The sequence below is a fragment of the Malus sylvestris genome, chromosome 2, assembly GCF_916048215.2.
Source record: "Malus sylvestris chromosome 2, drMalSylv7.2, whole genome shotgun sequence".
NCBI classification, from domain to species: Eukaryota; Viridiplantae; Streptophyta; class Magnoliopsida; order Rosales; family Rosaceae; genus Malus; species Malus sylvestris.
This window is the reverse complement of record NC_062261.1, coordinates 29215684-29287772: the sequence shown is the minus strand read 5'-3', so window position 1 is coordinate 29287772 and position 72089 is coordinate 29215684. Positions and strand designations below refer to the sequence as shown.

General features: G+C 37.6%; 2 protein-coding genes, 1 long non-coding RNA gene and 1 pseudogene across 4 annotated transcripts in view; 3 read left to right on the top strand and 1 right to left on the bottom strand.

Annotated features, from left to right (window-relative positions):
• LOC126602887 (uncharacterized) overlaps positions 1-495 on the top strand; it is a 2650-nt gene extending 2155 nt beyond the window's left edge. Inside the window, exon 4 of the mRNA XM_050269719.1 lies at positions 1-495. This exon is cut by the window's left edge and continues 198 nt beyond it. Coding sequence (XP_050125676.1) covers positions 1-495 — 495 coding nt within the window.
• A 3458-nt stretch (positions 496-3953) lies between these two features.
• On the top strand, positions 3954-5893 carry LOC126602879 (uncharacterized; annotated as a pseudogene).
• Positions 5894-19934: 14041 nt separating this feature from the next.
• LOC126587216 (uncharacterized) lies at positions 19935-23379 on the bottom strand. Of its 2 annotated transcripts, XM_050252264.1 has the most exons (8): positions 23121-23379; positions 22803-23007; positions 22225-22315; positions 21785-21930; positions 21310-21553; positions 21124-21213; positions 20759-20960; positions 19935-20465 (listed from the first exon to the last, which is right to left on the bottom strand). In XM_050252264.1, exons 1-8 carry the CDS (start codon positions 23260-23262, stop codon positions 19996-19998), a joined length of 1590 nt encoding a protein of 529 aa, XP_050108221.1. In that variant the 5' UTR covers positions 23263-23379; the 3' UTR covers positions 19935-19995. The 2 variants fall into 2 exon arrangements, with proteins under 2 accessions (XP_050108221.1, XP_050108213.1); XM_050252256.1 differs by having other exon boundaries at positions 21124-21553.
• Positions 23380-39914: 16535 nt separating this feature from the next.
• On the top strand, positions 39915-48582 carry LOC126587272 (uncharacterized). The gene is made up of 2 exons (XR_007611018.1): positions 39915-40198; positions 48402-48582. It is a non-coding gene; the product is annotated as an uncharacterized LOC126587272 (long non-coding RNA).
• The last annotated feature ends 23507 nt before the right edge of the window (positions 48583-72089 follow it).

Here is a 72089-nt window from a genome sequence, read left to right as displayed (position 1 = left end):
GGGCAAGTGAATTGTTATGGCAGAGTTGTTGATATGTTCGAGGTTAAATATTGTGGTCCTACTGAGGCGGGAGATAGGGGTCGAGCTGTGATGTTATTTAAGTGCGAATGGGTTAATAGTGAAAGTCCACGAGGAATGAAGACCGATCAATATGGATTTACTATGGTGAATTTCAATCAATTGGGATTTAAAGAGGATCCTTTCATACTAGCATCACAAGCATTACAAGCATTTTACGTGGAGGACACAATTGAAAAAGATTGGCACGTAGTTGTTCGAACTCAGCCGAGGGATTTGTTTGACGTACTAGAGGATAGTGATGCTATTGATGATTATGCCATACCGAATTTGGATGATCGAATTCTTGATAATGAAAATTTTCATACAAGGGTTGGCGTGGAAGAGACTCCTTTTCTTGAATCATTAGCGTTGCCTACCAAGTTCGTTAATCATGCCAATGTCGACGATGAGCTAACAGATGATGACGGAGAATAAATATGTTAATTATTTTATGTATTAATTATACTAACTTTCATTTCGTATGTTATGATATCTTATTATCAAAATTATATTTCTGTTTTTTTTTATTAAGTATTATATATATAAGTTAAACCTTTTTTTTTAATATTGGGTTATAAATTTTTTTTTTTTTAGCTTGTTTCCTGTCGCTTTTAACCGACGTCGGTTTAATTAAAATATTTTGGGCGGCACTATTCCCGGTTTTTTTCATTCAGTTAGTGTCGGTTTTAACCGACGCAATGAAGCTTATTTCGACGCAGACTGTCAGTTGGCGTCGGTTTTAACCAACGCAATGAAGCTTATTTCGACGCAACCAAAGATTATTTCGACGCAGACTGTCATGTTACGTCGGTTGAATCCGATGCAATGTTAGTCTATTTCGACGCAATGTCAGTCTATTTCGACGCAAGATAAAAACCTGTTGTGAATTATTTGTATTAATGCGAAGAAAGGATGTTTATTTTTTCTTATTTACAGTTCACGAAATTTTTTGAGCTCTTAATTACACCATTTTTCTTTTTATTTAACAATTTTATACTTCTAAAAACTATAATAATTATATATATATATATATATATATATTAAATTCTTTTATTTAACAATTTTATACCCCTAAAAAACGATCGATCTTCAATTTGAAATATTTACACTAGTGGATATCACAAAATCTTGTGTTATACTTAATGAAAGTATGAATAAACTCTTTAAGTGTTAGTGGATGTATCGTTTTGATGGAATACGAATTCTACGAAACTAATTTCAACGATCGAACCGTCAAACATGTTTGTATATAATTCGAGATCGCATACGCCAAAAATTCCAAAAAAACAACTTTCTGAGACAAAGTAACGGGAAAAACTTATTCGACGGTTATTAACGAAAAATCACGATTTAACGGTTATTTTAACTCTGATTTTGATGATTTTTTATATGTACACTCCTTCACCCTATATGAATACGGTGAATGAATGCGATCTTCAATTTGATATATTTACACTAGTGGATATCACAAAATCTTGTGTTATACTTAATGAAAGTATGAATAAACTCTTTAAGTGTTAGTGGATGTATCGTTTTGATGGAATACGAATTCTACGAAACTAATTTCAACGATCGAACCGTCAAACATGTTTGTATATAATTCGAGATCGCATACGCCAAAAATTGCAAAAAAACAACTTTCTGAGACAAAGTAACGGGAAAAACTTATTCGACGGTTATTAACGAAAAATCACGATTTAACGGTTATTTTAACTCCGATTTTGATGATTTTTTATAGGGAACTTTAACGAAAAGCACTCGGTACTGTTCACTTTAACGAAAAACCACATTTTTACACAAAAAAGTCTATCCTGGTACTATTCACTTTACCCTTTATTTTGTCCTTATCATTAAAACTCAAAGTTTTCAAGCCCTTTTCATTAGTTTTCCTTTTTTTATATGTACACTCCTTCACCCTATATGAATACGGTGAATGAATGCGATCTTCAATTTGAAATATTTACACTAGTGGATATCACAAAATCTTGTGTTATACTTAATGAAAGTATGAATAAACTCTTTAAGTGTTAGTGGATGTATCGTTTTGATGGAATACGAATTCTACGAAACTAATTTCAATGATCGAACCGTCAAACATGTTTGTATATAATTCGAGATCGCATATGCCAAAAATTCCAAAAAAACAACTTTCTGAGACAAAGTAACGGGAAAAACTTATTCGACGGTTATTAACGAAAAATCACGATTTAACGGTTATTTTAACTCCAATTTTGATGATTTTTTATATGTACACTCCTTCACCCTATATAAATACGGTGAATGAATGCGATCTTCAATTTGATATATTTACACTAGTGGATATCACAAAATCTTGTGTTATACTTAATGACAGTATGAATAAACTCTTTAAGTGTTAGTGGATGTATCGCTTTGATGGAATACGAATTCTACGAAACTAATTTCAACGATCGAACCGTCAAACATGTTTGTATATAATTCGAGATCGCATACGCCAAAAATTCCAAAAAAACAACTTTCTGAGACAAAGTAACGGAAAAACTTATCCGACGGTTATTAACGAAAAATCACGATTTAACGGTTATTTTAACTCCGATTTTGATGATTTTTTATATGTACACTCCTTCACCCTATATGAATACGGTGAATGAATGCGATCTTCAATTTGAAATATTTACACTAGTGGATATCACAAAATCTTGTGTTATACTTAATGAAAGTATGAATAAACTCTTTAAGTGTTAGTGGATGTATCGTTTTGATGGAATACGAATTCTACGAAACTAATTTCAACGATCGAACCGTCAAACATGTTTGTATATAATTCGAGATCGCATACGCCAAAAATTCCAAAAAAACAACTTTCTGAGACAAAGTAACGGGAAAAACTTATTCGACGGTTATTAACGAAAAATCACGATTTAACGGTTATTTTAACTCCGATTTTGATGATTTTTTATATGTACACTCCTTCACCCTATATGAATACGGTGAATGAATGCGATCTTCAATTTGAAATATTTACACTATGTGTTATACCCAGATTAATACAAATTGGTACGTTATATTTAATATTTGTGCATGTTATATTTCATAATTGTATGTTAATGTGATGTTTATATGTTTTTATAATTTAATACAACAAATTATTTGCATAAGAAAAATTCATTTTAAACGAATAATGATAAGATAAGATTGGATGTTTATGGTGATTTTAGAATATTTATCATACTATTTTATGAACTAGGTGATCAATTATTTACAATAAAAATCAAAATTTTAATTATAAATTAACCGAACAATGTTTGATCAAAAGTTTCAAAATTATATATGTTTGATTAAAAAAATTCAAATATAAGGCATCTATATCAAAATGATCCTAAAATTATATTTATGTTTTTATTAAGTATTATGTATAAGTTAAATTTTATATATTAAAATATTATATGAAATAACATAACTGCTTATTTTTTAATTTTGGGTTTAACTATTTTTTTTTTGTCTCCTGCCTTTCCATTTTTTTTTAGTTAAACTCTTTTTTATTTTTTTGTTGGGCGGGAATTTTCCCGGTTTTTTTTTGCACGGGGAAATGGATTGGAAGATTGGACGTGCGAAGCATCAAAATAATAAATCGTTGCGTCGAAATAATAAGTAGTGGCGTCGGTTTGAACCGACGCAACTACTTATTATTTCGACGCAACCACTTATTATTTCGGTTTTAAGCGACGCAATATGCCCCTATTTCGACGCCTCGGTCACATTCACACGTCCAATTCCGAGGCCACTGGAATTACTGTCTGTCAGCAGAATGTCGGTTTAAACCGACGTAATTGTCCTCTATTTCGACGCCATATTACCCTATTTCGACGCTAGTCAAAAGTGTGTCAGAGATTGTGTCGCTTTGAAGCGACGTAATGGTTGCATATTTCGACGCTAAGTTTTTTGGCATATTTAAGCTTCTACGACCTATTTCCGTCTCTCTCATTTCACTCTCTCATTTCACTCCCTTCACTCCCTCATTTCACTCCCTCTCCTTCTCCATCTTCTGTATTCCTCATTTCTTCCGTGATTCCTTTGGTTTTGCTATGGATAGTTGTAGTGATTCTCAACGTGATGAGGAACTTCATGTGGAAGAGGAGGAGGTCGAAGCTGGTTATTTTTCTATATTATTATTAGATTCGTTTTTTTTTTGGTGTTTAATCTTCTATTATTCTTATAAACTGAAAATTTACATCTGTTTCCAACTTTTTTGGTGTGTTTTAGTCATGGTTTTTGTATGAACAAGGAACATCTCAACGGAGGCGAGGACCCTCAGTTCCCAAATGGACGAAACAACTTTGTTCTTTTGATATGTCCGGAAAATGCGTTAGTGATAACTCTAGTGCATTTTCAAAATATGTGGCATCGGAGGTTAGAGACCACAGAATTCTCCCATTGGCGAAGCATTGGCATAAGATTAAGGATGTAGATAAGGAAGCTTTCTGGAATAGAATTAAGGTATAGGTATTTTTTTTTTTTAGGCATTGTTATAATATTTGACTTGGTTGATTTTTTTAAGCATTGTTATAATATTTGACTTGGCGTAAGATTAAGCATTGTTATAATATTTGACTTGGTTGATTTTTTTTTTTTTTTTTTTTTTTATGGATGTAGGGAAATATTGTTTTTGAAGATGCTGATATACCAAGATTGCCTTTGATCCGCTTTATGACGCTTAAGGTTGCTGAGCATGCACATAAGGAGTTTAGAAATAAGTTAAAAAAAAAGTATTATACGAACAGAGCTGCAGAGGAGCGTCGCCAGCCTCCTCCTGATGTGAATCCTACCTAGTGGGGTAATTTGTTGGCATACTGGAGTGGAGATAAAACAAAGGTAAACGATGTAGTTTATTTCGTTATAACTATAAATTTGTGTAATAATTTTTTTATTTTTATTTTCAGGAGGTTGCTGAAAAAAACAAGATTAATCGGCAAAAGAAAACAATGAACCATACTACTGGTACAAAATCTTTTGCAAGAAAGCGGCAAGAATATGTATGGATTGTACAATTTGAAGAAATGTTATTTTAAATATTCTATAGTTATAAATTTTAATTTTAACGAGGTTTGCCTAAAATTGTTTGTGTGAAATTTTATTTTTGGTAAAGCGGAAGAAGCATGGGAAAGAAGCTGATCCTGTAACCTTTTTTCGTGAATGTCATACACGAAAAAATGAAACTTGGATTGATGAAGAATCGGAGCGTACAGGGGTAATTTATTTTACTGTGTTGGTATTTCATTGTTATTCATTTTTATTATCTATAGCTTATTTTTCTGTTTTACGATTGAATTTTTATTTTTAAAAATTGTAATGCTAGGCAACAATGGAGAGCAGTCAGCAAACTTTGATTCAGTCGGGGCAAGAGGATAATGAAGATCTTAGGACCCAAGTGTATGTTGATACAATGGGTCCTGAGAGGTATAATAGAGTCAGAGGATACGGGCATGGGGTGACTCCTGATATGGTGTCCTATGCATGTTCTTCGTCTTCTACATCAATTTCCTCCAAGAGGTCATCTAACAATGCAATGGCATTGCTGATGACTCAAAATAATGAGTTGAAATTGAGGGATGAAAATAACAATAAACGGATTTCGGACCTAGAGAACAAGCAAAGTCAGATGTTTGCGTGGCTTTTCCAAAGATTTCAGCCACAACCACAACCACAACCACCGTTTAGCCAGGGAACCCAACAGTCAGGCCAGAGTCAGCCTCCTCCTCCTCAACAGTCGGGTCAAAGTCAGCCGCCCCTTGCATATCAGTATGCTGGCTATAATCAGCAACCTCCGTATCCTATGTATCCGATGCCTATGTAGCCCACGCCATACATGCAGCAGCCGCCTATGCCATACATGCAGCAACCTCCCATGCCTTACATGCAGGAGCCGCCTTATCAAGTGCCCGTATATCGACCTGAGATGGCTGCTCTTTGTCCTGAATTTCCAGCTGGGGGGTTTGCTGAAATGCTTGCGGGTGTTAGATCTGATGTGGACTTGTCGAGGATGTTGGCATCAAATATAGGACCTCAAGGACGAGAAGGATCTGTGCCACGTTCAGGCGCAGATTCGGTTCCGTAGTTTATTTGGTTCGCTTTCTTGTCGGATAAATATGACACTTTAATCGTTCTATCTTTTTTGTTTTTTTATGTTATGTTTGTAATGTCTGATTTAGTAGTTGTTATGACGGATGGGTTTTTATATATTAAGTCGAACGTTAGATGTACAATATTTGTGTATTTTGGCACTATTTTTATTGTTAATTATTTTCATTAATGTATGCACAATATTTGTGTATTTTGGCACTATTTTTTTTTAATTATTTTCATTAATGTTTATTTTGGCCTTGAAATTTATTAATATAATTATATAATTTTTTTCTGTTACAATGAATTGAAGAAGAATGCGGTTTGTCTGGTTTTTTTATTATTATTAACAAAGGTGGTGTCGGTTAAGACCGTTATTCGTTTGCATATTTTATTTATTTAATTGTTATTTGACGTCGGTTTATGGGATATGAAATTGATTTAATATTATTTCAGTGTCGTTTAAAAGCGACAGTAGGATTTATATTTTACAATAAATTGCTTATGAACGTTGCCTTAAAGCGACGTAACGTGTAAGTATGCGTCGCTTTAAACCGACGTTAATTTTAGTGTCGCTTTAGAGCGACACTGCTTAGTGTCGGTTTAAGCCACGAAACCGACGCTAAAGCCCTTTCGTGACGCTAGCAATAGTGTCGCTTTGAAAATGCGACATTACATTGTTTTATGTCGCATTTTTGCCAAAATTGCGACAGAAATCGGATTTCTCGTCGGTTTTTGCTCCGACGGTGATAGCATATATTGTAGTGGTGCGTGTTCCTCTGCTACTTTCGCCATATTCAACATCTTAGCTAGCAAACCTTCAACTTAGATGTAGGTTGGTAAAGGCAGTTCAGACCCGAAATATAGCTGTACTAAGCTAGTTCGATGTTCTATATATGCAAGGTGCTCGTACTTCAGTGAGCTTCGGTGTTGAGAATGGTGGTATCGACTATATATAGTACTCAAACTTTGTGAAATTTTACTCTTACTACTGGGAAAACCAACGGCTCAAAAAGTCAAAAGGCGGCATGTCTCTTGTCTCCGAATGCATGTCCCCATCCGTGTCTTCTATCTATTTGTTCCAGGAGTAATGCTAGTAAGACCAAATTACAAACCAAATTATGTGTCATCAATATGAAACAAGCACGTTAATCGATATTTAATTAATAATTCAATTATCTACAACCACGTCATTTAATTTGCACATTTGATTTAAAAAATTTATTCTCTTTAGCATTACTCTTGTTCCACACATGATCTTGCATTTAACAAAGCACTGACACTGTTAAGCCTTATTAAAATATAATAAAAATTAAAAAAAAATCTCATATGTAGCCACTTAGTACTACGGTCTAATAGTATTTCTCTTCACTTGTAAGCGAGAAATTTTAGGTTCGATTCTTGTTAGCTCATTGTGAGGCTAAACTCATCCCCTCCCCCTTAGTGTAGATAATATTATTCATTCAAAAAAAAAAAAATCTCATCTATAACCTAGTTCACCAGAGCATCTCTTCACTTGTAAGCGAGAAGTTTTAGGTTCGATTCTTGCTAGCTCATTGTGAGGCTAAACTCATTCCCTCCCCCTTAGTGTAGATAATATTATTCATTCAAAAAAAAAAAATCTCATCTATAACTATAACCTAGTTCACCAAAGCAAAAAATAGGACAAAAAATCTTGAAGATGACATGTGGATTTTTTTTTTTTCTGAAGAAGACAAGAATGCCTCAATAAATGGGCAGGGCACATAAATATTCTCACGTCCAACATCTCTGTAGGCTTGAGCAGAAGACTATGATACCACCAAGCTCCCTACCAGCGGCAAAGAAGAAATGTCAAAGACATTAAAGATAAGAATAATTGTCAAATCCTATCTTTAATACTCTTCAATAGAGATGTCAAAAGATAAATGTCAAATGTTAATTTGATAGTTGACGTAGCAATGTTAGATTTTCTCTTCCTCCAACCCATATGTTTTTTTTTTGTTATAAATGATATTTGTAGAACCTATTTTTATAATTAAATAAATAAAAATAAATTTTCAAGATCTATAATTGGTGTACTAATGAGACGCACACAATAAAATGATTACAAAATTATTTTACAGCACATGTTCTCATATGTTAATCCACATATGATTGACATATAAGTTGGAGTTTATTCCTACCTTCAAATTTGATTTCATAACATTCCACTTAGGATTTGACATCTTCTTTGGAAATGGTATAAGGAATCTTCATCACAATCAATCAAGGATGCTACCAACATCATTTCGAGATTTTATCTCATAATGTTTTTTGGATAAATTTTTCCTCATCCATCCTATGGATGACTCACTTTGGCCAATGAGAAGCCGCCATGTGTAGGGCGATCTGCACCTAGGTCAGCCACCTCCTTATAAATACTTTATCTCCACTAATTTTTGGTAAGTTTTCGCTACGCAATTAAGAAGGAAAATTTGGAAAAATAGCCAAAATTTTGATCTTATATAGAATGATAGCCACCGTTTAAAATTTATAATAATTATAACCAAAAGTTGATATAAAAGTAGGGGTGCAACTCGGGTGGGTTGGGCGGGTTAGAAGGTCAATCCAACCCTAACCCAACTTTTACAATTTGGGTTTGGGTTCGGGTTGGGTTTTAATCGGGTTTATTCGGGTTTATTCGGGTTCGGGTTTAATCGGGTTCGAGTTTACTTGGGTTGGTTTCGGGTTGTCCAACTTTTTTAAGTTTTAATCGGGTTCATGTGAAGTTTGGATTAAAATACAAGAAATACCAAAGCTAGTACCAAAAGAAAAAAAAAGGAACACTTCATTGTCCAAAGCTAGTACCCAACTCAAGTCTTGCCTTTCGAAGCTCCGGCAGAAAAACAAAGCTAGTACCCAACTCAAGTCTTGTCCTTCGAAGCTCCTGCAAAAAAATCAAAGTGTGGCTACCAGAAAAACAATTGCTTTCTGCAACTCCATGCACTTTTCTATCATAATCCATCAAAAGTCACTATTGAATCCTCCACGAAGGTGCAAGGGTCATTGAGAAACATGTTGCACAGCTCAACCCAATCGGGTTGGGTTGCACAAATGATCAACCCAACCCAATCCAATCAATGAACGGGTTGAAATCGGGTTGGGTTTGGACAGGTTATAACTTAAAAAACCCGCTTGTTCGGGTTTAAAGTTGGGTTGAACATGAGCGGGTTCGGGTTGACCCAATCCAAGTTGCACCCCTATATAAAAGTACTAATTAATATACCTTTAATGATTAAAAATTTCCTGTTGATTCTTTCTTCAATCCCACTTGTTTTCATTGTTTCTCAATGAATCAAAATCTGTTTGTTTTTTTTTTGTTTTTTTTATTTTTTTGTTTTTTTGTTTCTTATGTTTTTTGGGTTTTTTTGTTGTTGGAGCATCAATAAATCAGGAACTGAACCAGCAACCATCTCCTTAATTTCTTAGTGTGGTTCATATGCGATCACTAGTATTGCGTTCGGAATGTAGTTTTTCCGTGTAATCCACGATTTTTGTTGGTTTTCATTGAAATTAATGTCTGCTTTTACTTACGGGCAGAACAAAAAATAGATAAGGTATATGCTCAGATCACTTTGCATCTAGATGCAGATGTGAGAGAAACATGTTTTATTTTTTCCCTTATTTATTATTTTGCTTCATCTTCCTTTGTTTAGTTGCTTAGTGTAAACTAAGAAGAAGAGAATCACAGATAGTAGTCTTAGAGAGAAGTCAGAGAAAGAGATTTATAGAGAGAGAAAGATATTTCTATTTCTTTTCTTTTTCACCAAGCTATTACACTATAAGAGTATATATACTACACCCTACTTACATTTGCATATTCTTAACAACTATAACTAACTCTCTTAATCTGTTTACAAGTGTCACAATCCTATGTGTACATTATCTCTAACATCCCCCCTCAAACTCATGCATGGGAGAAGAACCAAGCATGAGATTGGTACAATGAGTCCGAAAGAGAGGAGCACTAAGACCTTTGGTAAGGATATCGGCAAACTGCTCTCCGGAAGATACAAACTGCACAAGTAACTTCTTTTGAGCAATCCGTTCACGAACAAAATGAACATCAATTTCAATATGCTTGGTCCGTTGATGTTGAACGGGATTGAACGAAAGAGCAATGGCGGACAGGTTATCACAGAAAAGCACAGGAGCACAAGACAGAGGAATGTGGAGAAATGTAAGAAGTTGCTGAATCCAATCAAGTTCAGCAGCAGTGGAGGACATGGCTCGATATTCGGCTTCAGTTGACGAACGAGAAACTGTTTGTTGTTTCTTAGAAGACCACGAGATGGGATTGGAGCCCAAGAAAACAACGAACCCAGTTGTAGAGCGCCTGTCATTCGGATCACCAGCCCAGTCGGCATCACTAAAAGCTTTGAGACCAACTTCACCAGCAGTATAAGTAATGCCAGAAGACAAGGTGCCTTTCAAATAACGCAGAATGCGTTTGACAGCAGTGAAGTGAGACACCATAGGGTTTTGCAGAAATTGAGATACTTGATGGACTGAGAATGCAATGTCAGGACGAGTGAAAGTGAGGTACTGCAGGGCACCAACGATACTCCTGTATGTACCAGGTTCTGAAAATGGAACTCCATCATCCTTCAGTAAACGATTATAAGGTAAGCATGGAGTGTCACAAGGTTTGCAATCACGCATTTCAGTCTTGTGTAACAAGTCTTGAATGTACTTGGTTTGTGATAAAAACATCCCAGTTGCTGTGCAGGATATTTGAATGCCCAAAAAATAATGAAGTGTGCCCAAATCCTTGATGTCAAACTCAGTAGTAAGGGACTGGATGACATGTTGTATAGCAGCTGTAGCATTCCCTGTTAAGATAATGTCATCCACGTAAAGCAGTAAAATCACTATCTCAGAACCAACATGCTTCACAAATAGAGACGAATCAGAATAGGTGGAGATGAACCCGAGAGAAGGAAGAAAAGCTGTGAATCTCTCATTCCATGCCCGGGGGGCTTGCTTCAATCCATACAGAGATTTATGTAACTTGCAAACAAAATGAGGATGCACAGGGTCTGCAAAACCAGGAGGTTGTGCCATGTAAACCTCCTCCTGCAGTATGCCATGCAAAAATGCATTCTTGACATCAAGTTGCCGTAGAGACCAATGAAACTGAGCAGCTAAGGCCAGGACAAGCCTTACTGTGGTAGGCTTAACCACTGGACTGAATGTCTCCCCATAGTCTAATCCTTCCTCTTGACTGAAGCCCTTTGCAACTAAGCGAGCTTTATGTCTTGCAATAGAACCATCTGAGTTCTTCTTTATTTTAAAGATCCATTTACAGCCGACTAAGTTTTTCTGAGAGGGCAGAGATACAAGAGACCAAGTACCTTGAGAGTGCAGGGCAGCAATCTCTTCCTTCATAGCAGCCAACCACACAGAGGATTTCATAGCAGTCTTATAAGAAACTGGCTCAATGAGAGACATATCAACATCTCCAGATGGCGCTAAAGAACTGAAAAACACTTTGGGTTTGACTATACCATTTTTACTCCTGGTCTGCATAGGATGCATATTCAATGGTGCAATAGGTAACACCACTTGTAACCGATCGGGGCTGAACTCATGATCCACAGGGAGAGAAGGAGTAGTACTTGATGGAGCAGTAATAGAGGAATAAGAAGGTAAGGAGGAGAATGGAGGTGAAGCAACCATATGTGGAGAATGAACAGCAACACTAGAGTCAGGGGATGGAGGGACAGGTGGAGAGGTTGAGGAAGAAACCGGAGGAAGAGGCACCACCAAAACATTCTGATGGTTAGGAACAGGTGTAAAAGATGAAGGTGAATAAGGGACATGGGCCACACTATTTTGTTTGGACAATTGAAGAAGACTAAGATAAGGATATTCAGTCTCATTAAAGATAACATGTCTGGAGATAAAGAACTTGGCTTTGGACACCTCATAACAAATATAACCCTTATATTGGGAAGCATACCCCAGAAAAACACACTTGGTGGTCTTAGCTTGAAGTTTGGAAGTGTTGTAGGGTCTAAGTAAAGGATAGCAAGAACAACCAAAGACACGGAGGTGAGTAATGACAGGATTTTGACCATACAAAACTTGAAAAGGAGATTGATTCTGTAAAACTGGAGTTGGCATCCTATTGATTAAGTAAATTGCTGTTTGACAAGCAAAGGTCCAGAATTGAGAAGGCAGTGTGGCATGTTGTAACAAAGTGACAGTAGTTTCAATGATATGCCTATGTTTCCTCTCAGCTAATCCATTCTGTTCAGGTGTATAGGGACAAGATTTATGATGTACAATACCTTTAGATTTCAGAAAAGTGTAGAGCTTAGTACTAATATATTCACCCCCCCATCAGTTTGTAGTATTTTCACAGAAGTAGAGAATTGAGTGGAGACAAATGCACAAAAGGTAACAAAAACATCAGTGAAATCAGATTTATTGGATAAGGGAAACAACCAACAAAACCGAGTGCACTCATCAATGAGAGTAACATAGTATTTATAGCCATCAATGGATGTACATGGTGCAGGACCCCAAAGGTCACTGTGAACAATTTGAAATGGTATGACAGACTTGACATGAGTGGAAGGAAATGGTAACTGTGTGAATTTGCCCTTGAGACAACTTTGACACATATGAGAGACAACATCCTGATTACATGGAATATTTGCTTGTTTAAGAAGTAAAGAAACTACATTATTGGATGGATGTCCGAACCTAGTATGCCATAGGCTGGAACCAACAAGATGTCCAAGAAAAGCAACATGTGAAGAATGAGAAGGTAGGAAGCTAGTAGAGAGTGAGTGGATAGGATAGAGTCCATTACTGCACGGGCCCTTGTACATGATTCTCCCTGTGACCTTGTCCTGAATCCAGAAGTAAAATGCATCAAAGATTAGCCAGCAATTGTTGTCCAAACACAACTTATGAACTGACAATAAATTCTGTGTCAATTTAGGAACATAGAGAATGGAATTTAATGTGATAGGATTTTTAGAAGTGTTAAGAATAGAACTGCCAATGTGAGAAACTCGCAAACCTTCACCATTGGCAGTTTGAACAACTTCATTGCTTGGATATGGAGAAGCTAAGGACAAATTGTTAAGATCAGCTGTCATATGTGTAGTAGCACCGGAATCTGTCAACCAGACTTGTGGTGATTGAGAAGGAGATGCCACAGAGCCCATATGAGAAGATGGTGATGTGGGAGAAAATACAGTATTCATAGCTTGCAGGGAAGAGGGGTGAGAGCCATGCAACACCGGAGGCACATTGTAAGAGTATCCCTGCATTGGAGTACCTGCCCGTTGAGAATACTGAGGTCCCATATAGGAAGGCCCTTTTTCATTGTAAAAACAATACCAAGTTGTATGATTGAACTTGCCACAGATTTGACACTGTTGGCGATCAGAAGACTTATTGTAACAATAAGGAGCAGTGTGACCTTCAGCATTACACAATTGACAAGTCGGCAATAGAGGTGCGGAGGGCGACGAACCAAGAACACCAGGAGTAGGTGTAGGGAAGACATGGGTTTGTGTATGATACATTGGCCGAGGAGTGTAGTATCGCTGACCTCCATTGAACTTGCCCTTCCCTTTGTTCTTGTGAACATACGGCTTGAAACCTCCTGAAACACCATAGGATTGACCCCCAGTATGATGAAAGGAATGACCACCGCCAGAGTTAAATGCCTGATTAGAACCTTTGTGCACAGTGGATGAGTTATTATTGACAACCATCGCAGACAGAAAAGGAACATGAGAATGACTATCAACAATTTCTTCTTCAGCAAGGAGTTGAGTCCGAAACTCTTTCATAGTCATAACACTTTCTCGGCCTCGAACAACCGTGCGGAATGTATTATACTCTGGAGGCAAACCATTAAGAGCCAAAATTATAATGTCTTCATCATCAAGAAACACACTAGCAGCAGACAAATAATCCCTTGCTTCTTTGATCTTCTGTAAATACCGAGTGACCGAATCGGACCCCTTTTTAATGGTTTGAAGATTTGACTTCATCTGAAAAAATACTTGTCTTGGAAACAGTAGAAAACTGTTCCTTAAGCCGAGTCCACAACTCCCTAGAACTAGCACTACCAATTGCACATGACATAGCTACTGGGGACAAGGTGGCAGTAACAAGCTGCATAAGTGCCCGATCATGTAATTTCCAAACAGTATATTCATCTGTTTCTAAACCAGAGGAGGAAGTAGCAGAATTAACTCCAGAATCACCAGAATTAGGAGCAAACCGAGCAGGACAGGGTGTTGAACCATCAACAAACCCCATGATTCCATTACTTTCCAGTAACAATTGCATTTGGAAATGCCAATTAAGATAATTCGAATCATCAAGCTTAACATTGATAGATGTTGAAAGAGTAGAAATGAGAGCAGTAATAGGCGACTGAAGGAGTTGTAATTGAGATGCAGACACCATTTATGCAGAAAGAAGATAGAAATCCAAGAGAGGAAATATCACAAACACCTGGTGTGCACACTCTGGAAACACCAATGCAAGAAGAACAAGAAACACCAAGAACCTTAGAAATCACAGAAGGAGAAGAAGAATACCAGAAGGCGTCCAAGCATACAGAAATGAAGCGACGTCAAGGACGAGAAAGAATCACAGAGTGAGAAGATGAGCGGAAGCATCCGAAGGATCGAAGAAAACAGCAAGAGCGAAAATGGCGATTGATACCATGTAAACTAAGAAGAAGAGAATCACAGATAGTAGTCTTAGAGAGAAGTCAGAGAAAGAGATTTATAGAGAGAGAAAGATATTTCTATTTCTTTTCTTTTTCACCAAGCTATTACACTATAAGAGTATATATACTACACCCTACTTACATTTGCATATTCTTAACAACTATAACTAACTCTCTTAATCTGTTTACAAGTGTCACAATCCTATGTGTACATTATCTCTAACACTTAGAAGGAAGATAAAAGAAGGGTATCGCTAGGGAGACCTAATTTAGAAACTAAAATTACAAACTAAATGATGTGTCACCAACAAGAATAAGCACGTTTATCAACATGTAAGTAATAAATCAATTATCAACTTCCATGTTCTTTAGTTTTCAAAATTTTGCCCACAAATTAGTCTCCCTAACATTACTTATAAAAAAATATGAAGTCATTAACGTTAGTCTTTTCAAATCAGTTGGGATATTATCTGAAAATGAATAAGGAAATTTCATATTTCTTTGTACTCATCTTCTTTCGGTTGGTATTACATCAAAGTGAACCTACAAGGCTACAATCCCGATCCATGCAAACCGGAAGCTCCAAAGCCGACGGTTCACTGGTTTTTGCTAGATTTTGACAGCTTTCGATACAAGCACCCATGGAGGGTTCATAGTCCTTCGAAAGCATGCCACCGAGTGCTTACCTCCGTTGGTTAAATACTCACGTTTTCATACATGGTCAGTCAACGATATCTTTTCATATTTTCCTGTGTACTGGTATTTTTATTTTATTAGGACATGAACCAAACAACTCCAACTCAGTGAGCTAATCGCCGAAACATTTGCTTTTTGGTTCTTTTTTTTGAAGGAGTGTGCTATCTACGCACTCATTTTTACTTCTCATACAATTTTTGTAAAATTTTGTTCTTTAATTTTTTTCAATTGAACTTTTTGGACAGCCGAAAATTAGAAAGGTGTGTGAAAAGTAAAAATGGATGTGTGAATATCACATCCCTTTTGGAAAATCTTAATTAAGAATATTTTAGTACTTTCATATCAACTTTTGATTATGATTATCATAAACTTAAAATAGTAGCTATAATTCTACATGAGTTCCAAATTTTGATTATTTTTCTAAATTTTCCAATTAAGATCTAAATATTCACTATTTTTCAAAGAAACTAACTTAGGCAATCCCCCAAACTTCGTGGGCGCGTTGCTGCCATGGTCTCGTGGTGCTCCAAGTGGAAATCCACTCTTTACCGTTCCGATTCTGATCTTCTTAGAAAAGCATGTTTCGGTTTTATGAGTGTACAAGTGGTTCGCAACGCCCGAATCGGCATAAACAAAGATTAAGCAATATGATCAATTGCAATTTCAAATCCAATCTAATGCCATCCAAATCCTTCTGAATCATCATTGCATAAATCTGGAATTCTAATTTCATTCCTTCGGAATAGGATCCTCTCTGGATTGTTTTTGTGGAGATCCATATGCTCGATCAATCGTGTATGTTCATCGTACATCGTACGATTAGAAATTATTTTTAATTTTTAATTTAAAATTAAATATAAATAGTATCTAGTGAAAATTGGCTGCATGATGTATGATAAACAGACACGATTGATTAATATCTGAATCCCCACAAAGAAGATCCTGGCCCCATTCCTTCAACTAATGCCATCCAATCCTTCTTAATCATCAATTCCATCCAATCCTTCTGAATCATCATTGCATAATTTTAAGATATTGGTTGAAGGTTCAATGATGTTTGACGACATCATTTAGATTTACGATGTTACCTTTTCAGGCTGTGTGATGATACGTTGAGGAGGGGTTACAAAAAAAGAAGGTGTTTTTCGGTGGTATCGAGAAGGTGGTTGCATTGGCGAACTAGGTTGGAAGACAATGAGGAGTTTTTATTTTATTTTTAAGGTAGATTACTTTTTTTTTTTTTTAATAAAATAATGTGTTATCAATAAAAATTAAAAGTATCAATATCCTCTTAAGTGTAAAGACACATGTCAAAAAATAAGGTAGAAGAAATTAGGAGGTACATGCATTCGGAGACATCAGACTTGCATAGGCTTAAAAGGAATGCGTGCCTCAAAAGGCTCAAAAGTTGGCAAATTGTTGGGTGGGGGAATCAAAACCCAAACGCGTTTATTTAACTTTTTCTTAAGAGTAAATTGTAGCTATGGTCCCTTAACTTTAACTCAATTGGAGCAATGGTCCATCAACTAAAAATTCATTACCTTTGGTCCCTCAACTTATCAAAACGTGCAGCTATGGTCCCTCAACTAAAAATCCATTACCATTGGTCCCTGAACTTTAATTCAAGTGGAGAAATGATCATTTAACTTTAATCCAATTGTAGCAATGGTCCTTACAATATAACTCGTTTTGACAAATTTTTTGACATAGTTGACGAAAAGAACCATAATTATACACTTTGATGAGTTGAGGGACCCTAATTATATAAATGGTCATTCCAACATAGCTTATTTTGACAAAATTTTGACAAAATTGATGAAAAGGACTATAGCTACACATTTTGATAAGTTGAGGGACCAATGGTAATGGATTTTTAGTTGAGGGACCATTGCTCCAATTTGATTAAAGTTGAGGGACCATTTGTACAATTTACTCTTTTCTTAATGATGATTATGCGTGGCTCTTCAAAATTCCTGATGACTGATTTATAAAATTTTAATCATTTCTATTATTAAATTACATTGTAAAATTTGAAAAAATATTAATTAAAAATAAGATCATTTAGTCAATCAAATATAGTAAATAGATAGAGGTTTGTAATGCTTTTATCTTATTCGGCTAGTTATTTTTACCATATGGTGGCCGCGTACGTTCTTAAGCATGGTTGGAGTTATGGTTGGGATGAATTAGGACCTCAATTTTTATTTAATATTCTAGCTGAAGATGCAAATGTTTCCATTCGTATTTGACTTTTAATACATTTCTATCCTTTGACAAAAAAAAAAATGACTAAACGAACTCATTTTTATTAAGTTTTTGCACAGATGATCTTTACAAGTGATTAATAATATGAACAATTTTGATCATAAACATAAAGTTTCGTGAATTGTTTAACATGAGATAGAAGATGAATCCTTATGTCAAATACTAGTTACATCCATAACTTGATACGATTTGCAAGTAGGTAATCTTTCATCACACTTCTAGAGTTGGTCAATATCCAATGAACTCAACCTCATAGATGCGCACTTTTATGTATTCCAAGTCATAACTACACTTCTTTTTCTAATTTATTATTATTAAGAGAGACGATTCTTAAAAATACTCTCCACCTGCGTGGAGTTGCACTTCCTCATGAAAGACCTAAAAAATTTGGTAGTGGGTGGAGAATTAATTGGGGAAGTGCAACTCCACGTGGGTAGAGAGTCCTTTGAGAATCACTTTGGATGCAAGTTCCCTTGGCAATTCTCTCAAAACTATTACAATAATCGAGGAGAAAGGTGGAGTTTTGAACATAGGATGCATAGGTAGAAACTTGTTACCCTATCCACTAAGATACTTGGCGGAAAGTAATTAAGAAATTATTTGATTTTAATTTTTAATTAAATAAATTAATAAATTTAAATTTAAAACAAATGAAAAGCCATATAAGTGCACATGCCATGTGTACAATTTGTAAGACATACATGTTGCATGCCACATAAGTCTTGGCATGTCAAAACTTTAATGTGTTAGTGAACATTTACTTTACCAAAATTTCGATGTCTACAAATTTCCTTAAAAATTGCAATAAGCCACTTGAAACCCCTGAACTATGCTCCAGGTTTGTTGTCCCCAAAAGTGTGTCTCATTTGTGTCTCCTTGCTAATATGTTGACACATGTCCTTTAACTTAACTTAAAATTTAACTTTGTTAACTTTATTTATTTAACATTTAAATTTATAAAAAAATCCAAAATAATAATAAAATTGTTGGGTTAACGAGGTAAGCAAACCCAAATAGGATTCTTCATCTTCTTTTACGTGGCTGTTCAGTGCACAAACTTATCTGTTCAAGCTTTCTGGTAGAACTTGATGATGGCACGTGGCTTCTTGCCGGCAGGCGGAGGAATCACCATACAAGATATGAAAAGCCATATTTGAAATAGAATTCTTCACTTTCTTTCCATGGGTGTTGAGTTGAACAAGGATTAATGAAGACAAAAATGATTCTAGGAGTTAAGGATTAATGAAGACAAGGTCGTGGGTGTAGATCGGAGCTCCAGTGACTGCGCGGTTATGGAGAAACCTTTGGTGGTGCTTGATAAAGGCACCATCTGCTCATCGTGGAACTACTCTGGCCAGAGATTAGCCAGTGGTTCCGCCGACGGAACCCGCGCCATCTTCGACTCATGCGACTCATGTTCTTCGTCCTTCTCCTGCACCTCAATATCCAAGGTGCACAAGGCTGCTGGAATTGTGAAAATTGCTTGGGTTCCACCCAAATTGTTTGGGTTTGCTCATCTCATTAACCCAACAGTTTTTTTTATTATTTTGTATTTTTTTAAATTTAAATGTTAAATAAATAAAGTTAACAGAGTTAAGTTTTAAGTTAAGTTAAAAGACATGTGTCAACATATTAGCAAAGAGACACAAATGAGACACACTATTGAGGATAGCAAACCTGGAGCCCTGAACTATAGGCTCGATTTCAAGTTGGAAGCATGATGTTAACTCTCAAGAGGTTTGTGTAAGCTAGATTATGAGAATGCGGAAAGAGTCAAAGAGAAAAAAAAAACACATAATGGAAATTATGAAATGTGTAAAGAAATCAAAGTGAAAAAAGGTAAATTAAAAAGTATCTCATTTCATCATGGCGTTTCCTCTCAAGAAATATAAAACTTGTATGAAGCTGAGATGCCAAGTCAGCAGGATGTCAGATCAATCTTACTATCGTATCAACATGACATTTTTTTGATTGGACTGCCCTACAAGTCTAACCGCATAACGGTCCAAGCAAAAATTTCCTCGTGATACGAAGACATTGGCATAAAAGAGGGTGCATTCATGAATAAATGTTAGGCAAAAAACGGTGCAATAAACTCAGATTCAAACAATAAAACAGCATTATCTTCAAATTCTTTGGTGCAAAGATTACACCTTATTGTACACCATCCCAAAGCCAAGAGGATATAAAGGGTCTGCAGCATGCATGGGCAGTTGTTCAACCATTTTAAACCATGTCACCGGGAGTCTACCCTCGAAGTCAAAATCTCCAAAGATTGCATCTACAATTCCCTCTCCTTCAGTACCAGGGAGCCAAGCAGCAACAAGAGCATCCATCTTTTCCAAGAGCGAAGGCTCTAAAACTAAGGGTCTTCCAGAAATCAGAATCGCCAAGACGGGAATTCTGTCAGCAATCGAGCTTATGACATCAGTTCCATTGAACGGGATCACAAGCTCTGAACTGTAACCCCTGCCTTCTGCATACGGAGCTTCACCAACAACCACAATCGCAAAAGAGATACCTTGATGCGCTAAGGTGTCTGCTGATGGATATTTCTCGTAAATTATTTCTGTATCATCTCCAACTGCCATCTTAATAGCTTCCAAGATGGTTGTCCCTAAACATGTACATGTGCTAATAAATTAGGGTAATAAAGGCAATGAGGAGATGTAACAATGCTGATTTACAATCTATCAATTTAAGGCCAAGATTACACTATCCGTTAAAAGTACTAATAGCCAGAATTCTTCAAGCGCAAGAAAACACAACTTCTATGTAGCCTGTAGTAATGGTTTTTGAAAACTTTGAAGAATTCTGGGTTCGAAACTTGAGAATGTCACACTGATCACAGTTAGTCTCTCGATTATAAAAAAATAAAAAAAATATGGATATGGTGACATGATTCCATACCGATTGTTATCTGGCCGCTGCTACCATATTTTGTAGCGGTCCATCCTCCACATTGATTTCCAAGATCATCGGCATGAGTTCCAGCAACAAGTATTCTTTTAGCATTTCTGTCTAATGGAAGAAAAGGTTTCATTGGGTCCTTTCCGTTCTTCAACAGAACCAATGACCTGCGAACTGCTTCACGTGCTAGATCTCTGTGCAACTGCACACAAGAATCATTAAGCAAAACTAATTCACTAGTACTAACTTGATTCGAACTGGTTTTGTCAGATGTTCACTGATCATGCACTTTCAAATGATAACAGGCAAAGCATGTGAAATTTTCAACAAGGAGAATGTAAGACGTGCTGAGCTCAGAAGATTACCTTGCAACCAACTGCGTCCTGTAAAGATTTATCAGCGAAGGGATGTTCGCAAAGTTGGTCAATTCCTTCCCAGTCAGAAATCAAAATTCCCTGCAGCAACAGTAGACGCCGATGTTTATATTTAATAACGGTCCACTTAAACTTTGAGACGAAAGAGAAATTATGCAGATTATATGGTTGCCTCACCTTAAAACCTAGCTTATCTTTCAAGATTTCTGTAAGGAGAAAACGGTGACCATGTACTCTATCTCCATTCCAGCTGTTATAGGAAGCCATAATAGTACAAACACCTTGAGAAATACAGTCCAGATAAGGTTTCATATGAATCCTCTCTAAATCCTCGTAAGATAATACAGCATTACCCTCATTTACACCTTTGTCTGTACCCCCTTCTCCAACAAAATGCATGGCACATGCAATAGTGTTGTTGCTGAAATATAAAAAGAATTAGGAGAAAATTAAAAATATTTAAGATACTGGTGGGCATAAGAGTGGGTGTCAGAGTGAAGAAATGACCTCAAACATGTCAACGTTTTTTTTCCAAATTCTTTGGAACGGAGAACGTACAAGCGCGTAACTTATCAAACTCAGATAAATGCAAAATGTTTCATGAAAAAGAAGCATGAATAAAAAACTATCGACTGATATAATTCCTCTCTACCTGCCCGCTATAAAAGGGTAGCCCTCGGGATGTCCTTGGGGTGGCTGCCCCTGTAAGCCTGAAACGATAGACGTCATCTTGCTTACAATTTCAGTGTCTTCACTGTAACTCTCGTAGCATCTTCCCCATCTCGGATCTTTGCATACCTGTCAAAACACTCGGAATAAATTCAACTGAATTTCTTCGCAAACCCATCCGGTTCATGCCTCATTGTCATGTCTAATAAATCTTAAAATGCTTGATTCCAAAATTCATATATATATATATATATATATGTACATACATAAATTTGAATATTAAAATTCAAATTCTAAGATCCTAATGGAGCCTGAATAAGTACTTATATATTGCGAATTGACACTAAATTCGCAATCTAATAAACTGCATTATGAATGTAAAAATAGATAAACGTAATTAGTACGGAATCTGTGATGACTTACAGCCACACAGGGAGCAATTATATAGTGAAAACCACAAGCCCTGGCTTCAAGAGCAGTTGCCACACCAATCCTTTGAGCCAAATCCGCATCTCTATAACACAATTCAAAAGTTAATCTAAAGGAACTAGGGGAGGACCACTACCAACGACTCATCTCTTTCCGTTTGGTTTCACCAAAAAATGATTTTGTCTACAATTCAGTAATTTAAACCAAACTTTAAATCATTACAAAGAAATTATTTTCTTAAAAAAGGAAACAAGAGACTGATAACTTGGTAGACACTGGTGTAATTGTAAACCAACATTATGAAAATGTACTTTAATTTGTTTTCATATAGTACGGAATTCACATTTTCAGAATTACAAATTCACTTAATTTTGACACAGCCTTTTAATGGAAAATATATTTTGGTATAATCCATTTGTTACAATATAGCTAGGTCGGGGAGCGAGGTGTTTATGGAGTTGATAAATTAAACTTCGGTTTTAACATGGGTGGATCAGCAGAGCAGTACCACGTAACAATATTACAAACATAGAGGAAAAATTTAAAACAAAAATGAAAGACAAACTAATTACCTAGTGGCGCCAACACCAACGTTGTGAGGGAATATAGTAGCACCATAAACATTACCGTTGCCATGAACCGCATCAGTCGCATATATGAGAGGAATCCCAAGCCGCGACGTTAGTGCTGACCTCTGAAGCCCATCCACCATATCCGCCCATTCTGAAGGCGAAGCCTTTTCACAGGGCACGTTGCCCGGGGCACTGAATATACTCCCTGCCAACCCCATAACATAAATAGTCCTCCTCCATCAATTACTACATGAAACAAAAAATCGAGAGAGAGAGAGAGAGAGAGAGAGACACACACACACACACATATATATATACCTATGGAGTGGTCTCTAACGGCAGCGGGAGTGGCGACCTGGCGCTCGATTTGGGTCATCTGGCCAACCTTGTCTTTCAAAGTCATACGAGACAGGAGTTGTTTGACGCGAGCTTCAACGTGTTCCTCTGCTACTTTCGCCATATTCAACAGCTTAGCTAGCAAACCTTCAACTTAGATGTAGGTTGGTAAGGGCAGTTCAGACCCGAAAGATAGCTGTACTAAGCTAGTTCGATGTTCTATATATGCTAGGTGCTCGTACTTCAGTGAGCTTCCGTGTTGTGAACGGTGATATAGACTATACATATAGTACTCAAACTTTGTGAAATTTTACTCTTACTACTGGCAAAACCTTAAACGGCTCAAAAAAGTCAAAACGGGCGCATGTCTGCTGGCTCGGAATGCATGTCCCCATCAGTGTCTTCTATCTATTTGTTCCACACAAGTTCTTACATTTAACAAAGCACTGGCACTGTTAAGTCATTAAAATATAATAAAAATTTAAAAAAAAAAATCTCGTCTAGCCACTTAGTAATACGGGTTAGTAGTATTTCTCTTCACTCGTAAGTGAGATGTCTTAGGTTCGATTCTCGACAAAGATGAATTTGAACCACATTATTGCTAGCACATTGTGAGGCTAAGTCCATCCCCTCCCCCTTAATGTAGATAATATCATTTATTTAAAAACAAATTTTGTTTGTAACCCAGTTCACCATTGTGGAGCTAAAAACCTTGAAGATGACATGTGGTTTTTTTTTTTCGGAGAAAACAAGAATGCCCACAATAAATGGGCAGAGTACACAAATATTCTCACGCACAGTCCAATATCCCTGGAGGCTTGAGCATTAGACTATGATACCTCCAAGCTCCCTACTAGCGACAAAGAAGAAATGTCAAAGACATTAAAGATAAGAATAATTGCCAAATCTCATCTTTAATACTCTTCAATGTAGATGTCAAAAGATAAATGTTAAATATTAATTTGATAGCTAACGTGGCAATGACAGGTTCTCTTCCTTCAACTTATATGTTTTTTTGTTATAAATAATATTTGTAAAACCCATTTTTGATAAAAATAAATTAATTAAAATAAATTTTCAAGATCTATAGTTGGTGCATTAATAGGACCCACAAAATAAAATGATTAAAAAATTATTTTACAACACATTTTCTCATATGTTAATCCACATATGATTGAGATATCAATTGGAGTTTACCCTACCTTCAAATTTGATTCCATGACATTCCACTTAGGATTTGACATCTTCTGACACACCTCGAACGAAGTCGAGACGTGCTGGCCGTCACGTGAGGGTGATGTAGCCATGAGCGCAAAGCGGAAGCGATAAAGAGTAAGATAAATACTAACAATTTAAAACCAAGCGACTAACAATCCCAATTAAGAAAGGATACTAGTGAGAGGTTAAGTGTATAAATACACTTTCAGAGCAATAAGAAAGTCTAGTTGCAGTCAAGTAGGACAATTACTAAGATATAACACCAGATGGTGAATCCTACTTTTTCGAGATCTGTCAGAACACCGTTGAATTCCTCATGGCCACCAAACTCTGCTAACTAAAACCTGGAGGGGCGAAAAATGAAGTTGAGTGGGTCAGTAAAACACATTTACATGAAAACCTTATTTTCCTTTGAATATACTAACCCCTCGCCGTAAAACAAGTATAATTTTTCCCATAATTAATATGTAAGAATATACATAAATATATATATATATATATATATATATACATAAATATATATATATACATATATAAATATATACATATATAAATATATATATACATAAATATGTATATACACATAAATATGTATATATACATAAATATATATATATATATATACATAAATATATATATATACATAAATCCTTCAAACGAACGTCCCCGAGCCTCGCATGGACCTCCTAAAGCTTCCTAGAGGCTTGAAAACTCCTATAAATTACGTGTTAGAAAGTGCATGAATAGTGCATATCTCAGAGGTTAAGGTTTCTACGTGAAATCATAGGTTTCCTTACCTGAAATTGGTACCAAACGATTCGACTGAGCTTCAGGAACATAATGGTTCCCTTTTCCACTTCGATCCATCACGATTACAAGGGTTTTGGGTCTCGTCTGTACAAGAGAGAAGAGAGAGAAAGTGTGAGTATGAGAGAGAGAGAGAGAGTACGGGAGGGTGAGAGAGAGAAAATGGTACTTTTGTGTGTGTGTGTGTGGTTTACAAACAACCAACCAATCACCACCAATTTCCTTTAGTTCCAATTGGTCCCAAAAACTTAGGAATTTAACATATTAGTCCACTTCCAATTGCATGTCACACACAACACCTCTCAACGCCTAAGGGCATTTTAGTCTTTTCACATCAACGATAATTATTTCTCGGGACGGGCTGTCACATCTTCTATGGAGATGGTCTAAGGAATCCTCATCACAATCAATCAAGGATGCTACCAACATTATTTTGAGATATTATCTCATAATTAATGTTTTTTGGATAATTTTTCCTCATCCATCCTATGTTTGACTCACTTTGGTTGATGAGAAGCTACCACATGTAGGGTGATCTACACCTAGGCCAGCCACCTCCCTATAAATACATTATCTCCACCAGTTTTTGGTAAGTTTCACTACGCAATTAAGATGGGAAATTTGGAAAAATAACCAAAATTTTGACTTTTATAGAATTATATATAGCCACCTTTTAAAGTTTATAATAATTATAACCAAAAGTTATATAAAAGTACTAATATACGTTTAATGATTAAAAACTTCTTGTTTAAATCCTTTCTTCAATCCTAATTGTTTTAATTGTCAAAATCTTTTTTTTTAATTTGTTTTATTTTTTGGGTTTATTACGTTGCCTAGTTTTTTGTTGTTGGAGCATCAATAAATCAGGAACTGAACCAGCAAACATCTCTTTAATCTTCCTTGAAAGATCCTTTTGTAATATGATTCATATGTGATTACTAGTATTGCGTTCGGAATGTAGTTTTCCATGCAATCCACGGTTTTTGTTGGTTTTCATCGAAATTGAAGTTGTTTGGGCATAGCAAGGTGCTAGGGTCCTTGTAAGGAGGGAGTTACATGCATAGCAAGGTGCTGGGGTTAGGGTTTCAAAAGTGTGACGGTGCTGGGACGGATCGGGGGGTTAGGGTTCTCACAAGTGTGTCGGCGCTGTGTCGGATTAGGGTTGGAGTAGGGAAGCATGGGCATGCAGAACATGGAGGCACTGATAATGAAGTTTGTAGCGGGGTTATCCTTGTCTGACAAGGAAAAAGGTGGGGTTCGAATTGGTAAAAAGGTTGTTGAAGGTGCTTTGCTGGGTTTTCAATATAGTGTTGTTGCTGAAGTGTTCACTTCCAAAGTTGTCAATGATAATGGATTCATTGATCAGTTTACTAATCTTTGGAGAAGGAAGGATGTAGTTTCAATTAGGGCACTAGGTGGGGCTCGGTTTATGGCTTGTTTTGTCGGTCGAAGGGATATGAGTCGTGTTCTGGAGGCGGATAAGCCATGGATTTTTAGAGATAATCTGGTGTTGGTTGTGGATGGTGCTCGGTATAATCGTAGGTCAGAGCCTCTTTACTTGGCTGATATATGGGTGTAAGTACATAATGTACCACCCTTTTAGTATGACAGAGGCTATTGCTATGGAAATTGGAGGGCTGATTGAAACAGTGATTAAGGTGGATAAGGATGAAGGACGAGATTGTATTGGTAGGTTTTTACGAGTTAAGATTTTTCTGGATGTTCATGAGTCACTTATGAGGGGTACCAATGTTAAATTCCAGATGATAGGTGTGTATGGGTTGACTTTCGTTATGAAGGTTTACTAGGGTATTGTCTAATATGCGGCAAGGTAGGGAATGTCACTCGTTGTTATAGGGAAGAAAGTGTTGGCAAGGAGGCTATGGAGATGGGCATGGAGGAACGTTTTGCTTTTAAAGGTCTTGATGCGAAGTTTGATTTGAAGAGGATTTTGCTTCTAAGGAGAAGGGAAACGCAAAGGGGACAAAGGGGGATGACTAGTTCGTCTTCTTCATCTACCTGGATGAGACGGGAAAGTTCTGGGGCGGGGCATCGTGCTCCAAAGGAAGAGGAGAGGGAAAGACAAAGGAAGGAAAGAGAGAGAGCGTTTGATGCGGGGCTAATTGGTCCGGGGGGTACTGTGGCTGTCGAGGCGGGGATGATAGTGTTGAATGATCCTCCAGAAGAGGTTGTTGACAGGGGAAAGATTAATGAGGTCTTGCAGCCGAGCATTGGCTTTGATTTTAATTTACCTATTACTTTTGATCAGGAACGGACGCAAGATGGGCTCCATGCTGGAGGGGTTTTAAGGATTGCGGGAGAGGACGGGGTGTTGTCCCAAGACTCAGACCCCTTTGATTTGTTACCTATAATTGAGGCTGGTTCAAGACGTGGGATGAAAAGAACCCGTGAGGTTGACAGTGAGGTTGTGGATAGTTTTGTTAATGGGATGAGCCGTGAAACTAAACATCAGAGGTCTGAGTTGGACCAAGAGAAGGCTACCTTCGAGGAGTCTTCACGCTTGCAATGAAAATTATATGTTGGAACTGTCAGGGTATTGGGGGAGACCTGACAGTTGACGATCTATTGGAGCAAAACAGGCTCCATTCCCCCGAGGTGGTGGTGGTATTGGAAACTAAAAACCATAGTAGGCGGTACCAGTATTTGAAGCGTAGGCTTGATATGGCATGCATGCATGTAATCGAGCAAAGGGGTATTGCATGAGGTATGTGTGTGTTTTGGCGTGATGCGAAGGATGTTGTTTTGGTTAAGTATGGCGATTTTTTTATTGAAATTTTGGTCGATGACATGTCTAGGAATTGGAGATGGAGAATTGTGGTTGTGTACGCAAGTACTAATGATCGTAAAAAAGCACAACAGTTAAGTGTGTTATCTGATCGTATTGCTGGGTTTACGGAACCTTGCTTTTTGATGGGTGATTTAAATGATGTATTGTCGGACTCTGAAAAGGAAGGTGGTAATGTGAGAACGGTAGCTAGTATGCGGACTTTTAGGAATTTTGTTGCACAAGCACAGTTGTTGGACTTGGGGTTTGAAGGTTATCCATATACATGGAGGAATAGGCGAGAAGAGGGATTTATTCAGGAACAGATTGATTGTGCGCTTGCATCAAAGAAATGGGTGAAAGGTTATCAACAAGCGATAGTTAAACATGTGATTTTGGAAGGGTCTGACCATGCTATACTTTTGCTATCAACGGAGGTGGACCAACCTAGGAGAAAAAGGAGATTTATGTATGACCCCCGTTGGAATCAGGAGGCTCAATGTAATGAAGTGGTGCGGTCTTGTTGGGGAAACAGGCTCGGTGGTGTTCCGGGCAACATCTTGGTGGATAACTTAAAACGTGTTCACCATGGACTGGTGAGGTGGAGGAAGACGGTGGGCCGTAATGAACAGAAGGAAATTATTCGTTTGAAGGAGATATTTGGTGAAGAGTATCAAAAGCCGGTTTTTAATGGTAAAAAAATTCGAGAGTTGGAGGCTGAGCTTACTAGGACAATAAGGAAGGAGAAGATCTATTGGCGTACAAAGTCTAGAGTGCAGTGGTTACAAGAGGGTGATAAGAATACTCGATTTTTTCATGCTCAGACTTTGAAAAAGAGACGAATGAATGCTATTCGTGGGTTGCAGGATGAGGATGAGGATGACGTGTGGTGTACAAATGAACAGCGCATGCATAATATTGCTGTTCGATATTTTAATGCATTGTTTGCTACGGATCAGCCAGCTAATGTGGAAGAGATTATGCCTTTTGTGCCGTGTAAGGTAGGGCAAATGAAGAATAATTTGTTGATTGCTCAGGTGTCAGATGTGGAGATTGAAAGTGTTGTTCATCAAATGTATCCAACGAAGTCCCTTGGTCCTGATGGATTTAATGCGGGGTTCTTTCAGTATCATTGGGAAACGGTGGGGGGAGTGGTTCTAGGTATGGTTAAATCTTTTTTTTCAATCGCAGTGGATGATATGTGAGTTGAATCATACTAATATTGTACTCATTCCTAAAGTGGATAATCCAACGAAGATGGCTCAGTTTAGACCGATTTCTTTCTGCAATATGGTGTATAAGATTATTTCTAAAGTCCTTACTAATCGGTTAAAGCTAGTTCTCCCCAATGTGATAAGTCAGAATCAATCGGCGTTTGTAGCTGGTCGGTAAATTTCTGATAATATATTGGTTGTTCATGAGTTATAATATTCTATGAGGAGTGGTTCTGATGAGGATATTAATTATATGGCGCTCAAGCTGGATATGGCAAAAGCCTATGATAGGGTGGAGTGGCCGTTTTTGAATGCCATGTTACATAAATTGGGTTTCGATTATTTATTTTGTCAGTGGATTATGGAATGTGTGCAAACTGTATCTTATAGTGTGGTTATTAATGGTCAACCCAATGGATTCATTAAACTGAGTAGTGGCCTTAGACAAGGGGGTCATTTGTCGCCCTTTTTGTTTCTTATTTGTGCGGAGGCTTTTTTGTCATTACTTTTTCATGAAGAACAGGTTGATCGTATTAATGGGATAACTGTTAACCCTAGTGCCGAACCCATTTCTCATGTTTTCTTTGCGGATGATTCGGTTTTGTTCTGTCGGGCCACAGAGGTTGAGGTACGAAATGTCAAACAGTTGCCCATTATTACACTGGAAGGTCGGGACAATTTGTTAATATGGATAAGAGCTCAGTGCATTTTAGTAAGGGATGTTCCCATCGTTTGAAGAGTATGTTATCACAGGAGTTAGGTATTTGCCATCAGGAAGGCTTTGGGAAGTACTTGGGTATTCAAGCAAATTTTGGGGCATCAAAGAAGAAAGTGTTTGAAGATGCTCAAAATAGATTAGACGACATAATAAATGGGTAGGTTGAGCAATTTTTGTCTATAGCTGGGAAGGAGGTCTTAATTAAGAGCGTGGTGGCGGCTTTGCCTAATTATACAATGTCGTGTTTTCAATTACCAATTTAGTTGGAAAAGGAAATTGAGATGGTCATTGCTCGGTTTTGGTGAAGAGACCAGAAGACCAAGAAGGGTATTCATTGGATGGCATGGAATAAAGTAGCTAAAAAGAAGTCATTGGGAGGGGGGTTAGGGTTCAAGGAAATCATTGCGTTTAATGTGGCAATGCTTGCTAAGGTGGGTTGGAGGATAATCTGTAAACTGGATTCTTTACTTACTAAAGTGTTGAAAGAGAAGTATTTTCCTTCTTCTACTTTTTTGGATGCGACAGTGGGTAGAGGAACATTGTGGGGATGGAAGGGCATATTACAAGGTAGGAATGTTTTAAAAGCTAGTCTTAGGTGGAGAGTTGTGGATTGCAGAAGCGTTAAGGTGTTATCGGATCCTTGGTTACCTACTCTGAGAACGTTTAAGCCTTTATCAAGACATGTTGACATGCCTACAATGGTTTCGGAGTTTGTGGCTTAAGGGGGGAAATGGAGGATGGAGCTGGTGAAACGGTGTTTTAATTCAGATGAGGCTTGACTGATTTTATATATGCCGCTAAGTCATTTTAGTTGTGATAACCGTCTTATTTGGCATTATACTCAGAATGGGATTTACTTGGTGAAGTTTGGGTATTTAGTTGCTTAAGAAATGTCTATGAATGGGGAGCTTGGGCGTAAGGGTATTGGTCAATCAAGCAGTGATACTACTCAGGATGTTACATGGAAGGAAGTATGGCGTTTGAGGATTCCACCTAAGCTGTTTCATTTTATTTGGAAGGGATGTCGAAATGTCTTAGCAGTTCGCTCTAACTTAAGGAGATGGGGTATTCAACTAGAGACTTGTTGTCCTTTATGTGAAAAGGAGGAGGAAACACTAGTTCATTTGTTTTTTCGATGTTCGTTTGCACGTGTGCTTTGGTTCGGTTCTCCGTTGCAGTTGGATATAAGGACGGTGGAGGGTGCTGATTTTATGCAATGTAGGAAGGGTTTATGCACTAGATATGGTGAGAAGAATGAGTCGGACCAGTTGGTACGATGGGTAGTATGTGGACTATAGAAGACATGGAAATGTCGTAATAGTGTAGTATTCGAAAAGGCAACGTGTGACCAGCGTGCTGTATTGGATCTATTGCATCTGCATTGGTGGGAGATAATGGAGAGTCAAAAGGTTACTAATCTGTGAAGGTGTAGGTAGCATGTTCGTATGGATGTGGTGCAGCAGAGGTGGATTAAGCCTCATTTCCGAACTATTAAGGTTAATTGTGATGGGGCTTGGTGTAAGCAAACGAATAAGGGTGGTATTGGATGGGTTGCAAGGGATTTTGCTAGCATTTTTCAATGTGCAGGAGGTATGGAAGACTTATTGTATGGATCTAGTTTGATGGTGGAAGCAGAAGCGATGAGATTGGCTTTGAAGGCTAGTGTGGAAATGGGATTTGAGCGTGTTCAGTTGGAGACGGATTCGAAGGTTTTGGTGGAGATGTTGAATGGTGTCTTGGTTCCGGAGGCATCAATGGAGGGTATTATATGGGATATTCTTCATTTTCGACAACAAGTGTGTTCTGTTGAGTTTTTGTTTTCTCCTCATGCCTGTAATGAGGCTGCGCATCATGTGGCTTCTTTTGCCATGCGTATGGGGGAGGGGGGCAACATTTGTGGATTGGCTTTGAGCTGGACTAGTTGTTCAATATTTTGGTGTTGGATGTAAACATTCCAATTTATCTTTAATAATATCTACTCTTTGACAAAAAAAAAAAATGAGTTAATTACCGAAACATTTGCTTTTTGGTATTTTTTTTGAAGGAGTGTACAATCCACATACACATCCCGTTTTACTTTTTACACATCTCTTGTTAATTTTTTTTCTTTGATCTTCTTCAATTCATCTGATCTGACAGCTAAAAATTAGAAAGATATGTTAGAAGTAAAAAGGGGTGTGAATATCACATCCCTTTTGGAAAATCTTGTTTTAAAGGTATTTTAGTACTTTCATATCAACTTTTGGTTGTGATTATCATAAACTTAAAATAGTGGCTATAATTCTACATAATTCCAAAATTTGGTTATTTTTCTAAATTTCCCAATTAAGATATAAACATTCACTCATTTCAAATAAACTAACTTAGCCAATCCCCCAAACTTCGTGGGCGCGTTGCTGCCATGATCTTGTTGTGGTAGAAATCCACTCTTTACCGTTCCGATTCTGATCTTCTTAGAAAAGCATGTTTTGGTTTTATGAGTATACAAGTGGTTCGCAACGCCTCAATCCACATAAACAAAGATTATGCGATCAATTGCAATTTCAAATCCAATCTAATGCCATCCAATCCTTCTGAATCATCATTGCATAATCTGGAATTCTAATTTCATTCCTTCAACTAATGCCATCCAATCCTTCTAAATCATCAAATCCAATCTAATGCCATCCATTCCTTCTGAATCATCATTGCATAAATTTAGGATATTGGTTGAAGGTCCAATGATGTTTGACGACATCATTTAGATTTAACGATGTTGCCTTTCCGAGATGTGTGATGATACGTTGAGTAGGGGTTACAAAGAACGAAGGTGTTTTTTGGTGGTATCGTGAAGGCGGTTGTGTTGGCGAACTAAGTTAGAAGACAAGAAGGAGTTTTTATTTTGTTTTTAAGCTAGATCAAATTTTTTTGCAAACTAAATGATGTGTCACCAATAAAAAATAAGCACGTTAATCAACATTAAGTAATAATTTAATTATCAACAAACACTTCATTTAGTTTAATAAAAATTAACAGTGTCAATGTTCTTTCGGTGTAAAGACACGTGCCAAAAAATAAGGTAGAAGAAATGAGGAGGGGAACATGCATTCGGAAACAGCTGACCCGCAAAGGCATAAAACCTAATAGCCTTTATTCGAGGTGTTTTTTTTATGAGGAATCGTGCCTCAAAGGCTCAAAAGGCTCAAAAGTAAAGCAAATTGTTGGGTGGGGGTAATCAAAACCCAAACGCCTTTATTTAACTTTTTCTTAATGATGATCATGCGCGGCTCTTCAATATTCCTGGTGACTGATTTATAAAAGTGAATCATTTATATTATTAAATTACATTGTAAATTTTGAAAAAATATTAATTAAAAATAAGGTCATTTAATCAATTAAATATGGTAGATAGATAGAGATTCATAATGCTTTACCTTATTCGGCTATTTTTTTTTCACAAATCAATTACTAAACGATCTCATTTCATTAATTTTTTGCACAGATAATCTTTACAAGTGAATAATAATAGGAAAAATTAGATTCTCATCCTTCATTTTGCTACTTCATTGATTAAAATCCTATTCTTTTTCAATTTTTGATCAAGGTCCTTGGGTATTAATAACATCATTAATTATTTCAATAATAAAATATTTTTTTTTCTAAATATATTCATTTAATGTTAAAAATGTTACAATTAGTATATTTATATTTATGACTAAATTTTTTATCATATATTTTTACTTTTAGTTTGTACCCATTTTTAATTTGTAATTCTTTTTTAACTTGTACCTATTTTCTTTTCAATTTTAATTTGTACCCATATATTAATTTCTTTTTGTGCCCATATTTTTAAAAGTTTATTTGTATTTGTACCCATATACTTTTTTTTATTTGTACTTTTTATTTTGCTAAATGTACCCATGCTAATTATATGTACCCATTCATGTAAAAAGTTTTAATCTTAAAATGTACTCATTCTTAAATATACCAATTTGTTATACGTAAAATGTACCCGTTTTTTTTATATATAAAATCTATTCAAATTTTTTCTAATCCATTTTTAAACTTATATGGGTACATTCTTTTTTCTTTGATTTTAAAATGTATCTATGTCAAGTTTAATCGAAGAAATTTAATAATGTTATTAAGCCTAATATCTTTTTTTTTTTTTTGTGATTTTGAAGAATGTACCCCATGTTTTGATAGAATGTTTTGGTTAATTTTGAGTAATGTACCCATGTACACACACACACTAGTATATTTATATTTTAATATTTTTAATCCCACAAATTATGGTTTTTTTTATTTAAAATCTCGTTTATATAAACAACTAAAATTTCTAATTTTTAATTTAAAAAATATAGTAACGTACATAGAAATAAATTATCACATTAATTTCAGGGACCTCATCATTCAAAAATTAAAAACCAACAAGGTTTCAATTAAAAAATATTCGTAACTAAGGACCGTATCCAAAGTCTCTCTTAATAATATGAACAGTTTTGATCATTAACATAAAATTTCGTGAATTGTTTAACATGAGATAGACAATGAATCCTCATGTCAAATACTAGTTACATCCATAACTTGATTCGATTTGCAAGTAGGTAATCTTTTATCATACACTTCTAGAGTTGGTCAATATTCAATGAACTCAACCTCCTCGATGCACACTTTTATGTATTCAAAGTCATCACCACAATTTTTTTTTAAATTTATTATTATTAAGGAAGGCGATTCTCAAAAGACTCTCCACCCACGTGGAGTTGCACTTCCCCATGTAAGACCTAGAAAATTTGGTAATGGGTGGAGAATTAATTGGGGAACTGCAACTCTACGTGGGTGGAGAGTCCTTTGAGAATCACTTTGGAGGTGAGTCATTTTAGCATTTCTCTCAAAACTATTACAATAATTTAGGGGGGTTTTTTATCACAAATGATCCCTGAAATTGGTCTTCACCATCAAGATGGTTCTTAAAATTAAAAATCAATCAATGTAGTCCCTGAAAATAGGTGTCGCAAATCAATATGGTTCTTCTGTTACAATTTTGTTAAAATTTTCATAAAGTGATGATGTGACACATAAATGAGCCCACAAGATTTACGAGTTTTTATCACAAATGGTCCTTGAAATTGACTTACACCATCAAGATGGTCCCTGAAATTGAAAATCGATGAATGTTGTCCTTGAAAATAGTTGTCGCAAATCAATATGATCCTTCTGCCACAATTTTGCAAATTTTTTTGTTATGTGCTGATATGGGTTTAACAATTAATCTAGAAAGGACTTACACCGAAGAGAAATCTCTTCCATAAATTCTCAAAGCACAAGGTTTAACCAAGGCCTAGGAGGGGTTTTGGAAATAGTTTTCAACCAACAATAGACACATTTTTGTTTTAACCTCATTATCTCAAGGTAGACCTCACCGTTTTTTGACTCACTAGACCACCAAGGAAGCGCTGAACAAGCTCTCCAAGATTAAGGTTGTGAGGATGTTGATTGCCTAAATGTTAAGGTTGATGTCCCAGAAGTCGTTGCGAATTAGCCAAGCCGTCACCAAAGGTGATCTCGATCTAGGTTCAATTTGGTAAAGGGTGTCGAAGTCTATAAAGGTGGGTGTATTGAGATACCTTTTTTTAGAGAATAGACCGTGAAGGAGGTAGAGGAATGTGAACTAGGATTGGAGGTGATTGCAGGACTGGGTTTTTAGGCTGACAACTTTTTGTTTAACTATTAAATTATTAAACCTTTTGTAATTTTTTTTAATTTAATTAGACTTGTGTGATCCATTTATGTGTCACATTAGCACATAACAAAATTTTTGACAGAATTGTGACGGAATGTCTACATTGATTTGGGAAACTTGATTGCGGGACTACATTGATCGATTTTCAATTTCAGGGACCATTTGTGAGAAAAAAGGATTTATGTGCCACATCAACATTTAACGGAATTTTTAACAGAATTGTGATGGAAGGACCACATTGATGTGAGACACCTATTTTTAGGGACTACATTGATTGATTTTCAATTTCAATGACCATTTTGAGAGTGAATGTCAATTTCAGGGACAATTTATGATAAAAACCCTAATTCAGGAGAAGGATGGAGTTTCAAACACTGGATGTTTGGGTAAAAACTCGTCACTGTATCAACTAGGATATTGGATCACATGTACATCACCACACGTTTGAGTCCGAGATTTAGTACTTAATACGACATAAAACGACCTTGATTTGTGAATTATTTTGTATTTAGTAAGGTTGTCCCTAGTATTTTTGCCTTCTTTTTTAGGCAAAACGTGGTGGCTGGTGCTACTTTGGAGATGGCCGATGTTTCTTTATCTCGGGGGGGGGGGGGGGGGGGGGGAGGTGGGGAATTTGCATATCTTAAAGCTTCTGTATTGGTTTATCTGGGATGCCAAATTTTAGATGAAAAATTGCGTCTGTATTTTTAATCTCTAAGCCAAGGAGAAGCGTGTCATTCCACCCATTACTGCAGAGGTGGCTGGTATTCCTGCTTCAAAACTATTGGCGAACAAGAAAGGAGACCAAAAATTAAAAACTATTGGCTAACCCAGTGGCTAGTGCAGTTATGCGGTTACATGATAAACACGTTCAGGACTTTCATTGTCGCTCACTTCTTCCACGTCGATCGTATCATTTTCCATTGATCAGAAAATTGGAAGATATCGTCTCAGAGCTTTGCAGGCCGACAATAAAGGTTTCGATGCCCGTTCTCTGTCTGTAAAACTAGGCTACAACAGTACAACTGCTGTTTGTTATGTTCTATGCCGAAAACTAATGTACTCAGTTTTTTAATATTAGTTTTTTGATGTGGAATTTGGTTTTTTGTTTTCTTCTGTTTTTTGCTTTGACATGAGATTATTTGTTTTGAAAGGTGAAGTTTGGTGGGTTTCTTTCAGACATCTTAATCACAGTGGCACCAAAGTAAACACTTTTGAATTTGACTAAACGCTAATTTGAAAATATTTTTAAAATGACCTAAAACACTTTTTGAGAAAATATTGAGTTTGTAAAGCATTTAAAGTATTTCATAAAAGAAACACCGGTTATATGCTTCTTCCAGGAAGCACTTTAAGTTATTTTTTTCAGAATTTACTTGCGTTTTTATTAAGGATTGGTTCAAAAAATATATTCACCAAAACCGCTTTCAGTTAGTTTAAAAGCATTTCCAAACGAGTCCTAAATCATTTTTTTTTTTTAAAAAGGGGACTAAAAGCTAAGCTCAAATAAAACTATTCAATAATAAATCCACTGGGACAAATCAAGTCGATTTTCATGAACAAAATTAACTGAACAAGGAGGATTATCAAAGTAAAACTGTCTAAATTTAAATCAAGACTACAAGCAGTGGCGAAACCAAAAATAATTAGGGAATGAGACAAAATTTATAACAGTAAAAGGCACCAACTTGTTTTATTACGAGCTCTTTAGCTTAGTTTTCAGAAACCAAATAAAAATGCCAACTTGTCTTTGTATAGCTAAAAATTATGTGTGAAAAAAAATTGGGGGTTTTGAGTTTCCAGGTTTGAAGCTATTAATAATCATACAAGTCGTCATCAATAATATTGTCGTGGTTTTCCGGATTCTCCCCCATCGTACCAGATCTAAAAGAAGACGTTACCCTTGAAAGTAATTCACTATTTCTCTTTTCAACTTTGGTTAATATGATCGATACCTTACAAAAATGGAATCAATATTTTTTCAGGTCGTATTGCCATAAATTGCTGATTTTCAAATGGGATACTACACATATGCCTTGGGAGGGTTTACTAAGAACCCTATATTAACAGAGTTTTTGGAAGCTTCACACTAATCCAATAGTTCTATGGCAAGAGTTTCACTGTACATCAAATTTTCGTCCGGCAGTGTACGCTAATGTGTCTGAAACTTAACATGCAGTAATATATGCTGTAGGGGCGTTTCTGTCATTGCCCAAAGTTGCATCTAGCTTGTAAAGTAGAATTACTCCGTGTTTGTTTTGATCCCACATCGGCTACATAAGAAATTGTGTAGTCAAGGGGTCCTCCCAGCTATTGGACTAGTCTTTTGGGTTGGGCTCTTCCCTTGGGCTTGAGTACCTAACATTGGTATCAGAGCCTAGGTTCCCGACGCTGCGGAACTTGACGAGTGGTGCCACCTTGAGAGTATGGGTTCCCAAGGGACTTGGCAACTGGTGCCTTCGTGGGCATTGGGTCTTCCAAAGGGTGGTGTAATGTTATGATCCCACATCGGCTACATAAGAAATTGTGTAGTGGTACTTAAGTGCAAAGGGTCCTCCCAGCTATTGGACTAGTCTTTTGGGTTGGGCTCTTCCCTTGGGCTTAAGTACCTAACAATGTTCGATGCATATTTTGGAGGTGCAACTCCTTGTTTTCTTGAAAAATTTTGACCGGACCAAACCTTCTCGTTAGGCAAACGAATTATTACATTATGTCGTGTGGATAAATACATGAAATGCCCTGTAATGAGTTGTAAACGCGAATTTCCTGTGGCAAATCAAATAGAACACATGTACACAATAATATTTGTATTAATGATTGTTTAGCGTTACAATATCTGATGGGGTGTGATATCCACACACCCCATTTTACTTCTCACACACCCTTTTAATTTTCGGCCGTTGGATTGAATGAATTAAAGATTGAATGAATTAAAGAAGATCAACGGACAGAAATTAACAATGGGTGTGTGAGAAGTAATTTGGGGTGTGTGGATAGCACACCCCTATCTGATTACAAATTTGATCTTCGGGATGCAAAGTTTTTGTGTAGGAAATGTTGGTATGAGACTCGCAATGACTTGATATTGGATGAACAGATGTCGCAAGGTTTTGGCTAGTGGCGATAGAAAAACTGGCATGTATAGTTGTGCTTGATGATTCTCAAGGGTGTGACGAAGAACGCATAGAGCTTTCTGAGTCTTTTGAGTGTTCAAGATTGTTTAAGGCTTGAAAGTTTGAGCGTCTGGGCGTGAGAATGAATTTTTGACCCCTTTCTTTGTCTTGGAGCCTCGTATTTATAGGCTCTCCAAGTCTTACCTACGACTTTGGCCTTGATTGTGGACTTGATTAATTGATGAAAGAGTCAAGACTTAATTTGTGACTTGGATCATGATTTGACTCCATCTATTAATATTTGAATTAATCAAATAAAAATCATATATCAATCTTCCCCAATTTGGTATTTTCTTTTGTTTTAAATTTAAATTTATTAATTTGGTTAATTAAATTAAAATCAAATAATTTCTTAATTACTTTCCGCCAAGTATTGACACATATCCCTCTTGATGACTCGTCAAATTTTGATGAGTCACATGCCATGTGTACGATTTGTGAGACACACATGACACATACCACATAAGTCTTGGCATGTCGAACCTTTAATGTGCTGATAAACATTTATTTCATCAAAATTTCATATGTCTACAAATTTCCTTATAAATTGCAATAAGCCAGTTGAAACCCCTGAACTATAGGCTCGATTACAAGTTGGAAGCTTGATGCCAACTCTCAAGAGGTTTGTGTAAGGTAAATTATGAGAATGCGGAAAGAATCAAAGAGAAAAAAAGCACATAATGGAAATTATGAAATGTGTAAATAAATTAAAGAGAAAAAAGGTAAATTAAAAAGTATTTCATTTTATCGTGGTCGTTTCCTCCCAAAAAAATATAAAACTTGTATGAAGCTGAGATGCCAAGTCAGCAGGATATCAGATCAATCTCACTATCGTATCAATATGACATCTTTTGATTGGACTGCCCTACAAGTCTAACCGCATAACGGTCCAAGCAAAAATTTCCTCGGTGATACGAAGACATTGGCATAAAAGAGGGTGCATTCATGAATAAATGTTAGGCAAAAACCGGTGCAATAAACTCAGATTCAAACAATAAAACAGCATTATCTTCAAATTCTTTGGTGCAAAGATTACACCTTATTGTATGTCATCCCAAAGCCAAGAGGATATAAAGGGTCTGCAGCATGCATAGGCAGTTGTTCAACCCTTTTAAACTATGTCACCGGGAGTCTACCCTCGAAGTCAAAATCTCCAAAGATTGCATCTACAATTCCCTCTCCTTCAGTACCAGGAAGCCAAGCAGCAACAAGAGCATCCATCTTTTCCAAGAGCCAGGGCTCTAAAACTAAGGGTCTTCCAGAAATCAGAATCGCCAAGACGGGAATTCTGTCAGCAGTCGAGCTTATGACATCAGTTCCATTGAACGGGATCACAAGCTCTGAACTGTAACCCCTGCCTTATGCATACGGAGCTTCACCAACAACCACAATCGCAAAAGAGATATCTTGACGCGCTAAGGTGTCTGCTGACGAATACAACAACAACAACAACAACAACAACAACAACAACAAAGCCTTTTCCCACTAAGTGGGGTCGGCTATATGAATCCTAGAACGCCATTGCGCTCGGTTTTGTGTCATGTCATCCGTTAGATCCAAGTACTCTAAGCCTTTTCTTAGAGTCTCTTCCAAAGTTTTCCTAGGTCTTCCTCTACCCCTTCGGCCCTGAACCTCTGTCCCGTAGTCACATCTTCGAACCGGAGCGTCAGTCGGCCTTCTTTGCACATGTCCAAATCACCGGAACCGATTTTCTCTCATCTTTCCTTCAATTTCGGCTACTCCTACTTTACCTCGGATATCCTCATTCTCAATCTTATCCTTTCTCGTGTGCCCACACATCCCACGAAGCATCCTCATCTCCGCTACACCCATTTTGTGTACGTGTTGATGTTTCACCGCCCAACATTCTGTGCCATACAACATCGCTGGCCTTATTGCCGTCCTATAAAATTTTCCCTTGAGCTTCAGTGGCCTACGACGGTCACACAACACGCCGGATGCACTCTTACACTTCATCCATCCAGCTCGTATTCTATAGTTGAGATCTCCATCTAATTCTCCGTTCTCTTGCAAGATAGATCTTAGGTAACGAAAACGGTCGCTTTTTGTGATCTTCGCTAGATTGCTCCGGTCATTAGTGTGGATAAGTATATAAATGGATAGAGATAGGAAAGCAAACACAAGATGTACGTGGTTCACCCAGATTGGCTACGTCCACGGAATAGAAGAGTTCTCATTAATTGTGAAGGGTTTACACAAGTACATAGGTTTAAGCTCTCCTTTAGTGAGTACAAGTGAATGATTTAGTACAAATGACATTAGAGTACAAATGACATTAGAGTACAAATGACATTAGGAAATATTGTGGGAGAATGATCTCGTAATCACGAAACTTCTAAGTATCGGAGTGTGGTATCATCTTGACTTGCCTTATCTGTCTCATAGGTAGATGTGGCAGCTTCTCTGGAAGTACTCTTCCTCCATCCAGGGGTGGTATCTTTAATTGGTGGAGATGCACAAGGTAATGTATCAATTTCACTTGAAGCTTACTTGTAGTTTCAGGCTTAGTCAAGCGCGATACAAACCATGTAGTAGGAGTCCCCCAAGTCATCGAGCTAGGGGATCTGCTGAAAGAGGTGACAGACAAGGTAAGCAATCAGAGCTCCGGCTGATTGTTCACCTTCTCCCCATCTTGCAGCAGCATGAAGGATAAAGAGAAGAAAAATGAGAAGAGATGATATAGGATACTTTTGCTTTTGAAGAAGTAGCTTTCCACAGGCTTATTCTTGAACTGAGCTGGAGGGTTTTCTGGTTTCCTCTAGAGTATAAGGCCGACTGAAGAATTTGAGGGTCAAAACAAGTCCATCAAATCTAGAGTACGTTCGACCCTGCTGATATGGGATACTTTTGCTTTTGACAGAGTAATGGATGTATAGGCACGTGTGCTGTTACGCTTGTCTCCACATGCTTCCTTGTATCCTTCGCACTTGCCCTATCTGTTCCTCAAGCAGATGCGGTATCTTCCCTGGAAACATAAGATGTTGAAGATGAGTACTCGAGAGAAATGCCAGGTAAGTAATCAGGTAAGGGGTTCCAGGCAGTCAGTTCCTGATTGGGAGCTTGATTTCAAGTGCTGACTGATTGCTCTCTTTCTCCTTGTCTTGCAGGTAAAAACAAGGCCAAAGGAAAAGACAGGGAAAAAGCATGATATGGGATACTCTTGCTTTTAACCCTGATGATATGAGATATTCTTGCTCTAGTATAGCTTGTTTGCAGAGGTATTATCAGGGGGAAAGAAAGCTGAATATTTCGAAAGGCTTCGTTGGGAGTGCCCTCTCAGATATGAGGAAGGGTTAAGCATTTTTGCAGGTATGCCTGTTCGTTGGGGATGGAGGTCGATATATATAGGAGTCTCCCTAACAACAAGTAGTAATGCTATTCCTTTACCCTGCTTGGTCATAGCACGGTAGTGGGAGCTGCCAGCTTCACATGTTTTAACTCTGTTAGAGCACTTTGAAAAAGTGGCATGTGGTATCTGGCTCTCGAGATTCGGAGAACGATGCTTCTTCGATTTTTGAGAAAGCAATCATGCTGGGGGTCTGGCTCTCGAGATTCGGGGAGCAGTGTCTCTTCGATTTTTGAGAAAGTAATCATGTTGGGAGTCTGGCTCTCGAGATTCGGAGGGCGGTGCCTCTTCGATTTTGGAGTAAGCAATCTTGTTGGGAGTGTTTTCTCGGATGTGAGTAAAGGTTCGGCATGTTTGCTAGTCTACCTTGCCACGAAGCACGGAGGTTGACACACAGGGACTTTCCAATTATCCAGCAGTGGTACTGTTCCTTTACCCTTGTGGGTAATAATATGGTAGCTAGACCTTCAAAATTTATGTGTCTAAACTTTGTTAGTGCTATTTCTTTGCTATTCTTTTACCTTTCTTGGTCAGAGCGATATAGTGGGAGCTGCAAGCTTCACGTGCTCAACTTTGGCAGAGACTTTGGCAAAGTTATCTGTGGTACCCATGAGCTATTGTTGCGTGTGGGAAATGGGTGATTGAACAGTAAGATTCATGTGTTTTCAACTTCACCAGAAGTTTTCGACAGAATGCCCATAATTTCCGCAAAGCTGAGTGTGCGTGTGACAGGTGCTGACAAGGCTAGAAAAGTAGGTGCCTCTTCGATTTCTGAGATCGGCCCTCGTGATCTCTGAGCAGCCCAGCTTTTGAGAAAGCGAGCGCCTCTTTGATTGATTCGGAGAACGATGCCTCTTCGATTTTTGAGAAAGCAATCATGCTGGGGGTCTGGCTCTCGAGATTCGGGGAGCAGTGTCTCTTCGATTTTTGAGAAAGTAATCATGTTGGGAGTCTGGCTCTCGAGATTCGGAGGGCGGTGCCTTTTCGATTTTGGAGCAAGCAATCTTGTTGGAAGTGTTTTCTCGAATGTGAGTAAAGGTTGGGCATGTTTGCTAGTCTACCTTGCCACGAAGCACAGAGGTTGACATACAGGGACTTTCCAATTATCCAGCAATGGTACTGTTCATTTACCCTCTCTTCGATTTTTGAGAAAGTAGTCATGTTGGGAGTCTGGCTCTCGAGATTCGGAGGACGGTGCCTCTTCGATTTTGGAGCAAGCAATCTTATTGGGAGTGTTTTCTCGAAAATGTGAGTAAAGGTTGGGCATGTTTGCTAGTCTACCTTGCCATAAGGCACAGAGGTTGACACACAGGGACTTTCCAATTATCCAGCAGTGGTACTGTTCCTTTACCCTTGTGGGTAATAATATGGTAGCTAGACCTTCAAAATTTATGGGTCTAAACTTTGTTAGTGCTGTTTCTTTGCTATTATTTTACCCTTCTTGGTCAGAGCGATGTTGTGGGAGCTGCAAGCTTCACGTGCTCAACTTTGGCAGAGAACTTTGGCAAAGTTATCTGTGGTACCCATGAGCTATTGTTGCGTGTGGGAAGTGGGTGATTGGACAGTAAGATTCATGTGTTTTCTACTTCCCCAGAAGTCTTCGACAGAATACCCATAATTTCCGCAAAGCTGAGTGTGCGTGTGACAGGTGCTGACAAGGCTGGAAAAGTAGGTGCCTCTTCGATTTCTGAGATCGGCCCTCGTGGTCTCTGAGAAGCCCAGCTTTTGAGAAAGTGAGCGCCTCTTCGATTTCTGAGATTGGCTTTCATGGTCTTTGAGCAGCCCAACTTTTGAGAAAGCAAACACCTCTTCGATTTATGAGATCACCCTCGTGGTCTCTAAGCAGCCCAGCTTTTGAGAAAGCAAACGCCTCTTCGATTTCTGAGCAGGCGCCTCTTCGATGTCTGAAGCTCCGTCGAGTGCAGCTTTTTATAGGGGCTAGCATTAAGTTCCAAAGCACACTTGAATCTCCACCAGTAGAAGCTCCATTCTTGCACTTCTAAGATCTTGATTTGTCCGACTTCTTCTCTCTTCAACACCTTTGAAAATGTATGGCCCCTCCGACCGTCGTTTTGACTTGAACCTTGTTGAAGAGGCAGCCCCGCCTTCTCCAGACAACATATGGCGCCCATCCTTCGTCTCCCCTACTGGTCCTCTTACCGTTGGGGATTCCGTGATGAAGAATGATATGACCGCTGCGGTGGTGGCCAGGAACCTTCTCACTCCCAAAGATAACAAACTACTTTCCAAACGGTCTGATGAGTTAGCTGTTAAGGATTCGCTGGCTCTCAGTGTTCAGTGTGCAGGTTCTGTGTCTAATATGGCCCAACGCCTATTTGCTCGAACCCGCCAAGTTGAATCATTGGCGGCCGAAGTGATGAGTCTCAAACAGGAGATTAGAGGGCTCAAGCATGAGAATAAACAGTTGCACCGACTCGCACATGACTATGCTACAAACATGAAGAGGAAGCTTAACCAGATGAAGGAAACTGATGGTCAGGTTTTACTTGATCATCAGAGATTTGTGGGTTTGTTCCAAAGGCATTTATTGCCTTCGTCTTCTGGGGCTGTACCGCGTAATGAAGCTCCAAATGATCAACCTCTGATGCCTCCTCCTTCTAGGGTTCTGTCCAATACTGAGGCTCCGAATGATCCCCCTTCGATGCCTTCTCTTTCTGGGGCTCTACCGACTGCTGAGACTTCTCCTAAGCAACCTTTGTGAATGCTCCATCTTGTTTGTTTATTTTGACTCATGTATATGTACATATTTGTAGCTTATCGGGGATATCAATAAATAAGTTTTCCTTCATTTCAACGTATTGTGTTAAATACACCAAAGCCTTCTTCGCTAAGTTCTTTGAATATTTTTTTTTTTGTTGAAGCTTGTATGTTGAAGCTTTCTGAGTGGAGCATGTAGATTGGGGTAGTGTTCCCTTAATTTTCCGAGTGAGGAAAACTTCTCGGTTGGAGACTTGGAAAATCCAAGTCACTGAGTAGGATCGGCTATATGAATCTTAGAACGCCATTGTGCTCGGTCCTGTGTCATGTCTTTCGTTAGATCCAAGTACTCTAAGTCTTTTCTTAGAGTCTCTTCCAAAGTTTTCCTAGGTCTTCCTCTACCCCTTCGGCCCTGAACCTCTGTCCCATAGTCGCATCTTCTAATCGGAGCGTCAGTAGGCCTTCTTTGCACATGTTCAAACCACCGTAATCGATTTTCTCTCATCTTTCCTTCAATTTCGGCTACTCCTACTTTACCCCGGATATCCTCATTCCTAATCTTATCCTTTCTCGTGTGCCCACACATCCAACGAAGCATCCTCATCTCCGCTACACCCATTTTGTGTACGTGTTGATGCTTCACCGCCCAACATTCTGTGCCATACAGCATCGCCGGCCTTATTGCCGTCCTATAAAATTTTCCCTTGAGCTTCAGTGGCATACGGCGGTCACACAACACACCAGATGCACTCTTCCACTTCATCCATCCAGCTTGTATTCTATGGTTGAGATCTCCATCTAATTTTCCGTTCTTTTGCAAGATAGATCCTAGGTAACGAAAACTGTCGCTCTTTGGTATTTCTTGATCTCCGATTCTCACCCCTACCTCGTTTTGGCCTCCATTTGCACTGAACTTGCACTCCATATATTCTGTCTTTGATCGGCTTAGGCGAAGACCTTTAGATTCCAACACTTCTCTCCAAAGGTTAAGCTTTGCATTTACCCCTTCCTGAGTTTCATCTATCAACACTATATCGTCTGCGAAAAGCATACACCAAGGAATATCATCTTGAATATGTCCTGTTAACTCATCCATTACCAACGCAAAAAGGTAAGGACTTAAGGATGAGCCTTGATGTAATCCTACAGTTATGGGAAAGCTTTCGGTTTGTCCTTCATGAGTTCTTACGGCAGTCTTTGCTCCTTCATACATATCCTTTATAGCTTGGATATATGCTACTCGTACTCCTTTCTTCTCTAAAATCCTCCAAAGAATGTCTCTTGGGACCCTATCATACGCTTTTTCCAAATCTATAAAGACCATGTGTAAATTCTTTTTCCCATCTCTATATCTTTCCATCAATCTTCGTAAGAGATAGATTGCCTCCATGGTTGAGCGCCCTGGCATGAACCCGAATTGGTTGTCCGAAACCCGTGTCTCTTGCCTCAATCTATGCTCAATGACTCTCTCCCAGAGCTTCATTGTATGACTCATTAACTTAATACCCCTATAGTTCATGCAATTTTGTACGTCGCCCTTATTCTTGTAGATAGGCACCAAAGTGCTTGTTCGCCACTCATTTGGCATCTTCTTCGTTTTCAAAATCCTATTGAAAAGGTCAGTGAGCCATGTTATACCTGTCTCTCCCAAAACTTTCCACACTTCGATTGGTATATCGTCTGGGCCTATTGCTTGTCTATGCTTCATCTTCTTCAAAGCTACAACCACTTCTTCCTTCCTGATTCGACGATAAAAAGAGTAGTTTCTACACTCTTCTGAGTTACTCAACTCCCCTAAAGAAGCACTCATTTCAGGTCCTTCATTGAAAAGATTATGAAAATAACCTCTCCATCTGTCTTTAACCGCGTTCTCTGTAGCAAGAACCTTTCCATCCTCATCCTTGATGCACCTCACTTGGTTTAGGTCCCTTGTCTTCTTTTCCCTTGCTCTAGCTAGTTTATAGATATCCAACTCTCCTTCTTTGGTATCTAGTCGTTTATACATATCGTCGTAAGCCGCTAACTTAGCTTCTCTGACAGCTTTCTTCGCCTCTTGCTTCGCTTTTCTATACCTTTCACCATTTTCATCGGTCCTCTCCTTGTATAAGGCTTTACAACATTCCTTCTTAGCCTTCACCTTTGTTTGTACCTCCTCATTCCACCACCAAGATTCCTTTTGGTGTGGGGCAAAGCCCTTGGACTCTCCTAATACCTCTTTTGCTACTTTTCGGATACAACTAGCCATGGAATCCCACATTTGGCTAGCTTCCCCCTCTCTATCCCACACACATTGGGTGATTACCTTCTCTTTGAAAATGGCTTGTTTTTCTTCTTTTAGATTCCACCATCTAGTCCTTGGGCACTTCCAAGTCTTGTTCTTTTGTCTCACTCTTTTGATATGTACATCCATCAACAACAAGCGATGTTGATTAGCCACGCTCTCTCCTGGTATAACTTTGCAATCCTTACAAGTTATACGATCCCCTTTCCTCATTAGAAGAAAATCTATTTGTGTTTTTGACGACCCACTCTTGTAGGTGATCACATGTTCTTCTCTCTTCTTAAAGAAGGTGTTGGCTAAGAAGAGATCATATGCCATTGCAAAATCCAAGATAGCTTCCCCATCCTCGTTTCTCTCCCCAAAACCATGGCCACCATGAAAACCTCCATAGTTGCCTGTCTCCCTGCCCACGTGTTCATTTAAATCTCCTCCTATAAATAACTTCTCCGTCTGAGCAATTCCTTGCACCAAGTCTCCAAGGTCTTCCCAAAATTTCTCCTTCGAACTCGTATCCAACCCTACTTGAGGTGCGTACGCACTAATCACATTGATAAGTTCTTGTCCTATTACAATCTTGATTGCCATGATTCTATCTCCTACCCTCTTGACATCTACAACATCTTGTGTCAAGGTCTTGTCCACGATGATGCCAACACCGTTTCTCGTTCTATTTGTGCCCGAATACCAAAGTTTAAACCCTGAGTTTTCTAGATCCTTTGCCTTACTACCAACCCACTTAGTTTCTTGTAGGCACATAATATTTATCCTTCTCCTCACCATAACTTCCACTACTTCCATAGATTTTCCCGTTAAGGTTCCTATATTCCACGTTCCTAAACGCATTTTGCTCTTTTGAACTCTACCCTTCTGTCCTAGCTTCTTCACCCTCCCCCGTCTAATAGGATCAAAGTACTTCTTTTGTGTGTCCCGTGTAAAGTTGATAGGAGCATATGCTCCCAAACAACTTTGAGTGGAGTCGTTCGAAAAGAAGTTTCTACGGCCCCCTTGCTCATTTAACACTGCATCCGGGTGCCGATGGAGATACAGCGACCCTTGCTCACTTATCACTGTGCTCGGGCCACACAGCGCGCCACTTACGGGTGACGCCCTAGCTTTAGCGCGATTTTGTTCTGGATTCATTTTCATAAGGATTCGACGTGATCATGGAGTGCCGGCTGTCGACTACCTGACGCCCTCCCCCTCCTCCTTTATCCGGGCTTGGGACCGGCCATGTAAAATTACATAGGCGGAGTTAAGGTGTCTGCTGACGAATATTTCTCGTAAATTATTTCTGTATCTTCTCCAACTGCCATCTTAATAGCTTCCAAGATGGTTGTCCCTAAACATGTACATGTGCTAATAAATTAGGGTAATAAAGGCAATGAGGAGATGTAAATGCTGATTTACAATCTATCAATTTAAGGCCAAGATTATACTATCCGTTAAAAGTAGTAATAGCCAGAATTCTTCAAAAACCTTTCAAGAATTCTGGGTTCGAAACTTGAGAATTTAAACTTTTTAAAAAGCGAAATCCTAATCTTTTAAGTCACACTGATCACAGTTAGTCTCTCAATTATAAAAAAAAAAAAAAAAAGGATATAGCGACATGATTCCATACCGATTGTTATCTGGCCGCTGCTACCATATTTTGTAGCCGTCCATCCTCCACATTGATTTCCAAGATCATCGGCATGAGTTCCAGTAACAAGTATTCTTTTAGCATTTCTGTCTAATGGAAGAAAAGGTTTCATTGGGTCCTTTCCGTTCTTCAACAGAACCAATGACCTGCGAACTGCTTCACGTGCTAGATCTCTGTGCAACTGCACACAAGAATCATTAAGCAAAACTAATTCACTAGTACTAACTTGATTCGAACTGGTTTTGTCAGATGTTTACAGATCACGCACTTTCAAATGATAACAGGCAAAGCATGTGAAATTTTCAACAAGGAGAATGTAAGACGTGCTGAGCCCAGAAGATTACCTTGCAACCAACTGCGTCCTGTAAAGATTTATCAGCAAAGGGATGTTCGAAAACACCAGCAACAAACTTCACTCTCAGTATTCTTGCAATAGCATCATCTATCCTAGACATTGGTACCTCCCTGGATTCCACAAAATATATTAATTCCTTAATGAATTTTTCATATCTGAAAGGTACCATGACCTGCACGCATACCTTCCCAATCAGACAATGTAAAGATCAAGGAAAGTGAAAAATTGTTTAGGCCTATAAGCTTGGAGTTTTTATACCATGTCTATTCCGGCATTAATGGCTAAGGAAATGCATAAACGATAGTCTCTGCCTTCAGGTTCGCAAAGTTGGTCAATTCCTTCCCAGTCAGAAATCAAAATTCCCTGCAGCAACAGTAGACGTCGATGTTTACATTTAATAACGGGAGACTTTGGATGCGGTCCCTAATTATGAACAATCTTTGATTGAAACTTTGTTGGTTTTCAATTTTTGATCCAAGTCCCTAAAATTAATTGATAATTTATTTCTATGTACGTTACTATATTTTTTAAATTAAAAATTAAAATTTATAGTTGTTTATATTAATGAGATTTTAAATAAAAAACATAATTTGTGGGATTAAAAATATTAAAATATAAATATACTATTGTGTGTGTGTGTGTAAACATGGGTACATTCATAAAAAAATAACCAAAAAATTATTGTATCAAAACATGGGTACATTCTTCAAAATGGGAACATTTAGCAAAAATAAAAATGGGTACAAATAAATAAAAAATTATGGGTACAATACAAATAAAACTTTAAAAAATATGGGCACAAAAAGAAATTAATATATGGGTACAAATTAAAATTGAAAGGAAAATTGGTACAAATTAAAAAAGGGTTGCAAATTAAAAATGCATACAAACTAAAAATAAAAATATATGATAAAAAATTTAGCCATAAATATAAATATACTAATTGTAACATTTTTAATATTAAATGAATATATTTATAAATAAAAAATATTTTATTATTGAAATAATTAATGATATTATTAATACAAAGGACCTTGATCAAAAATTGAAAAGTAATAAGGTTTTAATCAATAGAGTAGTAAAAATAAGGATGAAAACCTAATTACTCCTTTAATAACGGTCCCATTAAACTTTGAGACGAAAGAGAACTAGTCAAAACGAGACTAAATATTGTTGAGTATGGGTAGGTCTTCAGTGTTTAGTCTACCTGGCCAACAACAAATTATGCAGATCATATGGTTACCTACCTTAAAACCTAGCTTATCTTTCAAGATTTCTGTAAGGAGAAAACGGTGACCATGTACTCTATCTCCATTCCAGCTGTTATAGGAAACCATAATAGTACAAACTCCTTGAGAAATACAGTCCAGATAAGGTTTGATATGAATCCTCTCTAAATCCTCGTAAGATAATACAGCATTCCCCTCATTTACACCTTTGTCTGTGCCCCCTTCTCCAACAAAATGCTTGGCAGATGCAATAGTGTTGTTGCTGAAATATAAAACAAATTAGGAAAAAGTTCATAATGTTTAAGATTATGGTAGGCATAAGAGTGAGTATCAGAATGAAGAAATGAACCTCAAACATGTCAAAGTTTTTTCCTTATTCTTTGGAACAGAGATGATTTAAAACGTACAAGTGTGTAACTTATCAAACTCAGACAAAAAGCAAAATGTTTCATGAAAAAGAAGCATGAATAAAAAACTATTAACTGATATAACTCTTCTCTACCTTCCCGCCATAAAAGGGTAGCCCTTCGGATGTCCTTGGGGAGGCTGCCCCTGCAAGCCTGAAACAATAGACGTCATCTTGCTTACAATTTCAGTATCTTCACTGTAACTCTCATAGCATCTTCCCTATCTCGGATCCTTGCATACCTGTCAAAACTCTAGGAATCCGTTCAACTGAATTTCTTCATAAAGCCATCAAATTCATGCAGGTATAATATATCTTAGGTTTTTAGTCAAAATAGTGTCTGAGATTTGTATAACTTCTCACTTTTGTCCTTGAGATTTAAAATAGATAGAATTGGTCATTGAGTTTGTCAACAATCAATCATTTTGGTGATTCTGCTAAAAATCTTCTTAAAATAAGAATAAAATGACAAAAATACTCTCAATTTTGCTCAAATCATTTTGGTCAATTGTTTATTAAATTGAGGGTAATTTTATTATTTTGATCCTTATTTAACATAATTTTTCACCAAGGACCAAAATAATTGATGGTGGACAATCTCAGGGACCACTTATATTGATTTCAAATCTCAGATACCAAAGTAAGAAATTATGCAAATCTCAGTGACTATTTTGGCTAAAGAGCCTATATCTTAAAATGCTCAATTTCAAAATTAATATATATTTGAAAATTAAAAATCCAACTTCTAAGAATCAAATGGAGCCTAAGTAAGTACTTTGTTTTTCTTTTAACAAAGCCTGAGTAAGTACTTATATGTTGCAAATTGACACTATGTTCACAATTTGATCAACCACATCCTGAATAGAAAAACAGATAAACGTAATTAGTACAAAATCCATAATGACTTACAGCCACACACGGAGCGAAAGTATAGTGAAAACCACAAGCCCTGGTTTCAAGAGCAGTTGCCACACCAATCCTTCGAGCCAAATCTGCATCTCTATAACACAATTCAAAAGTTAAACGAGAGGAAATGGAGGAGGAAGACTACCAAAGACTCATCTCTTTTCGTTTTGTTTCACCAAAAAAAAGGATTCTGAGTCTACAATTCAGTAATATAAATCAAACTATAATCATTACAAAGAAAATGTTTTCTTAAAAAGAAAAGGAAGAGATTGACAACTTGGTAGATACTGGTGTAATTGTAAACCAACATTATGAAAATGTACTTTAATTTGTTTTCTTTAAGTACGGAATTCACATTTTCAAAAGTACAAATTCAATTAATTTTGACACATCCTTTTAGTGAAAAATATTTTGGGGGTATGGTAATCCGTTTGTTACAATAAACTCGGGTTATAACATGAGGGTATCGGTAGCACCACGTAAAAATTAAAAACAAAAACGAATGGCATAGTGAGTACCTGGTGGCGCCAAGACCAACGTTGTGAGGGAATGTAGTAGCACCATAAGCATTACCGTTGCCATGAACCGCATCAGTCCCATATATGAGGGGAATCCCAAGCCGCGACGATAGCGCTGACCTCTGAAGCCCATCCACCATATCCGCCCACTCTGACTGCAAAGCCTTTTCACAGGGCACGTTGCCCGGAGCACTGAATATACTCCCTGGCAAAGCCATAACATAAAAGTCCTCCTCCATCAATTACTACATGAAAAAAAAAAATCGAAAGAAACAGAGAGAGAGAGAGAGAGAGAGAGAGAGAGAGAGATACCTATGGAGTTGTCTCTAATGGCAGCTGGAGTGGCGACTTGGCGCTCAATTTGGGTCATCTGGCCAACCTTTTCTTTCAAAGTCATACGAGACAGGAGTTGTCTGACGCGAGCTTCAATGTGTTCCTCAGATACTTTCCCCATAATTAACAGCTTAGGTAGCAGACCTAGATGTAGGAGGTGGGTAAAGGTAGTTCAAAGCTGAAAGACAGCTATACTAAGCTAGTTCGATGTTCTATATATGCTAGGTGCTCGTACTTCATTGAGCTTCAGTGTTGGAATTCCCAGACCAGCTTACCCGTTGTATCCCTTTGGCTTATGAAATATATCGTTGCTTTCAAAAAAGACTCAGAAATTTTAATCTTTTAATACTACTGGGGAATCTTTAAAAGGCTCAAAAGTCACGGTGACAGGTCTGCTGTCTCCTAATGCATGTCCCCATTCGTGTCTTCTATCTAATTTTCCACACATATTCTTATATTTAACAAAGCACCAACACTGTTAAATCTTATTAAAATATAGTAAGAATTTAAAAAAAAAAAATCTATCTCTAGCCAGTACTATAATCTACTAGTACTCATTTTCATTTATAAGTAAAAGATCTTAGGTTCGATTCTCGTCAACGATAAATTGAATCATATTATTGCTAACTCATTGTGAAGTTAAAGTCACCATCTCCCTCTTAATATAGATAATATTTTTGTTCACCACCATGGAGCAAAAAATAATTTAAAAAATCCTAAAGATGACATGTGGATTTTTTTTTCCTAAGAAGACAAGAATACCGTCAATAAATAGGCAGGCACACAAATATTCTCATGCGTAATCTAACATTTGTGGAGGCTTGAGCAACAGATTTTGACACCTCCAAGCTCCCTTGCTAGCGGCAAAGAAGAAAGGCCAAAGACATTAAGGATAAGATTACTTGCCGAATCTCATCATTTATACTCTTCAATGGAGATGTCAAAAGATAAATGTCAAATGTTAAATGTTAATTTGATGACTGGTGCGGCATTGTCATATTTTCTCTTCCTCCAACCCATATTTTTTTTTTGTTATAAATGATATTTGTAGGACTCATTTTAAAAAAGAAATCAATTAAAATAATATAATTAAAAATGATAATTGATGCATATTAATGAGACCTACACAATAAAATAATTAAAAAAATATTTTACAACACATTTTCTCATATGTCAAATTTGATATATTAAATTCATATGTCAATTCACATAGGATTGATATATAGGTTGGAACTTATTCCTACCTTCAAATTTGATTACCTGACATTTTACTTAAGATTTGACATCTCTTTTGGAGATGGTTCAAGGAATCCTCATCACAATCATCAAGGATGCTACCAACATCAGTCCAAGATATATTATCTCATAATTAATATCTTTGGGATTATCTTTCCTCGTCCATCCTACGGAGCACTCACCTTGGTTAATGAGAAGCTGCCACATGTAGGGCAAAACTCTACACCCACCTCCCTATAAATACATCATCTCCACCGATTTATGGTAAGTTTTCGCTACACAATTAAGACCAAAACACTCACATTTTTCAAAGAAACTGACTTAGCCAACCCCCCGAACTTCGTAAGCGCGTTGATAAAAAATGTGTTTGTTTATTTGTTTGTTTTGTAGGTATAATCTGGTCAAGACCTAAGATGGCAAAAGTTTGCTACCACAACAGCAATTCTCCGTTCTGATTCTGTTAAGCCGGTTTGCTGCCATGGTCTCGTGGTGCTCCAAGTAGAAGCATGTTATGGTTTTACGAGTATACAAGTTGTCCGCAACTCCCCAATCTGCATAAACAAAGATTATGCAATATGATCAATTGCAATTTCAAATCCAATCTAATGCCACCAATTCCTTTGAATAATCATTACATAATCTGGAATTCTAATTTCATACATTCAACTATTTCTCCTTTTTAATTTTAAGATATCGGTTGAGGGTTCAATTAGACCTGGTAATTTCTTACACGACATATAAATTACACGAAAATAATAGGTTTTGGGTTAACATGATAGCTAATTGGGTCGTTATCGGATCACACAATAAGAATCCCTTAATAAGAGGTCCTTAACAGGTTTACACGAGGGTGACACTTGGATAACCCGTTTCTACACGTTAAGAAAAAAAAAAGATAGTTTGATGATTTTAATTTTTTTTAAACTATTAAAAAACTTACTATAAAATATAATAGCCATAGTGTATATGTATATATTGTATATTAAATATATATTATTGTATTAATATTCTATATAAATTTTAAAAAAAATTAAGTTTTATTTATTTATTTATTTATTTTTATAGCATACTATAAGCAAAGAGTGAGATTAAAAAAATTATAAAATACATTAAAACTAAAAATATCAAATAATTTAAAAATACTAAACACATTAAAAATATTATAATACTTAAAATTTACAAGCACAAAAAATGGGGAAAAATATGCAAACACTCGTGATCGCATCCTCTACGTTCTGAGGATGAGTACATCGTCATTTGAAATTTTAAAACCATACAAACCCTCATGAATAGTATTAATTAAGGGAATTGAAAATAAATAAAATTCATAATCATTAATGTATAAGTTTGAAAAATGTGAAAGCATATATAAACGCTCGTGGTTGCATCCTCTACACTTAGACAATGGTTACATGGTCGTTTAGATTTTTAAAACCCTACAAATCTCATGTAGTGTTTTCTATTTGAGTGCAAATTAATAAACTTAATAATAATTATTGTATGAGTGTGAAAAATGTTAAAAAAAATATAGAATCACACGTACTGACAAACTTTACAACTTTTGTAAAGGGGTCAACTCCGAAATCCGACACCATATATAATCCATAAACCTTAATAGGTGTTATATGACACGCCATGTTAAGATATCAAATATGTCACGAAAACGACACGAACATGAAAAATACGACACGAATGTCAAGTCTAGGTTCAATGATGTTTGATGACATCATTTAGATTGATGACGTTGCCTTTCCAAGTCGTGTGATGATACGTTCAGTAGGGGTACAAAGAACGAATATGGTTTAAATGTAAGACTTGGTTTTTTTATGCTCATATTTTTGTGTCACTAATTTCTTTTAATATTTTCTCATTTATGCTCATTTATAATTTAAAGAACTAATATGTGCATATTAATAAAATTTCCATTTTAATGTTGAGATATTAAGTAAAAATACACATTAAATATAAAAAACAGAATATAAATTTAAATAAAAGCAAGGTTCTAAAAGACGCTAGGCGCTAGATGGGCGGCGAGCTGGGGCCTAGCGCCTAGGCGGCTAGGCGGACTAGACGAATTTAAGTAAATCTATTATATTTCGTGTAAATAAGTGTCTGCTTATACTTAAAATATATATAATTTCATTATAAACTACAAAGTAGAATGACATATATATTAGGAAGTATTGAAACATAATGAAAACATGGGGAACATGCATATAATGTGTATTCATTTAAGTATTCAACAAGTATCTTACAATTTATTGAAAAAAATAAAATGCAAAATGAAAGTTATCTATTTTCTGTCTAACTGAGTCGAGGCGGGTGCTTAGGCGGGCCTGGACGGGTTAGGAGGGTGCCTAAGCTGTCTAGGTGGGTGCCTCAACAAGTCTAGGCGCCCTTTCTTAATTTTCAAACGCCTAGGCATTAATCAGGACGGTAACCAACCGCATAGCGCCTAGGCGGCGCTAGGCGAGGATTTTTAGAACAGTAAGTACACTTCACGGGATTAAATTGAATATGTAATCTAGTACCAAGGTTTTTTTTAAATTTTAATCTTTTATAAGGACTAATGTTCAAAAACCCCAAATTTTAATTATTTAATACTACTGAAAAAAGCCTCAAAATGCTCAAAAATCGCCCTTATTCGAGTTTTTTTTTTCAATGATTTAATCTTAAGACTACTGGGGGATTATCAAGAATCGCCTTTATTCGAGTTTCTTTTTAATGATTTAATCCTTAATACTACTGGGAAAGCCTCAAAATGCTCAAAAGTTAAAGCAAATTGTAGAATGGAAATGATCAAAACCCAATCGCCTTTATTCGAGTTTTGTTCAATGATTTAATCTTTTAATGAATTGCTGGTGTTTTTGTGGGGGGGGGGGGGGGGGGAGGGGGGTGGGAATGATCAAAACCCAGCCTCTATTGGAGTTTTTAATTTTTAATTTTTAAATGAGGAATATGTGGCTCCTTCAGATTGAGGAGTTTTAGTGACTGATTAAAAGAAATCATGTTTATGATTAGAATCGTTCATATTATTAAATACTTTGTAATTTTTTGCAAAAAATCAATTAAAATAAGGTCATTTAGTCAGTTAAATCTAGCAAATACATAGACGGCTCGTAATGCATCAACTTATCCATTTATTTGTTTTTATACAATTCGATGACTAAACAAGCTCATATTTATTTATTTTTTGCATAAATGATATTTACAAATGATTAATAATATGAACAGCTCTAATTATAAACATGAAGTTTCGTGAATTAGTTATAAAGCATCTTAAGGAGGAACACCTCCTCATCCATTGAAGTGCCAACTTAATTCCCTTTTTATTATTTATGCATACGTAAATAATTTATGTATGAGAGGTCACTATAGGACTTTGCTAAGTTTGAGAGCTTTGAGTGAGGCTAAATATCATATCCATTGAGACAGTGATGCCTCATGTCAAATAATTAGTTACATCTATAACTTAATATGGTTGACAAGTAGGTAATCTTTCATTCGTACATTGCTGGAGTTGGTTAATGCTCAGTGAACTCAACTTCATAGATGTACGCCTTTATATATTTCATGTCATCACCACATGTCTAGTCCGAGATTTAGTACTTAATACGAAATAAACCGACCCTCATTTGTGGATTATTTTGTATTATTAGGGTTGTCCCTAATATTTTTGCCTTCTTTTTAGGCTAAACGTGATGAAACCTGAATAATTGGATATGGTTTTATTATCAGGTGGGCTAAAGCTTGTGAAGCTACATAAGCAATTTGAGTTTTGATTTGTAGAGTTATATTGGACTTAATATGTTTGTATTTTCACTTACACTAATCTTCTTGTTTGACATGCGTGGTGGATTTGACCAAGTATGGAAGGGAGGGAGGCTGGTGCTACTTTGGAGATTGCAGATGTTTCTTCATGATGGGGCAGGAGCTGCATGTAATTCAATAAAATTGGCATATCTTAAAGTTTCTGTTTTGGTTTATTGGTAGTTATGTATCTTCTGTATTGTAATTGTTCTTGAAACAGGGGGTAAATAGATGTGTGAATGCAGCATGCATTGGCTTTATGATGGCACCCAAGTATCATCCAGCAATGCATATTATCCGCCCCGTCGGGAAAAAACTGAAAGTAAATACTACATATTAGTGTTGAATCCAGCAAGAGGACCTTTCGCTGTTGTTGGTGTGTACAAGGATGGCTTGGTAAGTGTTTATTCTTAGAGTTTTAGTATTATACGTAATTGGTTTGAATGTAAGACATGGGCATATTCTTGATGCATTTGTACGTTTCTTTGATTTCTATAACAAAATAAAAATTAGATCAAATCCCTCTTTTTGCTACTTCATTGATTAAAACCTTATTCTTTTTCAATTTTTTTATCAAGGTTCTTAAGTTTTAATAAACGTCATTAATTGTTTCAATAATAAAGTATTTTTTTTAATTTGTACCCATTTTTAATTTGCAACCCTTTTTTAATTTGCACCAATTTTCTTTTCAATTTTAATTTGTACCCATATATTAATTTATTTTTGTGCCCATATGTTTTTTAAAGTTTTATATGTATTTATACCCATATTTTTAAATTTATTTATACCCATTTTTAATTGTACTAAATGTACCCATGCTAATTATATGTATTTATTTTATGTTTTAAAATATATCAGTAGTTATTTTTTAAAATACGTTAATAAGTATGTGTGTGGATGCAAATTTCTTCCTCCTTGATCTTGGACAAAATTGCACCTACAAAACAATTAACACCTTAGGTCAAGGCCAAGAGCCTCACGCGCCCACGATGAATGGGGGGGGGGCTTTGGCCGAAGAACCTCCGATGCCAAAGTTAGAGTTTTGAGAGAAAAGTGTTTGAGAGCTTTGGAGAATTTTAGCAAGAGTGAGGACCTAGGTTTTTGGTGAGAATGAGAGCCTATTTATAGGGATAGGTTATTGATTTAGGTTGAATTTAGGAGTTATGGGAATAATTGACAAATTAATTTAGCAAATAAAATCATTGCCAAATTAACTAGCTAATTAATGTGATAAAATAGGTGAATATATGGGTACAAATTAATTAGCTAGTTAATTGGCATAATGAGTCATTTAATTGGTGATTTAAAGGATTAATTAGCATAATGGGTCATTTAGCAAATAAAAATCATTGCTCGTACGTAAGAATCTCGGTATGCCTCAAGGGTATTTTTGTCCTCTTTTATCCAAAAATCCAGGTGTCACCTTGTGAATATTTTTTGCTTCACAAATGCCCCCACACCTATTGGGCTGCTCGCAGAAAAGGGCAGCAGGTGTAGAGATCATCTTGCTTTAGGAAACGTAGGACTGCTTCCTATTTTGATGTAGATTCTCTCTTTAATAGGAAATTAGGTCATTCTAGGAAAGGGAAATAAATTTCTCTTAAAGCCTATTTAAGTCCACCTTAAGTGGGTTATTAAATCAACGTTGGAGAGCGATTTATTATACCCTACAAGAGAGAGAGAGAGCTTAGAGGATATTTGTTCCCCCTCCTCTAGCAATCTTCTACATCTTGCCCGTGCAAAGGACCGTCTTTCGTTGATTTCTTCGTCTTCTCTGTGCCGCACCGATGTAAGAAAAAATTAATTTTTTTCTTGTCTTCTTCTTGGATAGTGCTATTGCGAGGCAGCCGTCGGGGTGGTGCAGCACGTCGGATGGCAGGGGCCAGGAGTCGGCTCGGCATCGGCCGATGAGGCATTATGGTAGAGGCCACTGCTTGGGCTGTTTGGCTTGGCTAGAGCCAATGGCAGCTTATGCGGCTGGGGCTGCGGATTGTGGCGTTAGGGAGCAATGCTAGGCGTGCCACATGACTCATGTCCTTTGGGCTCTTGGACCTTACTTGAGCCAGGCTAGGGACTGAAAGAAATGAGGAGGTCGTGGGCCTCATGGGTTGCTGGAATGATGGGCATGCTGACCTCCTGCCTACTAGAATGTTGGGTTAAGCTCCTCTGCTGAGTACCGTGAATGGCGTTGGCTGCTTAGTTCTTTTTACCGAGAGAAAAGTGGGCTGCTCCCAAAAGAAGAGGTAAAGAAGATTAAGAAGATCAAGGCGGATGCATTGGCTCGTCTAATCGCTGTCGTGGAGCCTACTATGAATGAAGATGGAAAGAAGAGATCTTCCCCGCCTACTCAAGAGATGCCGATCGAGAAAAATTGAAGACTTTCTCCACTGCTGTTCATGATAATCTGTCTGATGTCGAGAGGCCTGTGATTTGCATGACTTCTTCTAATGAGAAGAAAAGTGAGGTTGCTAGATCTGAGCATATGGCTCCTTCCATGTTGAGTTAGTACAATTGTTGATAAGATTGCTCAGCGTAAAGGTTTTATCATGCCTCTAGTGCCAAAGTCTGTACCAGGACGTTTGTTTGGAGCCAAGTCTGGTTCACCTTTGGATAGACTTGCTATTATGAAGAGTGGTAAGGTGGACTTTGTTGCTAAAGTGGAGCCAAGGCCCACTCCCTTTGCTGCTGAGACTGATTCGCCTGCTAGGAAGGAAGATACTGTTTGTGTGGGCAGCTGTGAAAAATCCACTAAGCCTGCTTCTGGGGAGGCTGCTGAGATCATTGTGCTTTTGAAACTAGATCTGCTTGAAGATATGGACGCTTGTACCAAGTTTGATGATGGTGGTAGAAAGGTTGTTTGCCCAAGTTCCTTTGCGAAACATACGACCCAATATAGAAGGACTGCTTTGCTTGCTATGATGCATATATAGCAAGGCTGTCAAGGAGGTGGCGAAGATTATGGCAGCTGTAGCTTATTCATCAGCCAAAGAGATCAAGAGGTTGGATTATGATCTTGTTGCTTTTAAGGGAGTGGATGAGCTGCAGCGCGTCCGTGTTAGTCTGCTTGAGAAGAATGAGCAACTGAAGGCTGAGAAAGATGTGCTTAAGGTATCTCTATTTCTTCGGAATACTTGCTTACTTTTACTTTTGAGGCTTTCATTGGTGAAGTAGTTGGAGATGTTAGTTCCCAGGCTTGGGCAGCTGGGGTGAAGTGCCAGATGATGCCGCTGCTAAGAGGGTTACGGCTGCTGAAGGTGTGGCGACCGAGTAGTCGTGGGATGTCCAAGCTACTATAGTGTAGTATTTTAGGTAGCCTTTAAGATTTTCTTTGTTTTTCCTTGTAGCTCTTGTTTTGCTTGAACTCCTTCGGCCTTTGCTAGTTGTTTATAAACATGTTTTCCTTCTCTTTTCTTCAACTTCACTTCTTTTGTTCATGCCCTAACCTTTAGACTTGATAGACCAGTGGCAGGCATGCTACTTTTTTATAAGAAGACAAGCTCGCGTAACCTATGCAGCCGTAGATGTTGGTGTAGAACTTTGCAAAGTTGTTAGCGATTGGGTTGGCAGTCGAATGCCTTACTTACAGAAGCAAACAATTCCGCGTAACCACTAGGCTATTAACCTTGAATTTTTCCAATTCCTTAGGTTGCGTAACAAGTATCACAACACTTTAGGACTTGGTGTAGGTTGTTCCGCGCTTTGCAGAGGTGAAGCTTATCGACTACGTAGCATGTCAGCACTAGATAAAACTTCGTATATGCGCGCTAGCTTGTTTAACCTTTCACAAGAATGTGCGGTTTTATAAGTCTAGCGCGGCTTTACTGCTCGAAGGGCAAGCCGTAGGCAGTCTTCCGGAATCCGTAGGCTACCTTAGTGCATTCGGTAGCAGCTTTAGGGTTCCAGGGTAGCCGTCTGTAAGGCGTACTGCGTAATGCAGCCGTCTGTAGGGTGTACTGCATAATGTGCCATTTCCGTCTCTAGGGCCCGGTTCCCCATAGATTAGGCCAAGAGACCCAAAATCCTTCAGTTAGCTAAGCCTTGACAAAGACCATTGTGGCTACTTCTAAGAATCTCGGCGCAAGCCATCGTACATCTAGTTATACTAGGGCAGCCAGGCTCATCCACGTCTGGATATTCGGAGTGTAAAGTTTATCCTCCCGTCTTGGAGGGTTGACCCATATAGGTGTCGGGGAATTGGTTTACCCTTTCGCACTGAAGAGCATGGTTGGTCCCTCGGGGGGCGCAATTCCTGCGATAAGTCCCTAAGAAGGGCGCAGTCTTATTTTGAAGTGCAGGAGTGATTAGTTGTTGTAAGCATGCAGCCGAGTCAAGTTGTGATTATTTCTAAATTCCTCATTGAAAAACGAGTGAAACAAATGAGAACTTAGCTGTAAGGTAGGAACTGCATAACAACTAGATAATCCTCAACTTGTGTGGTGGTGCCCATCGAGCTTCTTGAATCTTCGGGCTTTGATGTAGTGGGAGGTCACACATGGCACCTCTTCATATTGTAGGTGCTTTACTGCTTTTAGATCTTTTTTTTGTTGTGTAATTACTCTTGCTGCCTACTCTGCTAATCTTATATAGACCTTCCCATATGAGATTCATCTTTTTGGAGCCTTCTCTGCTGGCAGTGATGAAGGCTTTTCTTAGGACTAGATCTCTGGGTTGAAACTGTCGGATCTTGGCCCTTTTGTTATGGCTGGAAAGGAACTGCTGCTGGTAGGCTACGATGCGGGTGATAATCTGCTCGCACTTCTTCTCTGCCAGATTTAAGCTTGTGACCATCTCCTTTCAATTGCTTGTCTTTTGGTTGTGCGATGTGCCCATAGACATCTAGGGAGTTCGTCTGGCCATTTTCATTTCTTATTGGTGGGGGATTTCTTGTGGCAGTCAAGGATCATCTTAGTGGATGTTTTGGCCCTCCTATTGCCTTGAGGATATCTTGGCATAGACATGTGCTGCTTGATGCCATATTTTTGGAAGAACTTCGCCAAATCTTTTCCTATAAATTGCGGGCCGTTGTTGGTGATGATGGATTAAAGGATTCCAAATTGGTAAATGATGCTCCTTCATATGAAGCGCTCTATGTCCGTCTGAATTGTGATCGTCATGGGCTCTGCTTCTACCTATTTGGTGAAGTAGTAGGTTGCCACGATCATCATGCCTTTGCCCCTAGTAGTCTGGCTGGTGATTAGCTAGGAATCGGAATGAATTGAAAGCTTTTTCACCACCAAGTCTTTTGTCACTCGAATGCCTGCTAGTGGGGTTTTGTACTCTGCTTCGTTGTTAGGTGCTTTGAAGCTTAGAGTGATCGCCTGCTTGAGCATTAAACCATTTGGGGTGGCAAGAACCACGGTTGCTCACGAGCCTTTGTAGTTGGATGCGCCGTCGACATGCAAATGCCAGAAATCTCCATTGAGGGAGTAGGTGTGGCTAAAGTGTGCTCGGCTGCCTTCGGGGCGTTGTTAGGCCGCTCTGTTGCACTGTCAAGGCTAGGCTTGAAGGCACGGTAGGGAGCCGTAGAGCTAGGGCCATGTTAATGTAGCATGAGATGCTCAACTTCCGGTATTAGGCCACTCTGGAGCTGAATAATGGAGCAAAGGTCGGCTAGGGCCGTGTGACGCGCAACAGGAGGTAGTGCTCGACTGCTAGTACATGTTGCTCTTACGTACAATCTTCTGGGACGACGAGGACAAAACTTGCTTCTGAGTGTTCCTTCTAGCGTTCGTCTACCCTTGGCGTGTCTTTTGGGTCGAGTTGTTGCGTTCGTTAGAAAACTTTGCATCTGCCAGGGTCTACGCCTTCATCATCGCGGGTTTGGATTCGGTGGAATAGTACATCATGATGATGACTGCGTGCGTTTGAAGGTAAAACTTAAGCTTTTGGGTTACAACAACTATCGCCAAAGTTAGCTTTTGAATTTTTAATAGCATCGATGAGAGCTTTTGAACTGTAGAATACAGGTAGTAGGGCCCCCAGCTCTTCTTGCAGGATGGTAGAGCTTATTGCTACTTTAGATACCATCAAACAAGCGAATAAGTCCTCCGTTGCTTTTAGGGAGGTGATGTCGGGTACTTCTTCAAGTCCTTGAATGTGCATTGGCAAGCCTCGTCCCAAAGTGCATGTTTCTCTGCCAAAGCAAAAGAGTCTGCCAGAGTTAGATCTTCTTTCATGATCGATTTTCCGAATAGTGGGTGGTCTACTGGAAGGCCTTTTTGGAAGGCTGCACTAGCTATTGAGTCGCTGCATCCGACTATCCTTGCCTTCTCTGCTTTAAATCTCATCACATAGTCACGAAGTGACTCATTTGGGTTCTTCTTGACGTCAAACAAATAGTCGAACTTCTTTTTGATCGAGCGATATGATGAATATTCTTTGGTGAAAACCAAAGAAAGTTCGTAGAAATTCCAGATAGATTGTGGCGGCAGGGTGTAAAACAAATCTTGCGCCTCGCCTTGTAGAGTGGTGGCGAATATCTTGCACATGAGAGCATTGTTGTTTCGATAAAGGATCATTGCACTTTGGTAGTGCTTTAAGTGTCTTTCCAGGTCTTCATCCCCTTTGAAAGATGTGAAATGTGGCATGCTGAACTCGCGTGAAGGCTCTGCCTGCTCAATCTCGTCCGTGAAGGGTGACCTGCTTAGGTTGGTCATGTTCCATCGTAGTGCCTCGTCGGTGACCTCGTTGCGTTGGAAATCATGCAATTACCTTTGTTGGGGTAGCGAAGCTCTCGGCTGCCCCCAGCCATGACTTGCTAGTCTAGCTGCTCTTTCATGTGTTTGGCTTGTCTATGCTGCGGATGCAGTGCATATGGTGCATTTCTAGCAGGCGAGCGAGTTCTTCACAAACTGCTGGTTGAACTTGAGCTAGATTGGGTGATTGCTTCTCTCCGTCCGTCGTGTTACCTACTCCGATGTGAGGTGGATGATGCTCCTTGCGGGCTTAGCCATGAATGAACACTTTTCTTAGAAGGTTGTTCATGTTGACTATCGGAGTGTGACCCCAACCGTGAATGTATGCTCATTCGTGGGCCTAGTCGAGAGTGCACGCTCCTCCACACGCTAAGAAAGGAGTATACGCTATCTCGGGGGCCCAATCAGAAATGTACACTGCCCGAACGCTCGGCTCGTGGCTGCTTGCTGGGACACTGCTGGAAAGGTTCGTCTGTCGTTGTCTTACTTTGGGATACCTCGTTCAGGGCATGTTGGATCCCAGTGCGTTGCAAAATTTGATTCGCCAAGGTTGTCTGTTGTGCAAGGACGCTCGTCAACTCTATGACTTGTCGAGACAAGTGTTGTTCACCATTTGGATTGGAAGAGCTTGGAAGGAATGTGCCTCCTTGGGCAGTGGAAGAGTGGTAGACTCTGGGCGCGAGATTTGAGTTGGGAACTGTCAAATCCGCAAAAAATGTGGTGAGAATGCCTCCGGCTCGATGGTACGTCCAGATGGTTGAGATAGTCTTGGGCCGACTTGGGCTGTTTGGAAAACCACGAGAGCAGGCTGGGCCACGAAAGTGGGTTGCTTGACGAGTGTAGGTTGGGCCATGGGAATGGGCTACTCGTCGGGAGCAGGCATGGTCTAAAACATCCATAATATCCCGATATTTTCATCGAAATTTCCGTGTTTTTGGACTACTGATATTTTCAATATCATCGATATTTTATACCTTGATAAGTCACTCATGTATCTTACCATGCAATGTATAAAGTGTAAAATATTGTACTAATTCATTATATATAAATGATTATGGTGTGTTTAAACGTCTTTCATTAATTAATACATATTTTCTACACTCACAATGTTTGCCAGCTCGTTATATAATCAACTTAAATCAGTTATATCTATCATGCAATGCATTTCCTTCCAATTTTTTGTGATAAACTAATAGATAATTGACTAAATAAACATCCTGCAAAGTTTCAATAAAAATTTCCAAGTTTTTCTTACAATTTCTGTGATTTTTATTCAATTTTTATCAATATTGATAATATCCCGATATTTCCATCGATATTTTCATGTTTTTGGACTACCGATATTTCCAATATCATCAATATTTCCGTGTTTTTGGACTACCGATATTTCCGATATCATTGATATTTTATACCTTGGGAGCAGGCTGGGTTACGAGAGCAGGTTGCTCTGTAGGAGCAGGCTGGGCCGCGATAGCAGGTTGCTCGGCGGAAGCAGGCTGGGCCACGAGAGTGGGCTGCTCGACGAAAGTAGGCTGCTCAGTACGTGATGCATGGGAATGCGAGGCTTGGGCTTGGGCCCGTGCAAACTTGGATGGCACGGCTTGGGCCATGGTGAAACCTCGTAGTGGTGGTACCACTTCGCCTATGACCACATTTAGTCTCGTGGATCGTCGTGGTCCAATTTCTTGAGTATTAGAATTTTCACTTGTGGAATTTTTTAAATTTCTAGCCATTATATTTTTCATATACATTTTATCAAAGAACCTTTGCAAATAAAAAATTCTAATAATAAGGACGTATGAAAAATATTCAAATGGACTTAAAAATAGAGAAAAACCTTTTTATGCGAGAGTCTTCTACGAGTATGGATCTCAACTCTCAATGAAAGCACCAATTTGTGGATGCAAATTTCTTCCTCCTTGATTTTGGACAAAATTGCACCTACAAAACAATTAACCCCTTAGGTCAAGGCCAAGTGCCTCACGCGCCCACAATGAATGGGGGGGGGGCTTTGGCCGAAGAACCTCTGATGCCAAAGTTAGAATTTTGAGAGAAAAGTGTTTGAGAGCTTTGGAGAATTTGTTTTTGGTGAGAATGAGAGCCTATTTATAGGGATAGGGTTCTTGATTTAGGTTAAATTTAGGAGTTATGGGAATAATTGACTAATTAATGTAGCAAATAAAATTATTGCCAAATTAACTAGCTAATTAATGTGATAAAATAGGTGAATATGATGAGATCAACAAGGGTGGCCGGCCATTTGGGTAATGGGTTATGTAATGGGGGATTAATTGGTATAATGGGTCATTTAATTGGTGATTTAAAGGATTAATTAGGAAATAAATTCATTAATTAACCAATTAATCTAATTTAAATGGAATGTTTGGAATGGTTACCTTGTGGAGTATATGGATGAAATAACTTTTATTTGTTACCTTATTTGGGCATTTTTTACTTGGTTAACGGATGATTGCCCGCTGCTCGTGCGTAGGAATCCCGGTATGCCTCCAGAGTATTTTTGTCATCTTTTATCTAAAAATCCACGTGTCGCCTTGTGAATATTTTGGCTCCACAATGTGGGTACATTATTTTCTTGCTATAATTTTGTGATGGATAATATTACTCTAATAATTATTTTTAAGTATTTATTATATTTTGAAAATATTTTTTGAATATTTTTTAATTTGTGGGACATTAAATGCATAATGTATGAGTTAAATCTCTTAAATGATGTTAAGGACCTCAATCAAAATATTTAAACAAACAAAGTTTTAGTCTAACAAGTAGGTTGATTAAGGATCAGAACCAAAATGAGCCTTATATTTTAGATCTTAAATGTTGCAGCAGCTCTCCTGGCTAGCAGTCGGGTGAACATACCTTGGCAGAAGGAATTTCTTTGGCTCATGAAACACGAATTTAAGGGAAAGCTATCAAGATCCTTAATCAATCTCCAATGTAAGTGGCCTTGCCTTATGTTTAATATCAAATTGTGATTGATTGAAAATATGAATTCGTTTAATGACTGGCATGGCGGATAATGACGAAAGATAACAGTTATTTTTAATAGGTTCAAATATATGTTTCTCAATGTTGATGATAGAGAGTCAACACATTTTCAGAGGGAAAAATAATGCAGATAGTTGTATGTTTTCAATCTTCTCTTAATTACTAATAACAGATGTCAACAATCTATTGTTTATATAGAGAGATAAGGATTGTTACAATAGAAATGGTTGTATTGGATAAGCCACATGGGCAAGTTAGTTAGGAATGCTCTCTGTATGTATCGTTGGTTCACTATGTGCAATTAATGAAATCCGTTCAGTTTTCGTTGCTCTCTCTCTTTCTCTAACTTCTCTCTAGCTTTCTTTCTCCCACTTTCTCTTAGTTCTTCATCAATATTTCTTTTGTGTTCATCAATCTTTCTTACCCATTAAGCTTTTCTCAATATAGTTAATATGGTATCGAGGCAATGATCTGTTGTGGAGGTTGAAGATTAGCTTCGGTGGTGCAAATTTTCAAGTAGTGGCTTTTCGCGATGGAGCAAGGGTTTCATTATCGTGATTCAGGCAATCTTTCTAGTGAAGGATTCTGGCAATCTTGCTAGTGAACTTTTCTCCTTTGCCTGGTGATGTTGATGTTTTTCAGTGAAGGAGTGGAGATTAATGAAGTTTCAGGTTCAATGTTTGAAATCTTGTTGCATATTGCTCTTTCTTGAATATGAACATGATGTTTTCTTAGATATAGTGTGCTGTTGCGTATACGGTAGATTTTGCTTTCAATTTCTAAATTTGATTGCTTTCAACAAGGCCGATGCCAATTGGTTATTGTAGTTAATCAAGATTTTAAGTCATGTGGGTGTGGAAAGCCAATGCTACCCATTTCTGTTGTAGTTAGTTGAATTATGAAGATTACAGTAAGTGATTCTTGTGAAAGATTTGAACATTTAGTCTTCGTCTTAAAGATTGATATCATGATTTCGTCTACGGTGAAAATTGAAGGTTTATTGGGCATGCTAACCATAAAACTTAGTGATAACAATTACACTAATGGACATTTCAGTTTAAGTCGGTTTTGAAAGGTTACAAATTGTTTGGTCATTTTGATGGCTCTGTGGATTGTCCACCCAAATTTATTGTAAGTGCTGAAAATGGAATGACTAAAAATGATTAAGAAGATTATCAAGAATGTAAATCACTAGTTTGGCTTTGTTAAGTCTGTTGATTGCTATTTTCTCTGATGATGCAATTGAACATGTTATTGGTTGTAGAACTGCTGGAGATGTTTGGTATAGTTTTAAGGAAAGATTTGCTTCTTTGTAAAAAACTGGTGTTAATCATTTAAAGACAGAGTTACATACAATTCAAAAGGGTGGAGATTCGACGGATAAGTATCTTTTAAGACTTAAGTCTATCAGGGATCAATTAACTGCCGCAGGAAAGTTCATTTCAAATAATGATGTGCCAAAGGAATATGCAACTATAAGAACTGTAATTTTGGCACAAGATACTACTATTTCAATGTAAGAGTTTAGGGCTTTGCTTCTTGGTGCTAAAAGAGAAAATGAAACAGTTATCACTTATTTATCTCATGGCATGTCAACATTGTATATGAATGGTGCATTATCTAGTTCCTCTAGAAATTCTCAGTTTAGAAATGGTGCTTCAAGCTCTCATTCCTCTGATGTTGAATCCAGTACTGGTGGTAGGATTACTCAGGTTCCATATGGCTCTTTGCCGGTTTTACTTCTCATTCACCTAGAATTGTTCTTTATTTCCCTGTTCAAAATTTTGGCTATGGAACTGGTTTTGTTGGTAGTAGTAATACTGAATAGGGATCTGGTCAATTTTCTGGTGCAACTCAATATAATGATGGGCAGCAACAACAACAAAGGCCATACAATGAAGGTCAAAACAACAACAAATGCCATACAATGGAGGTTATCAAAGGAATAATGGAGGATATAGATCAAATTACAAAGGTAAAGGATCTAATGGATACAAGCAAAACAATACATAGTTTGGAAATACTGAATCACGAACAACTTTGCATCCTGAATGCCAAATCTGTCAAAAACGATGTCACACAGCTCCAAGTGTTTCTTTAGAAATTCTCAAACACCTACAACTAGATTTTCAATTGAGTGTCAGATCTGTGGAAAGTGAGGTCACACTGCACTTGAGTGCTATCACAGGACAAATTATGCATATCAGCCTTCTGGACCACATATTTCTCAAGCACCAAAATTTACTGCATCCTTATTAGTGCCTTCAATTCATCTTGGTCTATTTCCTCAGCAATAAGGCAATTCTAATGCATCTGCTCCTTTCATGGCACATTATTCTTATCAAATTCCAGGGTCTGCAATGTTTACAACATATCCAAGTACCTATGATCAAAGTCAAGGATCATATTCAGTTCATGCTATGACTGTGCAGAATAATTCAACTGATACTTCTACACAGAATTCTCCAACATGGATTCTCGATACTGGAGCATCCTACCATATGACCTCTGACATTCCAAGTTTAAACAATGTTACTCCATTTGAAGGTGCATAAACAATAAAAATTGGGAATGGTCAAGGATTATCAATTCACAATATTGACAGTACTATGATAAAAACACCATTCAATTCTCTAATATTGAAACAAGTGTTACATGTTCCCTCAATAACAGTTAATCTTTTATCAATAACTTAACTATGCAAGGACAATAAATGTTGGTTTATTTGGGATGACACAATGTTCTTTGTGCAGGACAAGGCATCAACCTTCTCATCTTAAACAGCTTTTATTGGACAATTGGTGAAATCTTCAATGTGGCATCACAGATTGGGGCACCTAACAAATGAAGTATTGTCTATCATGTTAGCTAAGTCTCAAATATCTCATGTTATAGATGATGTGCATAGAATGTGTATTGCTTGTATTCATGGAAAGATAGCTAGGAAACCTTTTTCTGGTGAATCTGTGAGATGTATTTTTCCTTTTGATAGAATTCATATGGATGTCTAGGGGCCAACTTCTGTTAGATCAATTGAAGGATATAGGTTTTATGTTACCTTTGTGGATGATTGTACTCGACATGTATGGATTTTTCCACTATTCAATAAATCTGAAGTTTTCCCAACCTTTGTTTAGTTTTATAGTTTTGTTGAGGTACAATTTGGGATTAAGATCAAAAGTATGCAATTTGATGGAGGTGGTGAGTTTATTAGTAAAGTTTTTAAGGATTTTGTTGCTTCAAAAGGAACGACTCACAAAATTTCTTGTCCTTACACACCTCAACAAAATGGTTTAGTTGAGAGGAAGCATAGGCATATAATTGAAACTACTATAACCTTGATGAATGCTGTTAGATTACCTCAAGAATTTTGGTATCATGCTTGTGCTCATGCAGTGTATTTGATTAATAGAATGCCAAGTATAACTTTGAAGATGGCTTCTCCTTATTATGCCTTGTTTAATAAACTCCCACATTTTCATGTAAACTTGCCCCAACACCATCAAAGCCTCATACACAGTTACTTGTCTCAGAAGGAATACCTATAGAGGATCCAACATTATACAAAATTATAGTAGGAGCATTACAATACTTGACATTCACCAGGCCTGATATATCACATGCTGTGATTGTCGTATGCCAATATATGACTCACCCAACTAATGCACATTTCTTCTTGGTAAAACGAATCCTTAGGTATTTGCAGCAATATTTCATAATGAACACCTATTGTGGAATCACTTATATACCATCCCAAGACATCAATATTTCAGCATTTTTTTATGCTGACTAGGTTGCAGATATCAACACAAGGAGATCAATCTCATGATATGTAGTGTATGTTGGCGATAATCCCATTTCATGGCAATCGAAGAAATAAGCGTCAGTTTCGAGAAGTTCAACTGAAGCTGAGTATAAATCTTTAGCTGACTGCACTGCTGATGTTTGCTGGATCATATCAGTTCTAAAAGACTTGCATCATGTATTGACTTGTCCTCCAGCCCTACATTGTGATAATCTGTCAACTTTGGCACTTTCCTCAAATCTAGTGTTTTGCTATCGCATAAAACGAGATATAACAGTGCATTATCTACCAACAGAGTCGCATGTTGCTGACATACTTACCAAGGGATTGCATAGTCCTCTATTCATCAAGCACCGTCACAATCTCAAGCTAGGGAATCCCGGCTGAGATTGAGAGGGAGTAATAACAAATGTCAACAGTCTATTGGTTTATATGAAGAGATAAGGATTGTTACAATAGAAATGGTTGTATTGGATAAGCCACATAGGCAAGTTAGTTAGGAATGCTCTCTATATGTACCGTTGGTTTAGCACTATGTGCAATTAATGAAATCCGTTCAGCTTTCGTTGCTCTCTCTCTCTAACTTCTCTCTACCTTTCTTTTTCCCTCTTCTCTGAGTTCTTCATCAATATTTCTTTTGTTCATTAATCTTTCTTACTTATTAAGCTTTTCTCGATATAGTTAATAATTACAAGGTAGAAGGGTGAAATTTTGGATGTATCTTCTCTCTGTCAACTCGAAAATCAAGTGTACTTTGTGAGCATGTGAAACAATGGAAGCAAATATGTCTAAAAAAATAATTTACCGCACCCCTTCCTACCTCCCTCCCAGCTAGCAGACAGACAAGTAATCCTTTAAAATATTTCGTTAAAATAGCTCAGTACACAGAAGTGATAGAAAAATGTCTGGCAAAATGTCTGGCAGAATCACAATTTGAGTGGAATTTAAGCTCCTTGCAACTCATGCCCGAAACCTATATTTGAGGTGTTGGCATGCTATGTGTTTTT

Coding starts and splice junctions, on each gene's coding strand:
- LOC126587216 (XM_050252256.1), bottom strand. CDS start 23,262: ATGGCGAAAGTAGCAGAGGAACACGTTGAAGCTCGCGTCAAACAACTC. Junction 21,554..21,784: donor TACCCTTTTATAGCGGGCAG/GTAGAGAGGAAT, acceptor TTTATATTTCAG/CAACAACACTATTGCATGTG. Junction 20,961..21,123: donor AGGACGCAGTTGGTTGCAAG/GTAATCTTCTGA, acceptor TCTTGTGTGCAG/TTGCACAGAGATCTAGCACG.